At 36.3% G+C, this 71,616-nt stretch overlaps 5 protein-coding genes and 1 non-coding gene across 12 annotated transcripts; 3 read left to right on the top strand and 3 right to left on the bottom strand.

Annotated features, from left to right (window-relative positions):
- The first annotated feature begins 12,869 nt into the window (after positions 1 to 12,869).
- On the top strand, positions 12,870 to 12,976 carry LOC132625320 (small nucleolar RNA R71). Its single transcript, XR_009576756.1, has one exon. It is a non-coding gene; the product is annotated as a small nucleolar RNA R71 (small nucleolar RNA).
- A 7,647-nt stretch (positions 12,977 to 20,623) lies between these two features.
- Positions 20,624 to 24,673, bottom strand: LOC132623681 (COP9 signalosome complex subunit 8-like). Of its 4 annotated transcripts, none has more exons than XM_060338474.1 (3): positions 24,467 to 24,673; positions 22,011 to 22,118; positions 20,624 to 21,037 (listed from the first exon to the last, which is right to left on the bottom strand). In XM_060338474.1, exons 2-3 carry the CDS (start codon positions 22,099 to 22,101, stop codon positions 20,898 to 20,900), a joined length of 231 nt encoding a protein of 76 aa, XP_060194457.1. In that variant the 5' UTR covers positions 22,102 to 22,118; positions 24,467 to 24,673; the 3' UTR covers positions 20,624 to 20,897. The 4 variants fall into 4 exon arrangements, with proteins under 4 accessions (XP_060194457.1, XP_060194454.1, XP_060194455.1 ...); XM_060338471.1 differs by having other exon boundaries at positions 24,298 to 24,671; XM_060338472.1 differs by lacking the exon at positions 24,467 to 24,673 and adding an exon at positions 23,929 to 24,013.
- A 3,731-nt stretch (positions 24,674 to 28,404) lies between these two features.
- Positions 28,405 to 32,470, top strand: LOC132621217 (protein transport protein SEC13 homolog B). The gene is made up of 2 exons (XM_060335392.1): positions 28,405 to 28,560; positions 31,272 to 32,470. Exon 2 carries the CDS (start codon positions 31,304 to 31,306, stop codon positions 32,210 to 32,212), a length of 909 nt encoding a protein of 302 aa, XP_060191375.1. The 5' UTR covers positions 28,405 to 28,560; positions 31,272 to 31,303; the 3' UTR covers positions 32,213 to 32,470.
- Positions 32,471 to 33,377: 907 nt separating this feature from the next.
- On the bottom strand, positions 33,378 to 49,345 carry LOC132622610 (uncharacterized). 3 transcript variants are annotated; one of them, XM_060337238.1, is made up of 7 exons: positions 49,110 to 49,345; positions 47,267 to 47,403; positions 46,345 to 46,527; positions 45,940 to 46,024; positions 43,951 to 44,005; positions 43,185 to 43,323; positions 33,378 to 33,751 (listed from the first exon to the last, which is right to left on the bottom strand). In XM_060337238.1, the coding sequence occupies exons 2-7, from the start codon at positions 47,321 to 47,323 to the stop codon at positions 33,659 to 33,661; spliced, it is 612 nt and encodes a 203-aa protein (XP_060193221.1). In that variant the 5' UTR covers positions 47,324 to 47,403; positions 49,110 to 49,345; the 3' UTR covers positions 33,378 to 33,658. The 3 variants fall into 3 exon arrangements, with proteins under 3 accessions (XP_060193221.1, XP_060193220.1, XP_060193222.1); XM_060337237.1 differs by lacking the exon at positions 33,378 to 33,751 and adding an exon at positions 42,662 to 42,933 and having other exon boundaries at positions 49,110 to 49,338; XM_060337239.1 differs by lacking the exons at positions 33,378 to 33,751; positions 47,267 to 47,403 and adding an exon at positions 42,662 to 42,933 and having other exon boundaries at positions 49,110 to 49,337.
- Positions 49,346 to 50,351: 1,006 nt separating this feature from the next.
- On the top strand, positions 50,352 to 55,610 carry LOC132622943 (E2F transcription factor-like E2FF). 2 transcript variants are annotated; one of them, XM_060337636.1, is made up of 11 exons: positions 50,352 to 50,579; positions 52,643 to 52,710; positions 52,818 to 52,870; positions 52,942 to 53,019; positions 53,096 to 53,152; positions 53,347 to 53,416; positions 53,568 to 53,635; positions 53,705 to 53,777; positions 53,867 to 53,928; positions 54,024 to 54,426; positions 55,270 to 55,610. In XM_060337636.1, the coding sequence occupies exons 1-11, from the start codon at positions 50,488 to 50,490 to the stop codon at positions 55,296 to 55,298; spliced, it is 1,053 nt and encodes a 350-aa protein (XP_060193619.1). In that variant the 5' UTR covers positions 50,352 to 50,487; the 3' UTR covers positions 55,299 to 55,610. The 2 variants fall into 2 exon arrangements, with proteins under 2 accessions (XP_060193619.1, XP_060193618.1); XM_060337635.1 differs by having other exon boundaries at positions 55,151 to 55,610.
- Positions 55,611 to 63,371: 7,761 nt separating this feature from the next.
- On the bottom strand, positions 63,372 to 65,607 carry LOC132623083 (uncharacterized). The gene is made up of 3 exons (XM_060337784.1): positions 65,456 to 65,607; positions 65,236 to 65,324; positions 63,372 to 63,779 (listed from the first exon to the last, which is right to left on the bottom strand). Exons 1-3 carry the CDS (start codon positions 65,492 to 65,494, stop codon positions 63,629 to 63,631), a joined length of 279 nt encoding a protein of 92 aa, XP_060193767.1. The 5' UTR covers positions 65,495 to 65,607; the 3' UTR covers positions 63,372 to 63,628.
- Between the last annotated feature and the right edge of the window lie 6,009 nt (positions 65,608 to 71,616).

Raw genomic sequence — 71,616 nt, 5'->3', positions numbered from 1 at the left:
GTGAACTCAAAATTTGTATGGTATCCTAACTAGAAGTATAAATCTATTTTAGTTGACTGCCCATATAATCTCAATTTATTTCCATCCTTTCAATTAATCTTCCAATGGGATAATACTTAGTATATTTTTAGCCTAAAGGGAACTTTCATTTAGTTAAATTTTCTTTGGTTATGAATTTTGAATCTGGATATTTGGTTTGAATGGTTTTTATGGGGAATCATTATTTCTATGCAATCAAAGTTAACAATGTTTATTTTATTATTAGTTTTATTCTTCTTTTGAATATATGAACTAACTACTGATTAGCATTCTTTGATTATATTTTATTTCCCATCAATGATATCTTATTCGCTGTGGTAACATCTTTCTTAATGGATGTCAAGATCAAAATATATGTTTTTGTCTATACATTAGATAATCAGAACCATGCGTACACTAAGAATATTACTTGTACTATATTTATATCATAAAAAATAAATCATAATATATTAATTTATATAATATAATTTATATATCCATTTTTCCCTTTCTCTGTTGCAATTGGTAGTTTGTTTATGTGACTGTATCCGCGATTTTCTTCCAATTTAGTGCGATCTGTTGGTTTTAAAATATATCTAAAAAATTTGCTGGGTTTCTTCGATATAATATGAGTGGAAAAGGGACCAAATAATCATCATGGTTTAAGCAAGGCAAGTAGGTTAAAAATTCTAGGTGCGATACGCAAGTTAAGGTCGCGTTTATGCGTCTAGCTGGCGTATGTCGAGGTTGAGATCGCAACTACGCGTCTTAGTCAAGACTAGTAAAAGGACAATAATATTTAAGCGAATCATAGGCATAGCTAAATAAATACATTTTATCCAAAATAATTTAAGCCGAACACAAGTTGATCAAGTGATACGCTCAAATTACACCTATTAATGGCGTAAAGCGGACGTTGTCAAATATAGTAACCCAACAAGGTTGGGGTCGAATCCCACAGGGAATATGGAGAGAAAAGAGTACTAATCGTATGCGATACCAATCTTTAAAGGCTTTAATCCTATTCCGGATAGTTTGAATTGATTGTTGAATAATGTAATTGAATACTTTGACTTAGAATGTAATTAATATGAGAGAGAGACTAAGGTTGTGTTTCCCAATTTGATTAGATATTATGCTTCGGATTTCAATGTGATATACTTCTAATGGTTGTTCTAAGAATATGCACTTGATCTCTTAAAGACTTCTTAATGTTTCCCAACAGTTAAGCAGTATTTCCTCTTTATGATTCTTCCGAATATAAAAGAGTTACAATCGAAGAGCGACCAATAATGCCAATTTAGACTTATTCTTATTCCTAAGTTAGTCTATTAAACGAGGGTTAACGCCTCGAGTCATTGTTATTCAATCTTACCAATATTGACTCTCTTTCCCAAGAAAAGTCAATATAATGGCTTCGGCTAATGCTTGCAATCATTACCCAACGTTACAACACAAAGATAGAATAAATAACAACAACCATTATGCATATATCAATAATAGAAACCCATTCACATAATACCCATCATGGGATTCACAACCTTAGAATTGAAATTAGCTACTCATAATGTTTCTTGACAGAAAAAGCTTAAAGATTAACATAATACACTTACAATACTAATACAAGATGGAATGAGAGTGAAGTTGTTGCCTTAAATGCTTCAATCACTTCAAGATTAAAAATCTAGGGTTTATGCCTCTAAAATAAAATCTGAATAATGAATTAAAACCCTACATTATGTATTTATAGAGCCAAAAATCGCGCCAAGTTTCTGGACAAAAATGCCCTTACGCCGCATTGTTACGGACCGTAACTCAGGTTACGGTCCGTCCTTCATTTCGTCATTTGACCACTTCGACGTTACGGCCACCATGCGACGGACCGTACCCTGTGTTACGGTCCGTCCTTCTGAAGCGTAAGTGGTGACAATTACTTGGCAACTCTCTGGAATTTTGGATGATGTTACGGTGAAGGGTTACGGACCGTAACATGAGTTACGGACCGTAACACTGAAGATTTTATTGAAACTCTCTGGAAATTTAGCTCATGTTACGGTGACATGTTACGGACCGTAACATGAGTTACGGACCGTAACACTTCACCGTAACACTGATGGTTTCAATGAAACTTTCTGGAAATTCAGGCCTTGTTACGGTTCAAAGGTACGAACCGTAACATGAGTTACGGACACCGTTACGGTCCGTAACATGAGTTACGGACCGTCGCTTAGCTCAAATTTGTCCGTTTTTCCAGCATTACTTCTCATTTCCGATCCTTAGTTAATCAACCCTATAAAACACAAAAATAACATAAGAAACAATATAAAAACACTTAAAATCAAGCAATATTTCTAGTTACAAAGGCATAAAATGTGCCAAAATTCACGGCACATCAACACCCCCAACTTAAGCTTTTGCTTGTCCTCAAGCAACTACAACAATACTCACTACTAACACACGACATCTTAGCAAAATAAGAATGACTACGGTGGTTTTGGCATGTGTTCCTAGCACGGACTCTTCAATTCAAGAAAAATATTTAGGCTCTTATCCATTTCCTATTTGTGACACAAGATGCACATTTCGGAAAAATGTCAATTCACTATGCAACCTCAATTAATGACATAATCATAGTACGGGGGCCTCTATGCACATGAATTTCAACTTCCGGAAAGCCAGTTACTTTGAAACCTACAATCCTTATTCCCTCACATAGACCAAAGAATGTCCCAACACACATTTACGACATAAATGGGACAGAAGACTAAAGAGACAGAAGAACACTCATACTCACAAAGAAATTTGCATACCATGCGTGCACATACCATAGGCTTGCCTTTATTTTCCATGCATTCAACTTTGAACAATTTGATCGTGATCACATTAGGACTTTTTGGGCTTGTAACATTGGCTTAGGGACGGGTAGGATGAATATTTGGGTATCGGTGACTCACTCTCCTCGACACTTCTTTTTGACTTCATTCACCATTCTTCCTATCATTTCCGACCCTCCATTTTTAGCGTGGATTTATTTAGAAGTTTGAACAATTTTTTTTTTTTTTTTTTTTTTTATATATATATATCCACGCTGAATTATGTCCCTTTATATTCGTGATTACCCCCAACAGGCCTTTGACCTCATTTTCCTCATCTTTGACTTATCACCCCCAACTTAGGCTTTTAGCCTCATTTTCCGCATTTTTGACTTGTCACCCCCAACTTAGGCTTTTAGCCTCATTTGTCAATCTTCCGTGTCAAGGAGGGACTTGGTGCCAAATGGGTTTATTCGAAGAAAAAGTCTATAGGCTCAAAAATGGGAGACTATGGATCATTTTCTGTACGGGCCAGGCTCATTTAAGATACTTTGGGGTTAATACAAAGAAAGCCTAAGATCACTTCACAATCTAATTCTCCTTAGAATTCACGCACGACCAACCGGGCAAGTTCTAGATTGCAGGCATCATATGCAAATAGAAGCTAAAAACTCACAACACAATGGCATAAGGATTGTTTAAATACTCCGACTTCATTTCCGTTTGAAGATTTCACATACATAAACACCCTTTCTTTGCAATGTCATTAAAAGAACCATACATGTCAATATCAACAACTCAGTTTTGATGTACATCACAAATTATTTTTCGGAGGGATATCATTGAACTTGTAAAAACCATTTTTATCTATGCTAGAAACACGGACCACCACCACTTAAGTCAGCATTACTTTACTTCTATATTAAACATTCTAAACATGCTAGGTTCAACATACACACAGCATTCTTCGGGAATAGAAACACATAGCAAAGAACAGCCGAAGAACGTCCTAACAAATACTTGTTAATAAAAACAATACCAACAAAACAAAACAATAACAATTGTCTTAAACACATGCTTACTATCACAATTTTGATAAGATATTTACCAAAACAAAACAATAAAAACAATATCCAGTATACTAAAACAGCAATCCCAACAACCAATCAGCAAATACCACACCCCCAGCTTAAAAGCATGCATTGCCCTCAAAGCATCAATATAACGCAGTAAAAAATTTGGAGGGCCTCCCTGGAGCGCACTAGGCACTCGGATCTGTCGCAGCATCATGGGGTGGAGCAGTGGATGGGGGAGAAATACGGTGAGCCGGCTCTGTAGGCTGAGTTGAGCTAGAAGTAGCTCCTGCGGTGTCGGAACTTAACCGGGACTCCTGGCGGATTCTTTTCAAAGTACGTCGCTCCTCTTCCTCATTCTGTGGGCGTAACTCAGCATATGGATCAAGACTTTGGAGAGTGGGCTCGAGATCTGGCGAGGCTCTGCTTCGCTTCCCTTTGTCCAAAGAGGGGATATCCTCCTCCAACTCCTCGTCGTGCTGTTCCTCAACCGTGTCATCGTTGTCATCATCCCCTAGTAAGCTCTGAATCGGCTGGTATAGGGTCTGTACCAACTCCGTGTGTACTTTAGGAAGCTGGTCTGTCGCCACAGCCACTTCCTGGGCCTTCAATTTCTGCACATCATCCTTGACAGACCGCAACTCACTCCGAATAGCGCCCAATTCCATAGTAGGGTGTGTCCTAGTCAGCTCAGTCATCCTGCGCTCAATACCATCTATCCGGGAGTGGATTTGTAATGATTGTAGGTGGTCCGCAGCCATCTGTTCTTTTATCGGTCGCAGCGCTGCATCAATAGCCCTTTTTGTGTATAATTTTAGCTCAGTGATGATCTGCTTGACCTGCCTATCTGTGCGATCCGCTTGTAAGACCACTGCCCCAAAATTGTCCCGGTTGAACATCATTTTTCTCGCAAGCTCGGGTGGGACTCCTGGTGTTGCCTGCGGTGGTGCTGGGCTTGCTCCAGTGGAAGAGGTAGGACCACCCGAAGTAGGTGCGGCTGGAGGTGGCATAGGCTGTGTAGCATGATCAGCCGGTGGAGCCTCAGAATCTGTGTGCCGATCCGCAGCAGCTCCCTCTTCACCCATGATAGCCAAGGGTATAACATCTGATCCCGTAGGCCCCTCCGGCACCTCAGAAACCGATGCAGAGGGCAACGAACCCTGGCTGAACACCTCATCTTTCCCTTTTGTGATGTCATAAATATGGCTGGCAATCACACTGTGATCGATATGGGGTAGGGGTTCTGGTTCTGCACGCAAGCATAGTAGCGTAAGCAGGCATGGATGAATGAGGGAAGTGGCCGGCTGGGTGGCTCTCTCTCGGAGGTCTTCGGCTATCAGTCGCCCGAAGTTGATCTTATATCGCGACATTATGGAAGCCACAAGAACAGCCCTGTCTGGAGTCAAATAATTATCTGATTGGGTAGGACGGATTCGGAACAGAACAATTTGCCACCAAAACTTTGCCTCTGGCGTTAGGGTGTTTTTCCAAATCCGCGTGGTGGCTGTCAACTTTGGCACTATGGCCTATTCAGGATCTGTTGTCCGTGCAATAACAGAAGCTACCCATTTTCGGACGGGGATTGTATCCTTCTGTTCAATTTTGTAGGCAAACTCCCCTTCTTCCGCTGCTGTAGGCTCTATATAATCTTCCCCGAATAGTGTTTTATTTATAGCCGATGGAGAGACATCTATCTTCTTTGTCCGGAATACAACCTCATTCATTGCCGGTACTTGAGTTGCTCGCTGCCCTTTCTTCACTACTTTGAATACAGCTGCCCCATATGAAGCGTAGAATTCCCTAACAAAAACCGATATGTAGGACCCAACGGGGTTTTTCAAAAACTCCAACTTGTGGAATCGGATAGTATCACTAATGCCGGGATATCCTTCGATTCCATCGAAGATGACATTCCGTTCCTCGAAAATACTCCGCCTTGGGTCTATTCCCTCACCTTTTACCCGCTCACACCCCTTGTTATACAAATCTTCAGATCCCTCCACATTAAACCGGAGGATCTTCTCAGTCATAGTTTGCAGCCGAATGTCAAGTTTCCTTCTTTCCTGTTCGCGCTCTTTTTCGCGCTCCTCCGCAGTAGACTGTCTAATGGGTGGTTGAGGTCGGTGTGTTGGTGTGATAGCCCGCTGGGGTTCACTTTGGCTCGACGAACTCGACGAGCTCGACTCTCTTAACTCCTCAGTCGAGGAGGAACTTTCTGATTGTGGGTCTGGTTGGCTGGGTGCAACTGGTGGGGTGGCTTGCTGGGTGCGACCGGCCTCTTTTTAGGCCTGGCGTCCTTGATCAGATCGTCGTCGCGCAGCCGTGAGGTTACCTTGCTTGCAGCACGACCTTTTCCTTTTTGCGCGACCTTAGGTGAAGCCTTCTTTGATTGTCGTGGTTTACCCATACCTGTGGAAGGAAAAGTTAGATATGATGTACGAGAAGTTGTAAAAATTTTACACCTTATGAATTTAAGCCAAAGACTTTAATTAGGACAGGTACCGTAACACAGTCGACGGACCGTCGATGGTGTTACGGGCCGTATCTTCATCCGTAACTGAAATGGTTCAATTAAGCAAAGGGACCGTAACACAGTCGACGGTCCGTATCATAGTATACGGTTCGTAACGTCGCACCGTAACGTGATCAAAATTTCCAGAAAAGTTACTGGAAATTTGAGAGGTGTTACGGTGTAATGTTACGGTCCGTAACGTACGTTACGGTCCGTAACACATAATGACGGGCAACAGAGTAGCAAACAAATGGCTTGGCCAAATTTTATCGTTTTAAGCACGAGGCCAAGATTTTCGACTTAATGATCCATGGGTATGTTGTGAAACAATATTATATCCCCTCACATGCCTCGGGTTACTCAGACTTCACCCGATTTTATTAAAGTTTTCATTGGGGACTTGTATCGAACAGTTGGTGGGCAAACCGATTTAGTAATTTCACGAATGAAACCTTCAACCGGATTTGCCCTCCAATTCAGTGGGAAGCAGTTGCTTGTACCCACGAATCTTTTAAACAGCACCAATACCAATCCCAACCCCCAACCAACGTCAAATCCCCCATAACTTATCAATTTAAATGCAAACTCAATCAACACAGCCCAAAACACGAATTTCAACACATATTTTACGAAATTACTCATGAGCATCATAGAACTCGCATTGATAGCTAAAAGAAAAGAGTAAAGACATGTAATACCTGATCGTTGGCGATTGTAAGGATGAAACTCAACTTAAAACAGTGATTGTGGATAAGAAAATAGTAATGAGATTTTAGAGAAATATGGGGGAGAATGGGAGGAGGATGAAGAGAGGAGGATGTGAAGAAGAGAAGAGAGGATTTATGAGGGAGAGGGAGTTGAAAAACGTGTGAAGAATCGTTATAATTTGGAATGGGAACCGTCGGTAATGTATTTAAACATTTCCGACAATTACGTTACCTGTTACGGACCGTATCATAGGATACGGTCCGTATCTTGTGTTACGGTTCATCAAACGACCCCGTTTCGTTTATTCATTAATGACCTGGCAGTCCAATCGACGGACCGTAACTAGTGTTACGGTCCGTATCACCTGGCGTAACATGTTGAAAATTTCCAGTGAAGCCCATATTTTGCATCAAAGTTACGACACAGTGTTACGGTCCGTAACACGTACGACGGACCGTAACTCGTACCGTAACACTCTTCCTCACCCTTCAGTGATTTTTTATTTTTTTCTTTTTGCCTGTTACGCTTCATGATACGGACCGTAACAAGAGTTACGGGCCGTAACGTGGAGCGTCTCGCCTTGGATCACTTGGTAGTTATTTGGTCCCTTCAGTTCTCAAAATCCCACCACATTAGCACATCAACAACACAAAAGAATACAATGAAAATACAAACTTTAAACTACTTACAAAGCGGTAAATGTGGGTTGCCTCCCACACAGCGCTTGGTTTAACGTCACGGCTCGACGTGGTACCTCATTTTCGAGTTCAGGAGCCATATTTCAAACGATACCTATCCACGACCTTACCATCATCAATACACCAATGGTAATGCTTCACTCTTTGTGCATTCACCTTAAAAGTCCGAGTGCCATCCTCGGATTTCACCTCAATGACGCTTCCATTTGGGGACACACTCACAATTTCAAAAGGACCAGACCAACGAGACTTTAACTTGCCTGGAAAGAACTTCAGGCGTGAATTGTACAACAAGACCAAGTCTTTTGGCTGAAAATCCCTTTTTAGGATCTTCGAGTCATGATAGTATTTCATCTTTTCCTTGTACAGTGTTGCACTTTCATAGGCATTGTACCTAAATTCATCCATCTCGTTGATTTGAAACAACCGCAGCTTAGTTGCTTCATGCCAATCCATATTCAGCTTTTTCAATGCCCAAAGGGCTTTATGCTCAAGCTCAATAGGCAAATGACATGCCTTCCCAAATACCAACTTATACGGTGAAGTCCCTATAGGCGTTTTGAATGCCGTGCGATATGCCCATAAAGCATCATCCAACTTTTTAGACCAGTCAGTGCGATTCACATTGACCGTCTTTGCCAAGATGCTTTTTATTTCTCTGTTTGAGACCTCAACCTGACCACTCGTCTGAGGATGATATGGAGTGGCAACCCTGTGATGCACGCCATATTTTTCAAGAAGATCAGCAAATGGTTTATTGCAGAAATGAGATCCACCATCGCTAATAATAGCTCTAGGAGTGCCAAATCTAGTAAAGATGTTTTTTTTGAGAAACGCATTGACTCTCCTACCATCATTGTTAGGCAAGGCCACCGCCTCCACCCATTTGGAGACATAATCCACTGCGACAAGAATGTATTTCAGGCCGTAGGAGCTCACGAAGGGCCCCATAAAATCAATTCCCCATACATCAAATAGCTCCACCTCAAGAACAAAGTTCATCGGAGTTTCATGCCTCCGACCTATTGTGCCCTGGCGTTGGCATTTATCACAAGAGTGTGCCAACATATTTGCATCACGATAAATGGCTGGCCAGTAGTAGCCACACTCTAGCACCTTGGCTGCTGTTCGATTTCCACTGTGATGTCCACCAACTGGAGAATCATGGCACGCTTTCAAGATGTCCATCACCTCAGATTCCGCCACACATCTCCGGATCATATTGTCAGCACACGTTCTGAATAAGTAAGGCTCATCCCAACAATACTGTCGGCAGTCTCGCAAGAACTTCTTCTTTTGATATGTCTTCAACTCTTCAGGAACGATGCCAGTTACCAAATAATTGGCAATATCGGCATACCATGGTGCCACATCATTGGAAATGACCAAAACTCTTTCATCCGGGAAAGTGTCATCAATATCTAGCACATCACTCGGTCTCCCTGGTGCTTCCAGTCTGGAAAGATGGTCAGCTACTTGATTTTCTGACCCTTTCCGGTCTCTGACTTCAAAGTCAAATTCTTGTAGCAACAACACCCATCTTATCAACCGAGGCTTAGCATCCTTTTTCGTCATCAAATAGCGCAATGCAGCATGGTCAGTGTGAACCACTACCTTGGCACCCAACAAATAAGCCCGGAACTTTTCAAAAGCATAAACAATAGCAAGTAATTCTTGCTCCGTTACTGTATAGTTCAGCTGGGCTCCATTCAATGTTTTGCTGGCATAATAAATTGGGTGTAGGATTTTGTTTAGCCGCTGACCAAGCACAGCACCAATTGCAAGACCACTGGCGTCACACATTAATTCAAAGGGAAGTGACCAATCTGGGGACACCACAATCGGTGCGGAGGTTAATTTCAGCTTCAACTCGTCAAACGCCTTGATGCACTTTTCATCAAAATTGAATTTGGATTCTTTTTCTAAGAGTTTGCACATGGGATTTGAAATTTTTGAGAAGTCTTTGATAAACCTTCTATAGAATCCGGCGTGCCCCAAGAAACTCCGAACTCCTTTTACTGAAACGGGCGGAGGGAGTTGTGAAATCACATCGATTTTAGCTTGATCAACCTCAATCCCTTTTTCTGAAATCTTATGGCCAAGGGCAATGCCCTCCTTGACCATAAAATGACACTTCTCCCAGTTGAGCACGAGGTTGGTTTCCTCACACCGTTGCAGCACCCGATCAAGATGACCCAAACATTCATCGAATGAATCTCCCACCACCGAGAAATCATCCATGAAAACTTCAAGAAAGTTTTCAACCATATCAGAGAATATGGACATCATGCATCTTTGGAAGGTAGCTGGTGCATTGCAAAGACCAAATGGCATCCGGCTGAAAGCGAATGTCCCATAGGGACAAGTGAAAGTAGTCTTTTCTTGGTCTTCCAACGCAATGTTGATCTGGTGGTATCCTGAGTACCCATCCAAGAAACAGTAATAAGATCTTCCGGCTAGCCGATCAAGCATTTGATCAATAAAAGGCATAGGGAAGTGATCCTTGCAAGATGCGGTATTCAGCTTCCGGTAGTCCATACACACTCTCCAACCGGTGACAGTCCTTGTTGGAATCAACTCATTTTTCGAGTTAGGGACAACAGTGATGCCCCCTTTCTTTGGCACACACTGAACAGGGCTTACCCAAGGGCTGTTGGCAATCGGGTAAACCACCCCAGCATCTAACCACTTAATGATCTCCTTCTTCACCACCTCTTGCATCGGTGGATTTAATCTTCTCTGATGTTCAACACTCGGCGAACTTTCCTCCTCCAACTGTATTCGGTGCTCACAAATTCCGGCGGGAATCCCCCGGATGTCTGCAATAGTCCAACCCAGAGCTCTTAAATGCTTTCTCAAGACTACGATGAGTCTTTGAATTTGGCCCTCATTCAGAAGCGATGACACAATAACTGGAAGAGTAGAATTTTCTCCAAGAAATACATATTTAAGATGTGATGGCAGTTTTTTGAGTTCCAGTTTCGGTGGCTCAATAATTGATGGTTTTGCTGGAGGAGTTGTTCGTTTCTCTAGATCAAGAGACAATTTCTTGGGCTCATAAGAGTAAGACCCCAGACCTGTGAGTGAATTCACTGTCTCATTATATCCCTCCATTTGGTCGGCATCAAAATTCACCAAGATGGCCAACAATGCTTCGCTCAAGCATTCTTCCTCCATTTTAAATTCCACTGCTTCATCCACCTTGTCAACAGAGTTTATGACTGAAATGCTTTGATAAGGACTAGGTAACTTCATGCCTTTGCTAGCGTGAAAAGTCACCTCCTCATCGTTCACCCGGAACTTTATTTCGTGCTTTTCGGAGTCCATAAGAGCCCTCCCTGTGGCAAGGAAAGGTCTTCCCAGAATAATAGGAATTTCTTGATCAATAGCACAATCAAGAATCACGAAATCTGCCGGCAGTAGAAATTCCCCGATTTGAACCAGCACATCATCAACTACTCCAACTGGCCTTTTTATCGATCTGTCAGCCATCTGCAACCTCATGGTAGTTGGCCTTGGCATAGCTAGCCCCGATCTCTTAAAAATTTCCAGGGGCATAAGATTTATGCTGGCCCCGTTATCACACAAAGCCCTGGCAAAATTTTGCTGCCCTATGGTGCATGGAATTGTGAATGCTCCAGGATCTTCCCTCTTTTGCACAGTGGTTTTGGAAAGAATGGCACTAACGCGGTGAGTGATACCCACAGTGTCGTGTTTCAATGGCTTTTTCTTCTTTGTTAAAAGATCCTTCAAATACTTAGCAAAGCCAGGCATTTCTTTAACAGCATCCATGAAAGGAATGTTCATCGTCAACTGCTTGAGTTGATCATAAAATCTCAAGCACTTCTCATCTTCTGTTTTTCTCACCAACCTTTGAGGAAAAGGCGGTGAAGATTTAAACAATTGGCTCAAAGGGCGAAGAGCACCGGAAAGTTTTGCCTTCCCCTTTTCCTGGTTTTCCACCGGTTCCTTTGGTTTATTAAGATTCAGCTCTTCTTCAACTACAATGGGGACTTCCTCCCCTGCTTCTTCCTCGACAATATCATCCAATACACTAGGCTGCGCTTCTTTTTCAACAATTGGTTCCTGATCAATTGGCTTTTTATTGTCACCCTGAAGTATTTTTCCACTTCTGGTGCTAATGACAAGTACATTCTCCACAGAGTTCACTCCACTACCTTTTGGATTAGGAACTGTATCACTCGGTAATTGTCCCCGTTGAGGAGTATGCACTTCTCGGGAAAGGTCTCTGAATTGCGCTTCAAGCTTCTGAATGGAAGCTGAATGCGATAGTTGGACCTGGGACATTCCCTTGATTGTGCTATCTGTTCTGTCTTGATTCATCAGCATTTTCTGCATCATACTCTTCAGTTCTGCAGAATCATTAGACGTGTTACCAGCAGAGTTAGTAGCTGAATTATCTTTCCATGGCTGGGAATTGGATGCTTGCCCCCTAGGTGGAATGTAGGGGTTAGAGCTCTTGTTGCCATAATTATTGTTATTGTAATTCCCTTGATTGGGATTACCCTGATCAGTTCTTCCATAATTCTGTCCTTGGTAATTTTGTTGAGGCCTTTGCCATGGGTGATTACCGGAACCTTGGTAGTTTTGCCGTTGATAACCCCCTTGCGAGTTATTGACATAATTCGCATCCTCATATTGTGGCTGCCCCTCAAGATAAGTTTCGTCAGAAACTTGATACATTCCGGGAGCATGAGGTGGCATCTCATCGATAACGTTTACACATTTGGCCTCTTTCTCCATAAGCCTTTTGGATAATAAATCCACGGTGGTTTGCAGTTGAGCGAACGCATGATCTCGCTCATGATTTTCTTTGGCCACCGCGGCCACAGAGGGACTACCATATGATAGGAATTCGCTATCAGTCGAATGCCAGGCTTGATTATGGGTAGTAAGCTTGTCGAGCAACCGGGTGATGTTGACAAAGGTTTTGTCCATAAAGCATCCCCCAGCTGCAGTGTTGACAGCTATTTGATTCATTGTATCTAGCCCCTTGTAGAACTTCTCTGTGAGAATTGCATCTGGAAATCCATGATTCGGAGATTGAGCTAGATAATATTTGAACCTCTCCCATGCAGCATATAGTTGTTCCCCTGGAAGTTGTTTTAACCCAAAAATCTTATCCCGAAGCTCAGCCTTTTTGCTGGGTGGGAACCATTTTTTTAGAAAGATATTGGCCAGCTCATTCCAGGTATGAATAGTATTGCTCGGGAGCTTTTCATACCATTCCCTAGCTTGGCCAGCTAATGAATATTTGAAAACCTGCAGTCGCAGTGCATCAGCAGGAACAGCACCTTGAGATTGTTGGGAACATACATGCACGAAATTCTTTAGGTGTCGAAGGGGACAGTCTTCCGAAGAATTTCGGAAATAGCCTTCAAGTTTCAATAGCTGATAGATAGAACTATCAATTTTGAAATTAGCATTTCCTGTTCTCGGGGGAACTACAGCAGAAGCATAATCAGCTTCGTCGATGAATTCTGCAAATACATTCTCATCCTCCTCTTCTTCTGGTGCAGGATGGTTCACTTGGATCCCCCCTTGGTTCCCTTGATTGCGATGGGGTCTTCCAGCCATGTTCACCTGGTTCACTAAAACAGCAAACGAGGTGTGATGGAATAGAAAAAGTTTTAAAGAATAGTACACAACAATTAGTAATTTCTGAACCGTATTCCCCGGCAACGGCGCCAAAATTTGATACGCTCAAATTACACCTATTAATGGCGTAAAGCGGACGTTGTCAAATATAGTAACCCAACAAGGTTGGGGTCGAATCCCACAGGGAATATGGAGAGAAAAGAGTACTAATCGTATGCGATACCAATCTTTAAAGGCTTTAATCCTATTCCGGATAGTTTGAATTGATTGTTGAATAATGTAATTGAATACTTTGACTTAGAATGTAATTAATATGAGAGAGAGACTAAGGTTGTGTTTCCCAATTTGATTAGATATTATGCTTCGGATTTCAATGTGATATACTTCTAATGGTTGTTCTAAGAATATGCACTTGATCTCTTAAAGACTTCTTAATGTTTCCCAATAGTTAAGCAGTATTTCCTCTTTATGATTCTTCCGAATATAAAAGAGTTACAATCGAAGAGCGACCAATAATGCCAATTTAGACTTATTCTTATTCCTAAGTTAGTCTATTAAACGAGGGTTAACGCCTCGAGTCATTGTTATTCAATCTTACCAATATTGACTCTCTTTCCCAAGAAAAGTCAATATAATGGCTTCGGCTAATGCTTGCAATCATTACCCAACGTTACAACACAAAGATAGAATAAATAACAACAACCATTATGCATATATCAATAATAGAAACCCATTCACATAATACCCATCATGGGATTCACAACCTTAGAATTGAAATTAGCTACTCATAATGTTTCTTGACAGAAAAAGCTTAAAGATTAACATAATACACTTACAATACTAATACAAGATGGAATGAGAGTGAAGTTGTTGCCTTAAATGCTCCAATCACTTCAAGATTAAAAATCTAGGGTTTATGCCTCTAAAATAAAATCTGAATAATGAATTAAAACCCTACATTATGTATTTATAGAGCCAAAAATCGCGTCAAGTTTCTGGACAAAAATGCCCTTACGCCGCATTGTTACGGACCGTAACTCAGGTTACGGTCCGTCCTTCATTTCGTCATTTGACCACTTCGACGTTACGGCCACCATGCGACGGACCGTACCCTGTGTTACGGTCCGTCCTTCTGAAGCGTAAGTGGTGACAATTACTTGGCAACTCTCTGGAATTTTGGATGATGTTACAGTGAAGGGTTACGGACCGTAACATGAGTTACGGACCGTAACACTAAACCGTAACACTGAAGATTTTATTGAAACTCTCTGGAAATTTAGCTCATGTTACGGTGACATGTTACGGACCGTAACATGAGTTACGGACCGTAACACTAAACCGTAACACTGAAGATTTTATTGAAACTCTCTGGAAATTTAGCTCATGTTACGGTGACATGTTACGGACCGTAACATGAGTTACGGACCGTAACACTTCACCGTAACACTGATGGTTTCAATGAAACTTTCTGGAAATTCTGGCCTTGTTACGGTTCAAAGGTACGAACCGTAACTTGAGTTACGGACACCGTTACGGTCCGTACCATGAGTTACGGACCGTCGCTTAGCTCAAATTTGTCCGTTTTTCCAGCATTACTTCTCATTTCCGATCCTTAGTTAATCAACCCTATAAAACACAAAAATAACATAAGAAACAATATAAAAACACTTAAAATCAAGCAATATTTCTAGTTACAAAGGCATAAAATGTGCCAAAATTCACGGCACATCATCAAGCGACCGTGCTAGAACCCCGGGACTCGGGGAATGCCTAATACCTTCGCCCCGATCAACAGAATTCCTTACCCGGACTTTTTTTTTCGCAAACCAATAATTAAAGAGTCAATTTTCCTTTTGATCAGGGATTCAATAAGGTGACTTGGAATACCAAAACTCAATTCCAAGTGGCGACTCTGAATAAATAAAATAATCCCTTTTCAAAACGTCACTTTAATTGGAAAAACCCTTTTAAATAAATCTATAACTAATTTGTTTTTTATTTATTTAAGTAAAAAAAAGGGATGTGACAAAGAGATGATGAGGATAGTGAATAAAGAGAAAGTAGCGGTGATGGCCATTACTGAACATAGAGTTACTGAACAAAAGGCACCAAGTATTATCAAAAAAGTGTTCCCTACCTGGAGCTGGGCAAATAATTATGCAAGTACAGGAAGGGGGAAATTTTGGCTAGTGTGGGACCAAAATATTGTTGTTGTTATTGTGCTCAGTACTACTGCCCAAACAATACATTGTGTCATTCATGAATTGAGCAGTGACATTAACTTTGCTTTCACTGCTATTTATGGATTACATACCATTGATGATAAGAAAAGTTTGTGGCAATACATTCAGAGACTTGAGCCTAATATCCAACAACCTTGGCTTGTTATGGGGGACTTTAATGTTGTTTTGAAACATGATGATAGAATGGGAGGTAGTCCAATCCAAGATGCTGAAGTAGCTGCTTTTGAACAACTCCTGGACACAACTAGCCTAACTGTGATGAAAACTGTGGGAAGATTCTACACCTGGACAAACTCTCATGTCCATAGTAGGATAGATAGGGGCCTTGTTAATGCTGAGTGGATGAACTTGTGGCCACATCTGGAGGTGGAAGCTACTGACCCCTACTTCTCTGATCATTCCATGCTGTGTGTTACATTTGCTAGCGATCAAAGAAGAAGTGCAAGACCATTTAGATTTCTAAACCACCTAACAACTCATACAGATTTTCACGAGGTAGTGAAACAAGTCTGGGATACTCCAATGCAGGGGAGTCATATGACTCTTATTTGGAATAAACTAAAACTTATGAAGGAGGAGATGAAAAAAATGAATCACCAAGAATTTTCAAATGTCGAGCAGAGGATACAGAGCTACAGGCAACAGTTGAGTGAAGTTCATGAACAACTTAGAGATTGTTTCTCCGATCCCACATTATATGCCACTGAAAGAGAAATTAAGCTTTCTCTTGAGAAGCGGATATTAGTTGAAGAAAGCATTCTCAGACAGAAATCCAGAGTACAATGGTTGAAGTTAGGAGATACAAACTCAGCATATTTCCATGCCTGTCTCAAGAATAGAACTGGCCAAAACTACATCAGGAGATTGACAACAATGTGTGGTACGGTTATACAATCTGACAATGATATTGAAGAAGAAGTCACTGGTTTCTATAAAAAAATGTTGGGTACAAGGGTTGATTCCTTGCCTGCTATTGACCCTAGTATTATGAGGGATGGCCCAGTCTTGAATAGAAAGCAACAATTAGCACTCATTGCCCCAGTCACTAATGAAGAGGTGCAGCTAGCCCTGCAGGATATTGCTGATCTAAAGGCTCCAGGATGCGATGGTTTCAACGCCTGCTTCTTCAAAAAGGCATGGCCTACCATTGGGGCTGATGTGATAGGGGCCATGAAACAGTTCTTTAAATCCAACTGGATGTATAAGGCTATAAACTGCACAACAGTAACCCTGATCCCAAAGGTACAATCTCCCTCATCTATCAGGGAATCTAGACCTATCTCTTGCTATACTATGCTTTACAAGTTGATTTCAAAGGTGATTACAAGAAGACTACAGGGTGTCATGAATTGTTTGATCGATCAGAGTCAGGCAGCCTTTATCCCAGGGAGGGTTATTACTGACAACATCTTGTTAAGTCATGAATTGGTAAAAGGGTATGGCAGGAAACATCTGTCCCCTAGGTGTATGCTAAAAATTTATATGCAGAAGGCTTATGACTCTGTTGAGTGGCTTTTTGTGGAGCAAGTGCTAAATGGTTTAAATTTTCCTAGTATGTTTGTTGGTTGGGTAATGACCTGTCTGAGAACAGTTTCCTACTCTATTATCATCAACGGGAAACCTATCAAACCCTTTGAAGCAAAGAAGGGCTTAAGACAAGGGGATCCTATGTCCACTTTCCTATTTGTCATGGTCATGGAGTATTTAAATAGGCTGCTCAAACAACTGGGGAAAAATCCAAACTTTAATTTCCACCCAAAGTGTGCTAGAATGAACTTAATACAGCTTGGGCTTGCAGATGATTTGTTGTTGTTTTGTAGAGGTGATGTAGGGTCTGTGCAGTACTTGTTTAAGCAGTTCCAGTGCTTCTCAAAGGCATCTAGGCTGATTGCTAACACTTCAAAAAGTTCAGTTTACGTTGGGGGCATGTCAAATGAAGAGGAGAATGAGGTTCTAGAGCTGCTGGGTTTTACTAAAGGGGAGCTACCTATACGATATTTAGGTGTCCCACTTAGCACAAAGAGGGTGTCTTATGTACAGTGTCAGCCACTCCTTGACAAAATTCTTAACAGGATCAAGTCTTGGACCACTAAATTCCTCTCATATGCTGGGCGAACAATATTGATCAAGTCAGTTCTATTCTCTGTCCAAGTGTTTTGGGCCCAGGTGTTGTTTTGCCAAAGAAAGTAATTAAGGTCATTGAAGCTACATGTCGAAGTTTTTTATGGACCGGGGAAGCAGAGTTATCCAAAAAAGCATTGCTGGCATGGAGTAGAGTATGCCTACCTAAGGTTGCTGGTGGCTTAAACATATTGGACATTTGTTCTTGGAATAAGGTTGCCATTAGTAAGTTGTTGTGGAACATATGCCAGAAGAAAAATAAGCTTTGGGTTAGATGGATTCATTGCTACTATGGGCAGAACACGAATATACTGGAAGATACTCCCAAACAGGCTTCATGGATCATGCAAAAGGTGTTGAAGGCGGGTAAGTACTACTCTGCATCTGGATATACAATTACTGAGATTGCTCAGATGAACCAGTTCCCTACAAAACAATTCTATTTGAAATTGAGGGGTGACTTTCCTAAAGTAGAGTGGAGAAGACTTGTTTGCAATAACATTAGGCTGCCTAAATGGATCTTCACACTTCGGTTGGCTGCTCATGGTAATTTGTATACAAGGGACAGGTTGAGTAAATGGGGGGTTGCTACTACAAAGGTGTGTCCTCTATGTGATGTAGTGGATGAATCCCATTCACATTTTTTCTTTCTTTGTACGTTCTCGGGACAAGTATGGCAAAAGCTATTGAGATGGCAAGGAATCACTAGAATAAATCAGTGCTGGGAAAATGAAGTCTCATGGGCTACCAAGCATGCTAGAGGAAAGACTGCTAGAGCCGAAGTATACAGGATGTCGCTTGCTGCTGTTGTATTTTATATCTGGAAAGAAAGGAATTCAAGAATATTTCAAAGTACACAACAGCCCGTTGATAGACTAGTGAAGCAAATTATTCAGGAAATCCACTGCCGTGGAAATATAAAGTTGAAGGTTGCGCAATGGTTGGCCAAATTCAATTTTTATCCTACATAGATGTGCATGTATAGGTTGGTTGAATTGAGAATGTGTAGTGCCTTTGTATTTGTTTTGGTATTAGTGCTATGAGGAGTTGCTGTAGCTAGGCTGAAGTTCTGGGGCCATTGTCCATTACTCAGTTGTCATGCTTTGTACTGCCTATCTAAATTTGGTAATGAAACTTCATTTATTTACCCAAAAAAAAAAAACTAGTATTCATTACTAATAAACATAAACGAATGTTGATGCAGTAGTATAAGGTTGTGTTTTGCCTTAGTTGGAAGACCATCAGTTTGGGCACATGGTAGGATGGATGTTCTTGCTAGTGTATATATACCGATTCAAAGGAAGGAGTGAACGCTCTCTCGACTCTTAGAGCCTGTTTGGAAAGCCACCTGGTAATTGGAATTGGTGTAATTACTACTCTAGTAATTACACAGTATTCTAATTACAACGACCTGTTTATTTGTCATAATGTAATTACAGTGTAATTACAAGCGTGTTGTTTGGTTGCACATGTGTAATTACACATTAGTTTAATTTAAAAATAAATTTAATTATAAAAAAATTAAAATTAATATTTAAAAAATATGTGCATATATAAATGATATTAAATTAGTTATTTAATAATACATTGTTTCTTGAAAATATGTTAATTAATAATCATATATTTGTAACTAATATTGTAAAAAATAATTCATATATAATTTCAAATTAATAATATTTTAATTTTAATTGATTATAAAACTTAAAAGCATACCTTTTTTTTTAGAACATCATGGGATTGGATGTTTGACAAAAAAAGAATATTTATAAATAGAATGCCCTAGCATTATTCAAATGTTTGACAATAATTCTATCAACTGTAAGTGAAAAATAAACAGCATGCAATGTAAAATAACAAGTCAATCGTACTAAAGCAAATATTTTTAAAATCGATAATATAACCTAAATTCAAAATCCAAAAGAAAAAAAATTAATATAATACTCTTATGTCAAATTCCAACGTTACATAAGTAAGTTTCAATGTAACATAAGTAAATACTCCTATAATTCAAAAGAAAGGGAAGATATAAGTTTATAATCTCATTCACAGCGAAATTCTATTTTAATAACGTCACTCATTATACGTCAAGTTTGTTAATGACTCATTCTTTCTAATATTAAGAGATGTAGTTTCAAAAATAGAATACTAACACGGTTATGCTAAATGAATAAAAACAGAAACTAAAAAAAATACAAGCAATTACATGGAACCACAAGAAGTAAAGGTTGGGAATGAGAAGAAAGGAAATGAAATATAAATACTATAAAAGGAAAAATATATTTTAAAAAATAAAATAATTAAAAAGTAAAAATAAAAAAGAAATTAAATTATAGAAATAAAAAATAAATTAGAAAAGAAAAGGAATTAAATAAAATAAAAATAAAAAATAGAAATAAAAATAAATTAAAAAATAAAAGAAATTAAAATAAAATTAATAAGAAAAAGTAACTTTGTAATTGTAATTGCACTCAATTCTCAAACCCCCCCCCCCCCCCCCCCTTGAGAATTGGACAGTGTAATTACACCCGCTCAATTATACCCAATTCCTACCTAACTATGTAATTACCTGATCAACCAAACAGGCCAAACCATGTAATTACACCCAATTACAATTACCCGAGTGGCTTTCCAAACAGGCCCTTATTATTAGCTTGAACTTTTGTGGAACCAAATGCAAAGATAATTTCTATTTGATCATTTCTTCGAATGTTGAATTCTTTTTTCGATTTTAAGGTCAACAGTTTCCTAATAAAAGTTGCGCACATTTAGTAGTGTTTTCCAAATACTTCCACCAGAGCAGGGAATGGAATGGAAGATCTTAAGAGAAAAAAATGAAAAATTAAATCAAAGAGGACTGTTTGACACTGTTCAATATCAACTAATACCCCTTAACGAAGAAAGTTTCCGAAGAACTGTGCTCTCTTCTCGACTTCATCGTAGTACTATGTAGTTACCAAGAGAGATAATAATCATTGGATCCATGCTTAGATCTGTTGCTATAAAATTTTGCCACCTAATTTCTCCAACCACTTAAGAGTAACAAAAACACCTAATGACTACCAGATTTAGAAATCCCGGAACCAACAAACTGGTTAGTGCTCAAGATGGAACACATATTCTGTCAAGCGCTGTAATTTGCTGGGGTCTAACTTCTGTTCTGTTACAACTGCCTGCTTCTTCACAGTAAGCATTTGAGAAGCTGAATCCAACACCCAGCCCTGTTGCAGCACATCTGAAAGGGAGATGACAAAACCATTGTTACATCAGTGAAAACTCATGAAGACATTATGATTTATATTTTTTTCTGGTAAGTATAATGACTTGCATATAAAATCGCAACAGCAACAAGCAAAAACAAACAGGGGAGAGCTTATGAATACCCAAGATGTAGTGATAAATGGATAAGAATTCGAAAGAATTCATTGTATGTACTTCTTAACATTTGATGTGCGCCTATATTTGTTAACCACTTCAAACAAACTGATTCGATCTTAGAATATCATAGCCTATCCACCCCTTTTGACTTGTTTCAACAACTCGATAATCGTCTTCAATCCACCAAAGTGATTGCTATCAAAGTTTAGCTATGCTGGAAGTAAGAAGTACTATTAATCAACTGCAATGCAGAAACATCAAAAACACTAGCTACTTTTGATGGAATTAGCTCTTTCCCCAAGTCACAGTTTAGTCAAACGTATGACTCCAAAACTAATCAGTTCACTTGCTCTCCCTACCAGAAAGTTCAAATTGATCACGGATGGAAGTGCCAGCTATCAAGATCTGATGGCATCATTAGGATCACTAAGGTTAATGGAAAGCTAGTCCGGAAAAAATTAGGCCAATTTATTAGCCCAATTGCAGAATTGATGGGCAACCCAGATGTATCTGTCAGTCCTAGCCTCCTAAGCATAGGAACTAAAGGAGATGTTGAGAAACTCCCTGCCAGGTGTGGTGAAACTGATAAAGGAACAGCTACCAAACATCAAAGAGCAACGAGAACTATATTTGAGATCTTAGAGAACCTTTTCAGAAGGTCTAGAAGTAATATTTAGCATGCTTTTTAAAGGTAAATCAATGAGCAGGATACCTAGCCAATCAAGTCTTAAAGATTACTTTTGAGAGACTTTACTTCAGTCAGTGTCCTCTTATGTACCCAAAAAAAAAAAACTCTGAGAGACTGCAAGCAGCATCGGATAAAATCTTACAGTTTGTAGCATCATTTTCATTCATTCCCAGGAAGTGAGCTGCATCTTGTGTGCTAATGGTTGAATAAGCAGAAAGCAGGAGCTCAAACATCCTTTTTTTATATAATTCTGCAGAAGGATGACATGAAAATGATATGAAAATCCAATACACAGCAAAATAAGTAATAAGCACACACATATACCATTACACCCAGTATTTCGAAACCACAGCGAAATAGGAAGAAAACGATGAGGTTCAAGAACTTGAACTTTCACATATTTGAGTAATAGATTTTCTCTATATTTTGAAGAATTGCTAGCAACTATACTAACATTTTCCAGCAATGTAGCATAAAATTTAGACAAATAACCAATGTACGCTCAGCTATATATCCCCCCCAACCCCCATAATGTGCTAACAATCATTTTATTTTGTTACACATACAGCCCCACATAATTTGGCACAAACAAAAAACAAATGCGGTAAAGCATAATCTTACCCAATGCCGCAAAGGTAAAAAACTGCATGAACTCCAAAACACAAAAAATAATTAAAGTTCCACTACAGAAGATCCTAAGAGCAGGAACTCAGCTCGCTGAAACACTGTTCGTCCCCGAAATGCTCTTGCATTCCTCTCAATCAACATGATCTGGTAACTACTTCATCATGCTTCCTTCACCCCCACAACCAATCTCTCACAGAGAAGAATTCAACATTGATTGAAGAGAACATATATTTTGGTACACTTAATCCTTAGATAAGTTTTCTTAATAGGTGGTACATTTCAAGTATTATCTCAAAGTTCTCTAGAGATATGATGAAAGAACTGCATATCACTGTTTTCTTATTTGAAAATTTTCATTTTTATTTTACAAGTCTTATTTGTAGAAATTACACGCCAAACTATCCTTTATATCCAGAAATATATTTTCCTCAATAGCTATTTTATCAGCCAAGTACATGATAAACTCCATGTATCCGAGGGGGTATCAATTATTAAAATAAGCGAGAACTATAGACTTGCCCACGATCAGTAAATGGTATACAAAGAGCATACACAGCCCTTGTTTTGGTACATGCAACGCATTCTAAGAATTGCACATGTGGACAACAAAGAACCACTTAGGCTCGCCCAACTCAAATAAAGAGTAATTGACAAAAATGAACTCAGAGCAAAAGAGACATAATTGAAAACGGCATTGTACACTATTATCTAGATCAATAAGTATATAACTATCAAGATTCAAGCATAAGCAGATACTCCCCAACCGACAATCACAACATTAAAGCAGGAAGAATATTGACCATCGCGATTGGGAAAAAGGCATCGCCCTATGATCTCCCTTTCCAGGGAGACTGTATCACACCACTAAACCATCCTAAAGGACCTAAACAATATGCTCAACAAGACAAACTTGCTTATAGTGATTGTTTTCTTACCAAACCAGTCATTGGCCCATTGCTAATACCAAGACATACAGAACCGTAGTAGAACAATTCTCCCTTGCCCACTTAAGTTGTTTACGAAAGTGGCTATTAGACTTCAAGATAAGTTCAGAAAACACCAATCCAGTCTCAAGCCATTGTCAAACTCCAACAGTTAATCCTGGACTGCATCCCAACTTTGTTATTATGCAGATTCATGGATTCTTCTAATTCACAAGAATGGCAATATAGTGTCAATCCTTACACGTACTTGATCCACATTCAATTTTAATCCAGAAGAGAGGTTAGAATCCTTTGGCACTTAGTCTACAAGTCCCAGTTCTTACTTGTTCATATATTCAACCCTCTTATCTTTATAGCCTTGAGAAAGAAAACAAACCCTTCTAGGCTTTTGACAGTCCCAAGAAAAGAATGATGATCCCTTGCAAACCGCCAACTCAAGTAGAAACTTACTTGATAAAACTTTCAACAAAATACATTCTCAATCCTCACCTTTATTTTCTCCTTAGAGATGCTAAGTCTTAGTTGTTCACATATTCAACCATTAACTCATCTATTTGTTCATTCATCTTAACACCTTCAGAACCACAAGCAAAAAGAGAATGTTAGGCTGTTGCTATAAAACCTTATGTAAAGCTTCCAACAAAAACTGATTAGACTAGTTCGATCAATCAACAGAAGATGATCTACAACATCTCTACCATTTGTTCTATTAACAACATATCGTTTCATGATGTATCATAACATACTTTACTGTATTGTTTTGATGGATACAATGTTTGGATAGATTGTATTGGTTTCAGTCGTTATATAATGACGCACATCAGCAATCTAAAGAGCCAGAAAAAAACACAAACTTGCCTGCAAAGGAAGCTACAATACTTTACTGTATTCTGCCCAATCTTCCTCGAGCCGGGCTTCCTTTATGGGCTGCAGGTATCTTCTTCCACATAAATCGCGCACAATAACAACATAATCCTAAGCAATTTAAAACCCTAAAATTCAAAAGTAAAGTTGTTAAGGGATTTACATGTCATTGTTGTAAGTAAATATGTCCTAGACCAGTCGTCTTGAAAATTGATGCCCTCAGCGGCACTCTATGAACACCAATGGAAACATTAGGTTTTTTGTTTTAAATTGACAATACTAAAGTGGCAATATCGTTCCATTAGAGGGCACTGTTTTTTTCTCGTCGACTCTCCTTCTACTGAGTCACTGACTTCCGCACTACAAACTTATTGGGTAGTTTGGGCTTTTATAGTCTTTGGGCCTTTGGTCCAGCTGTGTGGTCCTAAACATCTACGTCCGCTATTTTCCCTCCTCTCGTATTTGTGGGAGTCCGGAATCAAAATGACCCAAAAAAAAAATCTTTTGAATTAAAATACTCCAACAAAAAAAAAAAAAAAGTGACATAAGTATCTTTAACACAGTAATTTACTGCGCTAAAGGACTTAAACGTAACGGCACGGTAAAGTCTTTTAACGCAGTAAAATACTGCATTATAGAACCAGTAAAAAAAAAAAAAACTATAACGCAGTAAAATACTGCGCTATAGAAACAGTAAAAAAAAAAAAAAAAAATTGGCCAACTTTATTTTTTGCAACACTTAGTGTTTTTTTCCATACTTTGACCAACGATTAGTCGTGTGTCAAGATTCTGAAACGTCAATATTTTATATAGAACTGCGTACAATAATGTAGGCTCAATACATCAAGGATACGTAAACGTTCGGATCGTGCCCGAAGTAAGTTTTATTTGAAAATTTTAGGTTTAAGTGTTCTATTTTTATAAGGTTATTTTAGTCAACTTTATATGTCGAGAAAATTAGTCAGCTTTATTTTGAAAAATTGAAACCACAAAAGTGAAATTGACATTCATAGCTACATTACCTCGGGATTTTTACATTGAAATCTATTGTGTATCATCATATTATAAGTAAAGAAACCTAAAAAGTTCAAGCCAATTTGGGGGAAAATTGAAATTGAATAGGATAACAAGTATTTTTTTTTAAATCAGATCGGCCAAACCTCTTGCGGCCGTTTGTCAGCGTAGATCTCGAAAAAATACGCAAGACCAAAAAACAAATCTCGTAAAACGGATATCCTAACGCAAAGTTATGACCATTTAAGGTTTGACCACTTTACAGCTAGTTTTTCTCCCTATATTTTTTAGAATTAGATTTATATTCAAAATAAAGTTATGTCTTGATTATAAAATAACACACTTAAAACAAAACCTTAAAAAATAAAACACTTAAACCTAAAGTTTCCAAACAAAACTTACTTCGGGTACCTTTTCAACCCCTAAAATGACGATCCGAACGTTTACGTATCCTTGATGTATTGAGCCTACACTATAGTACGCAGAAAAAAAATATCAAGTTCTATATAAAATATTCACGTTTCGGAGTCTTGACACACGACTAATCGTTAGTCAAAGTATGAAAAAAAAACACTAAGTGTTGCAAAGAAAAGATTTATTAAAATAAGATGTTGCGATTTTTTTATGGAAGCAAACACTAAGTGTTCCTTAAGTGTGTTATTTTTTAATGCGTAACTTTATTTCGAATATGTTGCAAAAAAAAATGCGTAAATCGGACGTCCAAGCGCAAAAAATCGCATATATTCGAAATAAAGTTACGCTTTAAAAAATAACACACTTAAATCTAAACCCTAAAAATAAAAAACTTTAAGCTAATGACAACAAGTCTTCAAACAAAAATGGACGTTTATATATATAGAACACTTAAACTTAAAGTTTTCAAACAAAACTTACTTCGGGCACCTTTTCAATCGCTAAAATGACGATCCGAATATTTACGTATCCTTGATGTATTGAGCCTACATTATTGTACGCAGAAAAAAATATCAGGTTCTATATAAAATATTGTCGTTTCAGAGTCTTGACACACGACTAATCGTTGGTCAAAGTATGGAAAAAACACTAAAGTGTTGCAAAAAATAAAGTTGGCCATTTTTTTTTACTGTTTCTATAACGCAGTATTTTACTGCTTTATGAAAAAAAAATCTGGTTCTATAATGCAGTATTCTACTGCGTTAAAGGACTTAACCGCGTCGTTACGGTTAAGTCCTCTAGTGCAGTAAATTACTGCGCTAAAGATACTTATGTCACCTTTTTTTTTTTTGTTGGGGTATTTTATTTCAAAAGGTTTTTTTTTTTGGGTCATTTTGGTTCCGGACTCTATTTGTGGTCTTTAATTTTTAACTTTGCTACTTATTTAATGAAAATGTTAGATTTGCTTCGCATGACATATTTTTTTGAAACAATTTTATCTCTGTAAACAGAACTTTTGCCTCGCTCGGTACAAATTCTATAGGAATTAATTTATGCGGCATAAGTTGTATAGTATTTTCCAGATTAAGTTGAGTGTTAAAAAATTTGCCTTGTCCGCTATAATTTGTGTGGATGTTATGATACATATGTCGAAGTTAAACATAAACTATGTCGAGCGAAATCTAAAACTGTATTGTTTTTTAGATTATATTGAGTGTTGAAAGTTTTGCCTTGTCATAACTTATGGGATATTGAGGGTAGTATTTTATCATGACGTCGGATCCAAAGTTTTTATGGATTGCAGGTTTAGTGATTCATGCCATGTCAGGTGAGCAAAATATGCGGAAGATGGGGGGCTTGCCTCCTTATTCTCTTTTCTATTATTTGTTTAATAACTAATAACAGCCAAGGACTTGTTGGGAATTTCGAGTCGAAGAAGAGGCAAATTAAAATATGGTGCGGAAAAACCAAAATCTATATGAATGGAAGATGTCTCTGGAACTCTTTTTTCTCAGTTAGGATAGATACGAAGTCACTCGATTAAAAGGAGAATGAACAACCACAACTGCCGTACCTAGCAGTCGGTCTCTAGAAGCTTCTAGAATGTTCAATTTGTATGGCCTCAGTGATGAGAATATTTTTATACATATGCTAAAGCTAAACGTAAATTATACCGAGCGAAATTTAAGTTATACCGTGCCAAAAGTGCTGAGGGGAAAAATTAAAGACCACACATTTTAGGAGGCAAAAATTAAAGACCACCCGGAAATAGGGGCATTTGTACGAACAACCAAAAAAAATTTGGACTTACATTCTTAAGCCATACCCGTAATGCGTAAAATTCGAAACTCTATCCATTTTAAACAACTTTAGATTAAATACCTGAAGTTTGTTCTAAAGAAGTTAAAAAAAAAATAGGTACAAGCTAAGTATGCCCCATATGGCGTAAGTTTTCCTTAAGGCATAATTAAAAGTTTGCCTTATAAGGCAAAGTTTAAATTTTGCTATGCCCCCTCCGGCAGACTTTTAGTTGTGTTTAACTAGAAGTCTGCCGGAGGGGGCAGACTTTTAGTTGTGTTTAACTAAAAGTCTGCCCCTCCGGCAGACTTTGCCTTGAAGCATATATATATATATTTTACTTTTCAAGGTAAACTTTTAGTTATGCCTTAACTAAAAAGTGTGCCCCAAAGACATAACTAAAAGTATGCCCATAAGGCGGAACTTTTCCTTAAGGCATAACTTAAACTTTGTTTTATAAGGCAAAGTCTATGCCTTAAGAAAAGTTCTTGCCTTATATGGGGCATAATTTTGTTATGCCTTAACTAAAATTTTGCCCCATAAGGCATAACTAAACTATGTCTTAGGAAAAATTCTACCTTATGGGACAAACTTTTAGTTATGCCGGATCCGACATAACTTTAGCTTTTCCTTAAAGATTGTATGCTGGATCCGGCATACACTCCCCCAGTCCTGCCTAGCGAAATTATTTTTTTATTTTATGCCTGAGCGGGGGTTCGAACCTAGAACTTCATGTATTCGCCCACTTTTCCAAACAAAGGGCAAAACTTAAAGACCACAAATATAAGAGGCAAAATTTAAAGACCAGAAATTTGAAGGGCAAAATTTAAAGACCACCCCACAAGAAGGGCAATCCGCGCAAAAAAATGATTTAAAAAGGACTAAAATTTTAGCGAATACTTAAGGGACTATTTTGACCTTATTCTCAAACATAAGAGACCATTTTTGCATTTTCTCTATTGTTTTTTTTCTTCTGTATCGCTTAGATTGTAGATCTGGCTTCCAAATTCTCCGATCTTCCATAATCGTCAGGTAACTTTCATAACTCCATATTCTTCGGTTAAATAAATATTTATTAATTACTGATTTGTGTTTGTTGAAAGTCATGAATTTGATTTCTGCTTGTCGAAGCCGTGAGTTGTATTATTCATAATTTCATAGGCTTGAATTTTTTTCTCCTTCATCTTCCTTACTTTCAGTAACGCATGCTTTTTTTTCAGTGTCTAGTTTACTCTTTTAAGCAGTAACAACTAACAAGTATGCTAATCTGTAAATCCCTTTTGAAAATTTCACTGATGCATAATCCCTTCATTATTTTGTTCATTTGATTGCAATTGAGATCTGTATTTAAGCATTCTTTTGAATTCCATTTATTCGATTTCGGGTCGACCCGGTTTAAGATCAACCCCCAAAATCCCAGATCTAATTAGGCATGTAATCTTTAGTTTGTTTTGATACCCCTAATCGACATAATTTTGTCCATAGATATCGTTTTTAGCTCTACCGTTCTATCTTATGGGCGATCTCCGAATTGGTTGTTATTATTAGGAAATCTTAATCTAAATTAGATAATTTCTGTTGAGGAAAGGGGAAAGGGCCAGGTTTGATTCAATATCATATCAAGGAATACCGAACAAATTACTACCACAACAATAACATATCAAGTGTAATCCCAAAAGTCGGGTATGAGGAGTGTAGTGTATACGCAGACCTTGTGAAGGTAGAGAGATAGTTTCCGATAGACCCTCGGCTCGAAGAAATAAGAAGACCAAACAAATGAATAAAAGTAGGAAATAGAAGGAGAAAGATTTGTTGCTTCTAATTAGACATTAGTGCAAACAGTTCTTAACTGGGGTTGAAATTAAATTCTGTCTTAGAACCTCGTAAAGGAGAGGGGAAAGCTGCTTATAATAGGCTGGTTTTGATTCAATATCATATTAAGGTATACTGAACAAATGATAAAAGTAGGAAATAGAAGGAGAAAGATTGTTGCTTTAATTAGACATCAGTTCACAGTTCTTAGCTGGGGTTAAACTCTGTGTTAGAACCTAGTAAAGGAGAGGGGAAAGCTGCTTAGAATAGGCTGGTTTTGATTAAATTATCATATTAAGGTACTCGGAATAAATGGGTAAAAGCAGTAAATAGAAGGAGAAAGATTGTTGCTTTTAACTAGACATTAGTGCAAACAGTTTTAATTGGGGTTTAACTCTGTCTTAGAACCTCGTGGACTAGGAGTAAAGAATAACGAGGTAGACACATCTTATTGAGAATGGAGACGCATAGGGAACCCCAATTTTACTCTTGGGAGCTGCTTGTTTTCTCCTCTCTGAGCGGTTTATGGTATCTTTGTGTTAATTGATTGACCCCAATTTGAATGTTCTTTATAAATGTATAGATCTTTCTGTCTATATCATAAGCTATTGAGTACGGGTCTAGTTAGTACTGGTAAGACGAGATGCTTATGTAGAAATTGCTTTTGCTAAGGACTTGATTATTTATTAGGGAACAAATGTAGAAGCATAGAATTTATTGGAGTTCTGCATCTGCTGCAAAAAGGGTTTTGCTTAAATGTTATCGTAGGATCAATTTCTCTGCCATATAGACCATAGACAAGAGATCTGTGGAAAGCTATTGAAAATACTCTTTAAGAGATCCCATCCAACAGAACAGTGCAAAATATCTCTCTTCTTATTTTGCTACTTCTTTGTTGTTGGAGGTCCAAAACAGTTGATGAAAGGGTAGGTAGGTTTGAAGCATGGCTATGTGCCATTGAGGATTTCTTCCATACCTTTTCTTTCATGATTCATGCTTATATAATAATATAAACCTTGGTTGAAAGTCATCTCTAGAAACCCTCAGGGGTTGGCCTGGTGGCAATTGGCTTGAGCCTTGGGGTGCTCCCTTTCAAGGTCTCAAGTTCGAAACCCACTGGGTGCAAACAATTTCTGAGGGCCATCGGACTGGGTAAAACCCTGAATTACCCGTGGTGCACTTGCGGGAAACTCCTTGCCGAGGGCCTGTGCACCCCCGGGATTAGTCGAGCTCAAAGAGCCTCGGACACCCCGTGCTTAATCAAAAAGTCATCTCTAGAAAAATGTATCATGTTTACCTATTCTGTACAGTAGTCAGTAGGAGAAGGACTTATGTAGAAAACATAGTTACTTTATGATCAGGAGTATCCTGATAATTTAGCTTGATATCACAATAACATTATCTTTGATTGAATAGATGGTCATTTTAGTATTTCATCTGAACGGAATACCTTTGCAGTTAATAGCAGCCTAGTCTGCAGTGCGAGGACATTGGAACACTTATGAGTATTATGTTAAAAAGAGTGCAGAAGCCAACTCTAATATTTATCACTGAGACTAGGAATCCTGATCAGGGCAGCTTAACTAATTATTGGTGAGAGCAGCGAGTGAGAATACTGGGGTAGAGGAGAAAATTTGGGTTTGCACTTTTGGGCCCATAGACTGTAATAGTTAGTTTTAGACTTTTAGCACTAAAGTATTTTGATGTGTACTTTGTTGCCGTAACTATCTCTTTTGACTGTCGTAAAAGGATTTATGAGTTAAGCTGCAGTCTTTTCCCAAAACAATCATCCCTGTCATGTATAAATATATTGGCTCATTGAATGCATAATATGAGTTATAAACATACAGGGGTGGGGAAGAGTACACACTTTAAAATTTTATCTTTTTAACTGACATATATACTAACATTGGATCTGAGCATAAATGCAGGAGCTGTGAGATATCAGTAGCGGCAAGGGAAAATGCCATCACAGAAGATTGAAACTGGTCACAATGACATAGTTCACGATGTTACTATGGACTATTATGGAAAACGTGTGGCTACAGCATCTTCTGATACCACCATAAAAATAACTGGTGTTAGCAACAATGCTGCTTCACAACACCTTGCTACTTTGAGTGGTCACGCTGGTCCTGTTTGGCAGGCTGCCTGGGCTCACCCCAAATTTGGTTCACTCCTTGCTTCCTGCTCCTATGATGGTAAGGTAATAATCTGGAAGGAAGGCAATCAGAATGAGTGGACACAAGCTCATGTTTTTAGCGACCACAAATCATCGGTTAACTCCATTTCATGGGCTCCTCATGAACTCGGGCTTTGCTTGGCTTGTGGTTCTTCTGATGGTAATATTTCAGTGCACACTGCTAGGTCAGATGGTGGTTGGGACACAACGAGAATAGACCAAGCTCATCCAGTTGGGGTAACATCAGTTTCATGGGCACCATCAATGGCTCCTGGTGCTTTAGTTGGTTCAGGTGCGCTTGAACCTGTTCAAAAGCTGGCATCCGGTGGATGTGATAACACTGTGAGGGTCTGGAAGTTGTATAATGGCATTTGGAAGATGGATTGCTTCCCTGCACTTCAGATGCACACTAACTGGGTGAGAGATGTAGCCTGGGCGCCAAACTTGGGACTACCTAAGTCGACAATTGCTAGTGCTTCGGAGGATTGCACGGTTGTCATATGGACTGTGGCAAAGGAGGGAGATCAGTGGGAGGGCAAGGTTCTTAAAGACTTCAAAACTCCCGTTTGGAGAGTCTCATGGTCTCTAACCGGAAACTTGTTGGCAGTTGCAGCTGGGGATAACAATGTCACATTGTGGAAAGAAGCTGTTGATGGGGAGTGGCAACAGGCCTCCACTGTTGACCAATAGAGTTGGAACTTGGAAGTAATAGAAATTTTAAGTTTTCGTGTTTTCTTTCTACCATTCAGACCTTTTTCCTAGCTGAGGACTGTTTATTTACTTTGATTTGATTCTTCTCCTTTTATTGAGTGTGTGTATTCAGTTTCACTTAAGCTAGGGGAGTTGAAATTGTAGAAGCTCATATACCTTTTTCTTGTCTGGCCTGTTCTGCATGTCTTTGTTATGTTGCATTTTGAATAGACATTCCTCAAGCTATCTTTTTCCTGAGTCCCTTGTTGATAGATGTGTTAGGTTTCATGAGATGACCACTTTTTGACTATCCTATAACATTGCCACTTCCCCTTCTCCCCGAATTTTAATTGTTAAGGAAAAATATGAAATACTCGAAATTTAAAAAAAATCTCTAGCTGCGAAAAAGTGACCTTAACTTTTTTTTCTTATACGCTTCAAATTATACAATATACCCAATGAAATCTTACAAAGTGGGGTTTAGAAAGGGTAGAATGTACGCTTCTACCATGGTAGAGAGAGTGTTACAAGCAATTCAAAGCAAGACGAAAAAGGAATAACTAACAAATCATGAAAACACATTAATTCAAAGCAAGATGAAAAAGGAATAACTAACAAATCATGAAAACACATTAATTCAAAGCAAGACGAAAAAGGAATAACTAACAAATCATGAAAACACATTAATACAATAGTCATACGCTTCAAATTATCTTCACATAATAATATTATATCAATATACTAACAAATCATGAAAACACATTAATACAATAGTCATACGCTTCAAATTATCTTCACATAATAATATTATATCAATATGTTTCCTGCCATCAACCTGTGTATTTCACTTCTGTTTAGACAAAAATGTTATGACCCGAATAGCCAAACTTGCTTGAAGAAAGGGCTTTAAATTCCCATCGATTGCTTAACTTTCTTGATTCAATTAAACCCAATTTTTTAACTGATTAAATTTTATATATTGACATGACTTATCTTAACCTGTTCAATCTTGAGTTTGGATTACGACATGTTAATTACTAAACTTTGAAGAGATTACCTTTGCAGAACTGTACTTTGAAGAAATTACTAGATAGATAGCGGATTCCTATTGTGCTGCTGTTTTAGGTTGACAACATACTGATTACAACTGATGAAGCTAATAATATCTCCCTTTAAAATCACACTCATGTTAGATCTGAAAAAGAACTGGAAGTAGAGCTCTGGTATCTGCGCGTGGTTTATTTACAAGGTAATCGAAAAGGAAACTAAAATTTAAAAAGTGGTTCCAATGCAGTAAGCAGCTCATATGATTAGCCTTTTGCCGGAAGCATGTGTGAAGACAATATGGTAACTATGTCATCCATTTACAACTTTAAATGTAAAGAATACAAGTGCTGAAAAAATTATACTAAAAAATTGAATGGGTTGAGATTATACTTGTACAACCTATGTAATCGCCTCTGTGCATTCTCCACATTCGATGGCAGCACATAAAGCCTTCCAGATGGGAGCCAACATTTTCACTGGTGGACGCAATTCCTGGAAATTATATTTGAATACAGCAAATTGTGTAAGCAAGAGATAAAGAACTGGAGTAATATTCTCTACCTTTGCGTTGATTAAAAGTCCTCCCCTTACTTTGTACCATCTTAAATTCCAACAAAAAAAAGTAAACAAGTATAGGAACTAGACTGGATATCTCATTTTGAAAGCCAATTATTTTTTCGCTACCAAGATACACAAGATAATCTGAGCCCCATTTTTTTAACCAAAACCCAGATCCCGATGACTTACATCAATGTAAAAGCTATCCAACCTTTATGAGTAACTTATCTTACAAAATTGAAAACTGAAAAAGAAACCTTTGTACCAACTGATTCACTTCACTACTCCCCACCCCACGAAGAAAAATTTTAACTTCAAATAAAACTGAATCTATATGCTTCCTTGAAAAAGAGAAATTAGAAAAAGCAAGGAATTACTAATTACTTATAAATATTGAATTCCGTCCATAACAAGCTTCAAATCTTCAGGTGTATGGAAGGTAATAATGTAATTGTTGGTGATATTGCAATGATATTGCAATTACAATTGAAAAATAAAAATGAAGAAATAAAAATTTCTTAGGCTGAGGCGCGGATATCTCGCTTTCTTTAAGGAGATTCAAGCCCACTGCACCAAATTTACCGGCCCAGTAGTAATCTTTCTGACTTGTCCCCTCCAGGATACAACAGCCCGATCACGTCGTATAACTCAACAAACTCTGGACAAGATGTTGAGTCCAAAGCTCCACAAAAAAAGAACACCTTCCTTCAACTAATAAACTCTTTTATTTTTACTTTCCTCACTTTTTATGAATTCTCCAAAGGATATATATTTTCCTCTCTATACCCACAAGTTAAGGATTGAACTTTTATTTTTTATTTTTTATTCTTGTTATTCTCTTTGAATTGGTGAATAATATCATCCTTTTATAATGGATGAAAGGTATGGTGTAGTGGTCACATTTTATACACTTTATACCACAAAAACATGAGAAAACAATACCAAACTTTGTCTCTTTGTGGCTGCTTAAACGTGAAAGACATGGCTGCCATGGTCTCACATTTTATACCACAAAAAAATGTGAAAGACATGGTCAAAGACATGGAAAGAATGTGAAAGACATGGTCAAAGACATGGAAAAAATGTGAAAGACATGGTCAAAGACACTTTAACATATCAATTTCAATGATATTAAAATGCTCAATACACTTACAATCCCCCACTCATTTTAATATTAATATAAGAGAGCTTATCAGTTGAAGGTAGACTAGTATGCATAATGAAGGTGTGCTCTGCATTGAACTTCCACTTAGTAAAACAATAATCTTTACTCCAGAGCCGTAGTGGTCTCAGACTTGAATTATGCCTGCTTTAGGGAAATAAAGAATTACTGCTTACACATAATAATCAAGGTGTTGACATGAGCTTTAATAGCCAACACATTACGGCCTTGTGCTATCCGAGTTTTCATGAGTGCTTTTTGAGAACGAGCCCAATTCTTATAGGAAGCGGCCTACTTCCACACTCACATAGGTGAAACCTGTCAAGAGTGCTTCTGTAACTTAACACCCCACTCATACGAGCTACAGAGTTTCATTAAGAGTTTATAAACTCAACCTCCACAAATTGTTACAGAATAATGCACTTACACCATAGGGAGGGAATAAATAAAATAGTGCATTTTTCTCAACAAGTCATCATATGATTCGTTTTTCCCATTGAACCTGGTTATAGGATCTCTAGTCCCCAGGTTGGGTTTCCTCATATACGACTCATGAATTTATGGGCTTCAATCCCATCCCCCTCGATGTGCTCCAGACCTTTTCTCTTGCCAAGGCCTTGGTTAGTAGATCTGCAAGATTATCACAAGATTTGACATAATCAACATTAATTGTACCACTTGTCAAATATGACCTCACAGTACTGTGTTTTCTCCTTATAGGTCTGGATTTACCGTTATAATAACGGTTTTGAACTCTACCAATTGCAACGGTGCTATCACAATGAATTAAAATAGGAGGAATTAGTTTTTCAAAATAAGGAATTTGAAATAATAAATCTCTTAACCAATTCGCTTCTTCACTAGCTGAAGCTAAAGCTATTAGTTCAGCCTCCATGGTAGAGTTAGCAATAATAGTTTGCTTTTTTGATTTCCAACAAATAGCACCACCTGCCAACGTAAAAATATAACCAGCGGTAGAACAGGAATCACCAGATAAAGTGTTCCAATCTGCATCAGTAAAGCCTTCAAGTACAGCAGAATATTTTTTATAAAACAAGCCATAGGTTTTTGTACCAACTAAATATTTCATAACTCTCGTTATGGCATGCCAATGTTCACTACCTGGCTTGCTTGTAAACCTGCTAAGTACTCCAACTGCATACGCAATATCAGGCCTAGTGCAATCAGTCACATATCTCAAACTTCCAATTAAGCTAGCATATTCCTTTTGATTTATCACATCATTGTCACTTTGAACAGGAAACAAGTGAACACTTGAATCAAAAGGAGTTATAACATGCTTGCAATCAAGAAAGTTATATTTTTTCAAGATTTTCTCAACATAGTGTGACTGGTCAAGGAATATTCCATCACATGTTTTAGTAATTTTTATTCCAAGAATTAAATTTGTCTCACCAAGATCTTTCATGTCAAAATGACTTCTAAGAATATTTTTAGTTTCACCAATACCATTCATGTTAGAGCCAAAGATCAATAAATCATCAACATAGAGGCAAACAATAACATGTGAATTATTCCAAGACTTGTGATAGATGCACTTATCACATTCGTTTGTTTTAAAACCATTTTCAATCATGCAGGAATCAAATTTTCATGCCATTCCTTTGGTGTCTGTTTCAAGCCATATAGGGATTTAGTAAGTTACACACTTTGCTTTCTTGGCCTGCTTCAATAAAACCTTCGGGTTGTTCCATATAAATTTCCTCATTTAGGTCCCCATTTAAAAAAACAGTTTTTACATCCATTTGGTGAATGTGCAAATCAAAAATTGCAGCAATAGCAATTAAAAGCCTTATGGATGTAATTCTAGTTACCGGAGAAAAAGTATCAAAAAATTCTAGGCCTTCTAGTTGTTTAAAACCTTTAGCAACTAGTCTAGCCTTATATTTATCAACAGAGCCATCCGGTTTTAACTTTTTTCTAAGGACCCATTTACACCCAATTGTTTTACAACCCGGTGGTAAATCAACTAACTTCCAAGTTTTATTGGAAATAAGTGATTCCATTTCATCATTTACAGCCTCTTTTCAAAAAATAGCATCATGTGAAGATAAAGCTTCTTGTAAATTGAGAGGGTCATTTCCAACATTAAAAACATAAAAATCAGGACCAAAATCTTTTTCTACTCTATCTCTTTTACTTCTTCTTAACTCAAAATCATCACTTTCCGTATTTTTCAAAACAGAAGTAGAAGAGCTAGGTAGTGACAAAATATTTTCGTTAGTCCTATGACCCCCACTATTTTTAGAATCAAATGAAAATTTATTTTCATGAAAAATAGCATCTCCTGATTCTATTATTATATTATCTTCAAGACTAAAAAATCTATAAGCTGTACTATTTGAAGCATAACCAAGAAAAGCACAAGTAGTAACTTTTTTACCCAATTTACTTATTTTGGGATCCATTAGCCTTACATAAGCTAGACAACCCCAAACTCTTAGATATCCCAAATTTGGCTTGTGACCTTTCCACAACTCAAATGGTGTAAATTTAGTCTTTTTATGAGGCACACGATTCAACACATAACAAGCAGTTAAAATAGCTTCACCCCAAAAATTTAGAGGTGCACTAGACTCAATAAGCATGACATTTGTCAACTCAACTAAAGTTCTATTTTTTCTCTCTGCTACAACATTTGATGCGGGAGAGTAAGGTGGAGTAGTTTCATGAATTATTCCCAACGATCTAACAAAAGAATTAAACTCGTTAGACTCATATTCACGGCCTCTATCACTTCTAATTCTTTTTATTTTTCTACCAAACTGATTTTCAACTTGATGGAGATAAATTTTAAAATTTCAAAAGCATCACTTTTATTTTTCATCAAGAGAATATATGTATACTTGGAAAAATCATCAATAAAAGTAATAAAATATCTATTTCCTCCACGAGTTAAAATTCCTCCAAGTTCACAAATATCAGTATGAATTAACTCTAATAATTCAGTTTTTCTTTCAACTTGAAAATGAGGCCTTTTTGTGATTTTGGCTTTACTACAAGCTTCATATTTTTCAAAATCCTTTTTAATCATTGAGATTAATCCTAAACTACTCATGATTCCTACGTAACGATTATTAATATGACACAAACGAGCATGTCAAAAATTAGTGGAAGAAAGCATGTAAACGGAATTAGTAACTTTATTCATCTCAACATTCAACTTAAACATCCCATCACAAGCATACCCCTTTCCCACAAAAATACCTTTTTTCACTATTACATATTGATCAAACTCAATAATCTGTTTGAAGCCTGCTTTATTAAGAAGAAAACTAGACATCAAATTTTTTCTCATGGAAGGAGTAAAAAGTACATCTTTTAGAGTTAACACCCTTCCTGAGGTAAAGCTCAACTCGACATCTCCCTTTCCAAGCACTTGAGTAGTGTGAGAATCACCAAGCATGATGGTTTTGGGCTCCTCAAATGGAGTATACACTTTGAACCAATCTTTGTCATAGCAGACATGACGGTTTGCACCAGAATCAGCCCACCATCCATCAACATCTTCAACCATATTTATGTCTGTTATCACCGCCACAAGTGGCTCTTCGGTAACGTTCGCCTGAGGTGTAGGACCACGTTTCCGAAACTTGCAAAATCGAGCAATATGCCCACTCTTGCCACAGACAAAGCATGGTCCTCTATTTTGTGCTTGGTTGTTACCACCATTATTTTTCTTGGGAGGTCTACCATTATTTTTCTTGAATATTTTCTTCTTAGGCTTCATAGAGGTATTTTTGTTAGCATTAGGAGCAACATTATTTGAAGTAATTAAATTTACCTTATTTGTGACGGGTTGTAAGTTGCTCTCTTCCGTTTGCAAAAGTGCATCTTGGCCCCTTGCTTCTTCCTCCATGCGGATTCGCATTATCAACGTCTCAAGAGAGGTTTCCTTTTGTTTGTGGCGCATAGTTTTTTGAAATTCCTTCCATGAAGGTGGAAGTTTATCTATTATGCCACAAACAATAAGGTTATCTCCAATTTCTATCTCCTCGGACCTGAGCTCTCCAACGATCATTATAAAATCTTGGGCTTGGTCTATCACTGATTTGTTGTCTACTATTTGGAAACAGAAAAATCTACTAGCAGCATATTTTTTCGCTCCAGCCTCCTCGGTATCATATTTACTCTGCAACGCTTTCCAGATTTTCTTTGCAGTAGAGTAAGTTCTATCATAATAATCATAAAAATTATCTGATAGACAATTAAGTAAATAATACCGACACTTGTATGAATCTTCATCATATTTTTCAATTTTTTCTTGAAGAGAAATAAGTTCTTCATCATTCATGGAAGCGTTGTCTATTTTATTTGGATTCTTCTCAGTTAACACATAAGAAACATTGAGAAGACTTAAGTAGAAGAGTACTTTACCCTTCCATCTCTTAAAATGAGTACCGTTGAACCGAAATGGCTTGTTTAGATCTCCTACTTTGACATCCGTCGATTTTTCAATTGTAGCCATATGAATCTCCTTAAAATTGTTGGTGATATTGCAATGAAATTGCAATTACAATTGAAAAATAAAAATGAAGAAATAAAAATTTCTTAGGCTGAGGCGCAGATATCTCGCTTTCTTTAAGGAGATTCAAGCCCACTGCAGCAAATTTACCGGTCCAGTAGTAATCTTTCTGACTTGTCCCCTCCAGGATACAACAGCCCGATCACGTCGTATAACTCAACAAACTCTGGACAAGATGTTGAGTCCAAAGCTCCACAAAAAAAGAACACCTTCCTTCAACTAATAAACTCTTTTATTTTTACTTTCCTCACTTTTTATGAATTCTCCAAAGGATATATATTTTCCTCTCTACACCCACAAGTTAAGGATTGAACTTTTTTTTTTTTTTTTTTAATTCTTGTTATTCTCTTTGAATTGGTGAATAATATCATCCTTTTATAATGGATGAAAGGTATGGTGTAGTGGTCACATTTTATACACTTTATACCACAAAAACATGAGAAAACAATACCAAACTTTGTCTCTTTGTGGCTGCTTAAACGTGAAAGACATGGCTGCCATGGTCTCACATTTTATACCACAAAAAAATGTGAAAGACATGGTCAAAGACATGGAAAGAATGTGAAAGACATGGTCAAAGACATGGAAAAAATGTGAAAGACATGGTCAAAGACACTTTAACATATCAATTTCAATGATATTAAAATGCTCAAAACACTTACAGTAATATACAAACTGAATTAAATCAAGGCCATCTTATACTAAACTGTTGAAGCTAGTAAACTGGAGAAGATAAATTAAGACACCAAAACCATACCTATGCTAAGAGCATATTGAGAAAAAGAATACACGGCAATATCCATTTTAAAAAGTTTCAAATATTACCCTATTACCACTACTCCAAATAGTTAAGTGCGACAAGTGAGGGATGGCTCAGTGGTTAAGCACCTCCACCCACGACCGGTAGGTCCTGGGTTCGAGTCACACTGGAGGGGAAGTGTGGAAACACTATAAATCTTCCTAAGGGGGGGGGAAATAGTTAAGTGCTTGTGGAACTATCATATATTAATCTGGTCTAGAGCACAATTATCGTTCTGTTAGAAGCAAAGCTCGTCATGAAGTGCATTTTGAATAGACATTCCTCAAGTTATTTTTGTTCCTGTGCCCCTTGTTGATTAAATGTGTTAGGTTTCATGAGATGACCACTTTTTGACTATACTATGGTATTGCCACTTCCCCTGCTCCCGAATTTAAATTTAAATTGCTCGGGAAAAATATGAAAAACTCGAAGAAAAAAAAAATCTTGAGCTGCGGAAAAGCAACCTTACTACCATTTTTTCTTGCACGCTTCAAATTAACTGGTACATAATGATATTACACCAATATGTTTCCTGCCATCAATCTGTGGATTTTACTTCTGTTTAGAAAAAAAAAAATGTAATGCTCCTAATAGCCAAACTTGGTTGAAGAAAGGGGTTTAAATTCTGATCGATTGCTTAACCCATCTTGATTCAATTAAATCCAAACAAATTTTGAACTGATTAGATTTTATTTATTGACATAACATATCTTAACCTGTTCAAGCTGGAGTTTGGATTATGAGATGCTACTTAACTGGTCTTGACCATTAAGTTGTGATGTACTTATTGACTCAACGCGTTTTAATCCATTCATTTGACAATGTCAGATAAAAATGATAGTAATTGGTAATGTTGCAGGCTGGGATAAGATTATAATACTCCTTCCATTCACTTTTTCCTGTCTCTCTCTCTTTAAGAAAGAGCTATTTATGAAGGGTTATTTTAACTATATCTTGAAAATCTAAATTTGACTACTAATATTTTATGTACCTACTTAATGATAAACGTAACATAACAAAATAACATATTCAGTGTAATCTCATAATTAAGGTGAGGGAAGGGTGTGGTATTCAGATCAAATTGCGTATATCTCGACTAATTCCACAAATATTTACTACCTTCCACAAGCGTAAGTATCAAATAACTTTGTTTGCTAGAATATGAACAAATGGTAAGAAATCACTTAATAATATTTACCTCTGCTAAAAGTCAAATCTAAAACTTCATAGTTCTTAATTCATTTTGTTGATCACTAGATCAAACTCTAGGTATTGCCTTTCGACCACTCGCACTAGAGGTAATCCTCGAACTTGCACGGTCCATGGAACTACCAATGTGTAAGTTCTCCTGATGGTTCCTCTGCTATAAACATGTCAAAAGTACATACATCACACATTAATTACTCCCTCCGGATAAAAAATAGTGTTCACTTAGCCATTTGGACACCTTTTAAAAAAATACTACCTCCTAGACAAAAATAAGTAATTTGACTAAACTATCCCTAATTAAATAGGTATTGAGATTTGATCACATAACACTTAATAGAGGCAAATCTAAAAAAATAAGATTAAATCTTTCTTAATTTGATAAGTTAACACTCTTTTTGACCTAAAAAAAAATTAAATGGACACTTTTTTTAATCTAGAGGGAATATATTAGGACTTCTTACACCAATATTTTTTTATACTATTTTTTTATTATTATTTTCTACACCAATCATTATAGCGCCAGCTGCTCTGCTGCAATTCAAGCTACCGAAAAGTAGGAAGAATTTACTCTCAATTTATATGGCGCTTCTCACTTCTCGAAATTCAAATTATATGAACTTTAACTAATATTTTTAAATGTATATTTTCATCATGACATAAGAAGAATTTCAAATTATAGTACTTATCGTATAGTTATTGAATTTCTAAACTTTAATTAGTTATTGAATTTCTAAACTTTAATTTGAAAATATTGAGTTGATTTAATCCAATTAAACTTTATAGATTAGTCAAATTGACTCGCAAAAAATGAAGTGTCGCGTAAATTACCTTTTATCAGAACTGTACTTCAAACAATTGTTGAAGCTGCTGAAAGATGCGATAATTTGATGAAGTCAACAGAAATTACCTTTGCAGAACTGTACTTTGAAGAAATCACTAGATTGGTAGTGGATTCCTATTGTGCTGAACATACTAATTACAATTGATGAAACTAATAATATCTTCCTTTAAAATCACACTCATGTTAGACCTGAAAAAGAACTGGAAGTAGAGCCCTGGTATCTGCACCTGGTTTATTAACAAGGTAATCGAAAACGAAAACAAAAATTTCTAAAAGAAAGTATCCCGTATGAGAAGTGGTTCCAATGCAGTAAGCAGCTCATATGATTAGCCTTTTGCAGGAAGCATGTGTGATGACATATGGGAACTATATCATGCCATTTACAACTTTCAACGTAAAGAATACAAACAAGTGCTGAAATAAATTATACTAAAAATTGAATCGGTTGAGATTATACTTGTACAATCTATGTAATCGCCTCCGTGCATTCTCCACATTCGATGGCAGCACATAAAGCCTTCCAGATGGGCGCCAACATTTTCACTGGTGGACGCAATTCCTGGAAATTATATTTGAATACAGCAAATTGTGTAAGCACGAGAAGAACTGGAGCAATATTCTCTACTAAGTCCTTCGCGTTGATTAAAAGTCCTCCCCTTAGTTTGTTTCCATCATAAATTCCAACACAAAAGTAAACAAGTTTAGGAACTAGACTGGATATCTCATTCTGAAAGGCGACTATTTTTTCACTACCAAGATACAAGTACTAAGATTGCGAAGGATTTGCTACAGAAAGGATATAAATTTCACCTTGAAAACTAGCATAAGTTCTTCCTCCCCGCGAATAATCAAAGATAGACTCCAATAACAGGTAACTGGTGTGACACATTCTGTTAGCACTGGTTTCAAAATCCTGCTAATGGGAACAAACTGGCGAACTGTTTTCCCACTGTATACAAAGGGCTCAATTAGAATTTTAGGTAGAAAAACATTAAAATAAAAACAACAGGCTGAATTAGAAGTTTCTCAGATCATATACAAAAAGTATAAAATAATACCCTCATGGTTTCATGGACATGGTATCATCAAAAATATATTCAAGTCATTCTAAGAAATAGATCATTTCTCACTATTATCCAAAAAGAAATATGTGTCCAATCTCAACAACAACATACCCAATGAATCCCACAATGTGGGGTCTGGGGAGGGTAGACTGTACGCAGACCTTACCCCTACCTTAGGTAGGGAGGCTGTTTCCGGAAAACCCTCGGCTCAAGAAAAGGCATAGGAAAATAACTTGAGAAGCGCACACAAAGTAGCGTAGGCACAGAACAAAAATAATAAACTAAATAACTCAGATAACGGTAGCTGCGCATCTCAGGAAGAGATCAAGAAACAAGTGGCTGTATGCACAACAATCTTTAAGGAAGCAGAAACCAAATGATAGATCCATGCCAGAATATCTGACAAGTTACTTGATTTTAAAATCATCTTTTAATATTGTTGAAAAATTATTTTGCAATTAACTTTAAGCAACTAGCAAATCATTCACCTCTATAACAGGAACAGTAAGTACCTTCCATACTGAGTCTCAAGTTGAACTCCAAAAGCTGGCAGAATTAGAACAGACTCTGTCATAAGCAAACACAAGATACGAAATGAAATATATGTTGATGAATACATGCCAGAACCAAATGATACTAGTGTATTCTATTATTCTATCTTCTATATGGGAAAGAAGCTAAAATCAATAAAGCATCCACAAAATATGTGAGCATTATCTTATGAGACAGTGGTTAATACTTCAATGGAGTATCGGAGTTAAGAAGATGTGGTATATGAACTGCAATGTGATAAGTCCTAACAGAGTAAAATGCAAGTTTTATAGAACAATTGTGAGACCAGCAATGTGATATTGGGGTGATATATTGGGCATCTAAGTCCAAACATATCCACAAGAAGGGCACGGTAGAAATAAAGACTTCTAGATAGATGTGGGGCCATATGAGGTTGAGCAAGACCAGAAATGATCACATAACACATTAGATACAGAAAGCAAATGCACAAATAGATGATGAAACCAAAGAATTTTGTTTGAGATAGTTTAGGCATGTCTTATGCCAACTTCCAAATGCACTATGTTGCTTGAAGGTGCTAAGAAGGACAAGGTAGACCTAGAACTACATGGAGTAAAGTTGTCTTCAAATGACCATAATCTCTAGGCCAATTTCAAACTTAACAAAGAAGAACACAATGAAAGTAACGGATATATACAAGCGATGATAACAAGTTAGGATTAAGGTTCAGTTGCTCTTATTACACTTACATTATGTCCTGGTAGGGGGCAAGGGTGATTCAGAAAACCTCTAGTTTCAAGAGAATCTGTAATTTGCCTTAGAAGAAAATTCTCTTTACCAGATTTGAATGAAATTGTCCCAAATAGAGAAGAACAAACAAATGATTCATAATGCACAACTAAATCTTGGTTCCCAGTAAAATTCCTCTTAGCATAGATTTCTGTGTGCAAGCAGACTTTTTGAAGCTGGAAACGAGCAAGAATTACACGCACAAACACACTCACACACACATTATATTTTCCAGCTTCTTTTGGTGGCTTTGGAAACTAAGGTCTAAATCCTAGTAGAGGGGAAATACATACAGACACACGCGCGTGCACGCACACACACAGATATATATCAGGAAGTTGAAAAATTTGTCTGGATAATCCTCAAGGATAAGGGGAATATATTATGATCCCTAGATCGTCGGACATTGATTATCAAACTTTAGTCAATCGTTTGCAAGAAACTAGAACATTATAACTACAAAAATACAGCAAATATTAGTATGGGCAATTATGTGGTACCATACAACAATCTATTTTGTGCACTGCATTTGTTGGGTTTGAACCTGATTACAGACTAAGTTATACCCACTGGCCACAACCATATTGAAAAAATTTGTCAAGAACTTTTACCCTCTATAATATATAGTAATACTTTTTTTATGACAAGGGAACCCGCAGCCGCTACCCTTTGGGTGCGCACAGGGTAAACCCCGCTCCTGTGTAATAGCCCGCAAACCACACAGGAGAGATAACCCGCACTAGGCAAGCCATGTGCGACGAGCTCGACCCAGAAGGCAAATCCCCTGTTGTCGTAGGCAGGGGGTTTCGAACCTGAGACCTCCATTATCGAAGCCCCATGCTCAACCAACCGAGCCACCCTTGCGGGTCTCTATTAATATATAATACGAGTACTTCAATTACTATTGACAAACAATTCTAAAGTGAATGGTTTTATAACCAAGGTACTATATGAAGTTACTGAGTGAGAAGTACATAGAATACTTGATGAGGTTTGGTCTCAGATTTTTACCATCTTGCACAATGTGCATCAATACAAAATGCAATGGCAGTGACTGCCAGTTGAAGGGGCTTCATACCATCCCATCTAGCTTATAATCCGATAGCTCAAGAAGCAATGGATGTGAATTGTGATTAAATATGGAAAATGCACATTAAGCTGTACATTAAGTAAAGTCATAGAAGTTTAAACGTCCTCACCTTTCTTAACTGGCTTCTTTAGAAATAACCTAATGAGCAATGCCATGATAACTAAGCTCCAAATATGAAGAGTATCTAGCTTTCCCTGCATTGAAAGACCTTCATCAAATTAAACAACTACGAATTAAGTATCTACATAATTAAGGCACAACTAAATCTTCGTATGGTTATTTAACTGCCTTAAATCTCAAGTTCCAGTGACTTTCCAAATTTCGACATTCAAACAAATCACCGTAATTTTTTTCATATATATTTTTAATATTTTGAATTGTCAGTGTACTTTTTACACAATTTTCAAATATGTTTAATTCAAAAAATTTACCCTGAATTTACGGTCAAAATTAAACTGTTCCAGTTTCGAAATCCTCATATAAATTTGAGAGAGAGGGAGTATAATATTATTACCTTTTGGAAGAAGAGAAATGATGGATAAGCAAAAAGGAGAAGAGTAAAGAGGCATAAATTGGAACCCTTTTCTCTACTCCTTCTCACCACAATATGATGTGCGTCAATGGCTTCAGGTGGCCCTTTACCCACTTCATGTACGTATGTGTATTTTCCTACTGCTATTCCCAATGCCTCCGCCATCTACCAAATGTTCTTAAACTCAATTAACTATTTCTAATACGCATTTAGAAGACAAACTAGAGGGGCACAGCCCATGCTGAGCACGGGCCCAAATAAGTTTGTTCTCTATAAACAAAGTACTGCGGGAAATTATTCAGCTATATAAACCACAAATTGCAAGGAATCAACTTGTTCAAATTATGTGTATGTTTTAGTGATAGGGATAATATAGAAAGTTAGAAACAAAGTCTATCCATTCACTCATCTGCAAAATATACACAATACCAAGGCATTGCTACATGTTGTTCCTGCAAATTATTGAAAAGGGCACACACCAGAAATAGTCAGGCAGGGCAAGTTCCTGTTAAGTGTGTCAAGCAGATTGCATATTTATGTCAAGATGGTATTTCCAATAATGTGCAATTCAGATACTAAAAAAATAACAGAGGAAAGCTAAGTCACTTATAAAAGTTGAATCTAGAGGCGAAGTGCTTTCTAAGTTTCTATAATTAATCAGCAACGAAGTTAAGAGTTTCATAACAACTAAAAATTATCTATATTTTAATAGTCGAACAATCTATCGTTGGACATAAAAGGACTCCTAAAATCTACTCACAGATACATCGTAGCATTAGATAGTTTTCTTTTCCCAGGTTTATTCGTCAGTAACATCAATTGGTTATCAACTACTTTCATATGTGAACTACAACACAACTTTCTTAAGAGCAGGCAAACGAAGATGGGAACATATTGTTTTTACAAGTGTCAAGAGCAACCATGAACCCATTTCAACATAGGATTCTGATAAAGCTAGCATTTCACTCTCTAGAAAAATGCAGATCCTTCTTAATGGATCTTGTCCGGCAGATGTTCTTTCCCTGCTACAGATATTAGTACCTGAAAAAAAGAAAGTTTTATGCAAACTCGTCTTATCCAAGTTTTGATTCAAGAGGCCAAATCCAATACAGTCAATGAGTTTCAATCATAGAATATGCAAGATGCAGCTCCCTGTTCCATACCGGAAAAAGAAGCCAAGAAAGAAATATAAGAGAAAAATATACTTCTTCAATCATTTTGCAACTTTTGTGCCAATCTCCTGCGACTCAAATGTTTTGGGCCTCAAAAATCTCACTTGTTACATGTACCAAAATATGTAGGACTTCTCAACTCAATATTTTGCATCATTGTAGGACAAAATCTGAGCCGAGGGTCTTTCGGCAACAGCCGCCCTACCTTTCAAGGTGGGGGTTAGGTCTGCGTACACTCTACCCTCCCCAGACCCCACATGGTGGGATTCTATGGGCTTGTTGTTGTTGTTGTTGTAGGACGAAATCTCACGAATATCAAAACTAAAATAGGCAACTTCTACCTTCACATATGGGAACGCCATCATATATCTAATTCAAAAGAACACAATCCCACAAGTCTAATGAGCCGCTAAGATAATCAAAACAATGCATAACCATCATCGGCGTATATTTGGGACACAAGGATATTATTAGCATCTAGCCAACACCGAAGTGGAGGTGAGGCTCACCAAAGCTGTAGAGATAAGATGTTGAACTCTAGGACGCAGTCCTTTCATGAATTGTTAAGAAACTAAATAAAAAAACTACCTGGTGATTACATTTCCATGTGCCTATATGCAAAGTTATATTGCCCTTCTTGTCACGCTCCATCAAGAAGGGCATTACAACTTTTTTATCCTGATCTTCATTGGATTTTTAGCCATTATTTCCTCATTCATAGAAGTATCCTCACCTTCATCAGTCATATGAAGCGTGGTTTGGCCTTTTCTTAATCCTTGATGGATATTGTATTGGGATCTTGCTCTTTAAGTTCTTTAACAATAAGAATGGACATACTTGGAAGTTGTGAGCAATGCAGTCTTTCCACTCTTCCTAACAATTCCTGTGGAGCTCATATTTGCATCTAAATTGCTTCACCACATCTAAATGTCACCGTATGCCAGCTGAATGAAGAGGGCTTGTAACTGGGGAGTTGCATACTATACAAAGTCTAGGCCACATGGCTAAAATTCCCTTAAAATACTGGTAAATTGACATCATATGCTGAATACAGTTAAACATCATCCAGATACACATTATGTTGTACCCGATATTAAATTGTTACCAGAGAAGCCAACTTGGAAGCATAATTCTACCAAGGGCAAGTGGAAAATAAGATTTGTGTGTTCTGTTACACAAATAGAATGAGTCATACATATCATCAAACACCTTTGTTGCAAAAGTTGTAAGTGATATTTGCAAGAAATAGTGGAGGAAGCAACTTAAAGGGTAAAACGTGATTCAAAACTTTAATGCGATGGACAGATATTTTCAAATAAGAAAAAAAAATATATACCCACAAAATTTCGATCACCAACAAAGAAAGATTGCAACAAATAACTTGCCAAAACAGAGAGCTAAATTTGAGAAAGTTAAGATTATCAAATTCTAATCACCAGCAACGAGAAGGAAAAACCTACCAAAACTGACAGCTAAATTTGACAGAGTGAAGAGTAGGACAGCTTTTTCCAAATAAAGATAAAAATTACTCAAAATATTACCTGGGCATTTTGTTAATTTTCGTAGTGAGATTACCTGGGAATGAACATCCGTCGTTGTTGTTTCTTAGCAATGCCTAAAGGAGTGAAGGATCCGAGTTTGAGATCTGCTGCATGTACAGAATGTGGGGTTAATCCTCAATTTTGAGATGCCATTTATCTCTATAATTAGTTGTTAATAAGAATCTAATATCAGCAAACTCCAAGAGAAAATTCAATTGAAAATGACAAAAGGTGAAGGTGAGATGATTCTAGATTCTAGAATGAGCTAAGAATAGGTCTTAGCCTTTAAACAGAGGATACCAAGGGAATTTAATTAAAAGATAAGGGTATGAAAATTAATGAGAAATTTGTCGGTACTTTATATGTGGCACATGGTACAAAAAATGAAGCATGTATTCGTCCTCCTACTGTCGTTTCTCTAAGATTAAATGGCCTATGCCCTGCTGCGCATGCACCCATGAAGCATGGGTAGTGTTTATTTTTTTTTTAAATAAAATTAACAATGTATTTTTTATTTTAAAAAAATAAGATATTTGGTATGACAAGTACTAAAATGATTTTCAAAGCAAAATCAAAACTACACTAACAAAAAGAGTGTTATTTTCCCAAACAAAAACAAATACAAAAAAAGTTCATAACTTGCACTTTGACCCTCATTAAATAAAATCTATCACTTTTGACCTTCATTGTTTATTTTTAAAGCTCTAGACGTTTTGTCCTCATTTTCTATCAATGTGAAAACTTTCCAGAGAACTGTCCAACTTCCAAGCACTACTTTTACCATGATATTAAGATTTCAATAACTTTGTCATTCTATTTGTTATTAAGGGTTATTTTAACTATATCATGAAAATCTAAATTTGACTAATATTTTATGGGTCATTTGCACTTTTGTCCCTGTTTTGTGTTTGTCTTTAATTTTTGTCTCAATACACAATAGTTTTTCCGTGAATCATAAATTTAAATATTTGCATCATAATATTCATAAGTTAAGCTTGCGCCCCTAAAAAATTTATTCCCGTCTAGACACAAGTTCGATTTTAAAGTACAAAAATTAAAGATCAGGCCATTTGAAGGAAAACTGTGCAATTTCTTGATATTTTATGTACTTACTTAATGATAAAGGTAATATCGGAAATTTTTTATTAACAGAGATGAATAAAATAATTTAATTTTTAATATATGGGGTTAGTAAGAGGAAACGGAGGGTCTAGGGAAGTATAAAATATTCAAATTAGAGTGAAGTAATTATTATTAATGTAAATAAAATTTGGGCATATAATAAACTGATGCCCCGCCAAATTTCATCATTTCCCTCTCTGCCTTAGCAGCTTTAGCGGTTTATCTCGAGTTTTCATATAGGGTTCTCTTCAATAATCGCTTTTAACTTTTGATAACACACAACTCTACAAATGTCATCTTCAGTCCACACTGAAGATTCACCATGGAAAAACCCTAACAATTATAGCCGCAAAGACAAATCGCTCGGTCTTCTTTGCTCCAAGTAATATAATCTTTCTTCTCCCTTTTTTTTTTTTTTTTTTTTTTTTTAAGCATTTGTATCGTATGCGTGAGATTGTTTGTTAAGTGTATGTAAGCCGCAATTCGATCTTAGAATGAGACGATTATGTGAAATACACAGCGAATGCAGTAGTTGTGTTCGTACAAGTGATAAATTGATGAGAGAATGTTGATCTCACGAGGATTTTTAGGGTTTTAACTTAAATGATTTGATTTTAGAGGTGTGTTTGGTGTATTTTCCATGTAAAATGTTTTCCTGGAAAATAAGTGGGTTATTACTTATTTTCTTGTGGTTGGTGGGTGCTATGTTATTGTCGTTGTTTCCGGAAACAACCTCTCTACCTTACAAAGGTAGGGTTAAGATTTGCGTACACAGGGGCGGAGCCATTAAGGGGCCAAGAGGTTCATCCGAACCCTCTTCAAAAAGTTACACTGTATATACAAGGTTACAGTTATTTTTTTTTATATATATAGTAGATGTTGAACCCCCTCTGTAAAAATCCTGGTTCCACCATTGTGCGTACATCCTACACTCCCCATATCCCACTTGTGAGATCACACTGGGTTTGTTGTTGTTGTTGTTTCTTCTGATTGGTAAATAAGCATAAATATTGTCCCAAAAACATTTGTACATAATATAGGCAAATACTGTTGGAGTTGGCATGGGGTGTGGGGTGGTGGGGATGGTGGCTTTGGGGTTTTGGGTGGGGGTGGGGTGTGTTGGAGAGTGGATATTAGACAATTAGTGTGGAATGCCGCTTATGTGAACTTATTTTCCCTCCTTCCCCCATGGAAGTCATTTTTCTCATTTTTAAGGAACTTGTGCTCTGAGAGAAAATGTTTTCAATTTTTTTGACCAACCAAACGTTAGAAAAATGGAAAATATTTTCCTGATAACACTCAAGATTGTTATTTTAGATTCTGAATTATGGATGAGGAACAAAATCAATTCTATATAGAAACAAAAGAAAACTTCCTAAGCAGATCCATGTACAGTCAAGAAGAAACTGGACGAGTAGTAATGCTAGAAGTTAGATTGAATTTAAAAAAAAAAACGAACTCAAGTTATAGACATTAGTTTCATATACTCCTAACTCAAAAAGCCTACTCCACAAAGAATTAAACAAAACCAAGAAGAAGTTTACTAGATAGTATCATGAGAATCAAAGAAAAATAATGGAAAGAAAAACACCTGGATTGACAATGAAGGGATTGATACTCTCTTCTTTCTTTGTCTCCTCTCTTTGTGAGCTTCCTCTAGGGTTTTCTTTCAGTTCGAAATTCCATGACCTCCTCGGAATCACTTCCTATTAGAACTTAATGTTTATAGATAGAAAGAAGGTCTTTTCCATAGCGAATTAGGACTTCTCGCAGCCTTAATATGTTGGAGGGACACAGCGGTGGTTTTCTAACACAGAGGCTCCGAGCCACTATTTTACAAATCTTTAGTAAATTGATCATGTCTCTTTTTAGGAATTTTAAAATTTGAATTGTTTTGAAGAGTTGAAAACTGGACTTCATGGGCTACTATATAAATTATGGCTCAGCTCATTGGAAAATTTTGAATATTAATTGTTGAAGTTGAAAGATTATCTGGTATATTGATAGTATGTTCTTTGCCAAAGTTTTTTGCTTTGCTTCCTTCATCTACAAAATTAGAAAGAAATGTGGAAGAAGCCAATGAAATTATAAATTATGTGGGCTTATGCCTATAAGCTGTTTGCAGCTTATAAGCAAAAAAAAATAGGTTGGGGTAGTGTAACTTATTTTTTTTGGCTTATAAACTGTTTTCAGCTTATAAGCTGCTTTAGATAAGCTAAGTCAAATGGGCCCAATTATTTTTTTGAGCTTATTTTAAGCACAAAATGACTTTAAGCTGGCCAGCCAAACACTCAAAAAAGCTGAAAACAGCTTATAAGCAACTTATAAGCCAATCCAAACGGGCTCATTGTCAATTTAAGCCAAAACTCTGGATTATTTCAATATAAAATCAACATATCGTTTCTATCATTACTTTCTTGACCTTGTAAGTTTTGTACTATTCAGTTTCTTGAAGCTGTGTGATCGGGAAGGTGTGGACTCCATTGGTTTGGACAATGCCGCCGATCAATTAGGTCTTTGCTCTGTCTTCTCATCCTCATGTTATCTTCCCAACCGTGTCAATGCAAATATGCAGATTTCTTCTTGCATGTGTTCACACAGAATCTTTTTGTGGTTGTAGGTGTTGAGAGGCGTCGCATTTATGATATTGTCAATATTTTGGAAAGTGTTGGGGTAATTCTTTATCTTTTCAGCGTCCTCTTATAATCTTTATATGATTGAATGACTAAGGCGGTTTATTTCAGGTTTTGTCACGAAAAGCTAAGAATCAGTATAGATGGAATGGGTATAGTGCTATTCCTAAAGCTGTAGATTTGCTTAAGGTATTTGATAATATCCATTTTCCTTGTCTCATATGGATATGTCCTGGAAATTTGATATTATTTGCTTATTTTGTAGAAAGAAGGACTAAAAGATCACTCAACTGTCTCCTCCACTTGCCACAATAGTGCAAATGTATGTACACCATGCTTCTTTCTTCATTCACCCCTTTCCCCACACCGAGCCATCTATAAAGGGTGATTTGGAGTGGGTCTGTAATAGTTCAATTGTAGATACTCTCCCATTAGTCACTCGATTAGTTACTTTGATTTTCTCAGCGATTGCATCTTCTTCTTATCATGATATAACGCGGCAGCTTCTTCTACTAGGTCATAACTTGTAATCATTCAGATCTTAAGGAAAAAGGGGAAGGCGAAACTTCTGGATCACATAAGAATGGTAAGTTCTTCTCTGTAGGTGTGATGGTTGTGAATTGTGATTTTTGAGTGCGCTTCCAGTGGAGGGCAGTATTCTAATATTCTGAAGAACTGCTGGATATCATGTATCTATTTGATATTTTGTGAGACTAACTCGAGGTCTAATTTTGTAGACAACCGGAAGGAGAAGTCCTTGATGATTCTTGCACAAAATTTTGTAAAGCTTTTCCACTGTACTGATGTAAGTGAAGCATATAGATTTTCTGACAAGTTGTCAACTGTATGGAAGCTAATGCCTTACCTTCTTTAGGTTGACTTGATCTCTCTTGACAAGGCTGCATCAGCTTTGCTTGGTGATATGCACGATCCGATGGCTATGAAGAGTAATGCATGTTCTTATTATGATGTTATGTTTAACTGTTGATGAAATACTTGATAGAAAAACTTTTTATCTTTCATGAATATTTTGCAGCAAAGAGCAGACGCTTGTATGATATTGCAAATGTCTTTGTGTCCATGGAGCTCATTGAGAAGGTTGGTCATACAATTGAATGATCAGTAACTGAATATTCTCAAAAAAATGAAGTAGAGACTTCTTTCTGATCTTGATCTTTGCAATACATATGTAGATACGTAGCCCAGATACTGGAAAACCAGCATTTAGGTGGATAGCTTGGAAAGGAAATCCTGGGTCCCCTGCAGCTACTAAATCAGATGATTCAACGAGGAGAACATTTGGGGCAGATATCACAAATACAATTCCCAAAAGATGCAGGGCTGACTTTTCATCTGATCTAATGTCAAACGGGCAGGTAAAAAGGTTGAAAGTTGCAAAAGATGAGGAATTGAAAGATAAAAATCAGGAGATATCAACAGAGCAGCTTAATGAACATGATACAAAGGAATTTGTATTTGGCCCTTTTGGTCCAGCTAGTCTGCCAAGATCAGGAGTTTCTGGAAAAGAAAAGTTGAAACAGACTCAGAACTGGGAGGAGCTGGCATCTAAATTTCGCCCTCAGTATCAGAATAAGGGTACTTTCTAAATCTCATTTGAAAAAGTTGAAGCATCTTTATTCTGCCCATTCCAAGTGGGTAGGGAGGAGGGATGACACCTTTTTTGGGCTATATTCTCAGATATGTTGGTCCTGAAGTATACTCTGTTCATGACTCGGGTTTGAACCTGTTTCTATTCCCCTCTCCCTACTCCTCATGAAGAAGAGAAAAGAGAAAAAGAATGAATGTGCCATATTTACTGCTTCCTAACCTCTTTTGATAAGTCACTGTCTTTAACCTCTTAATCCACGAGATATGTGGAGCTAGTAGCTAATCATTAAAGATTTTTGGTAATTAGACTTCATAATGTTGGGCAACATACAAGAAATGCCACAAACAAAGAGAAGAAATAAGAAAACTCTACTTTTTATCACCAAGTCTTTTGCTTTTCTGAATATGATACTCCGTTTTGTTTGGTGCTGTGTTGTATATTTTCCAATTAAGCATGATAATTTTTCATGCCCAACAGTCTATAGCATGGCTTTGATAAGGTTTCTAGGTGTCAACTGCTTCTGCCATTTTAAGAGTTACCCATGATAGACTACATTTCTTGAATGGAAGTATAGTTTATCCAATTTCTAACACCCAATTCAGCTATTATTAGTGTAAAATTTGTTTGTTTGTTCATGTGAATGTGTTTATATCTCATGTAGTTATTGCCTTAATGAGGAGGTTGAAATGTTTCCATTTGCCAAATTTACAGCTGCAAGTGAGCTTTTTGCTCATTATGTTGAGGCATGGGAGTTGTGGCAGGTTGAAGCTGCCAATGAGCTGCACAAACAACATGAACATTAATGTAATCTTGGATCTCTTTTGTTTCAGATGGTGTCAAACACTTTCAACAAGGATAATATATCTGATGCTGTTACTCTCACCTGAGAGATGGTGGTTATTGGTTGAATATCTCCTGCATACATCTATCAGTTGAATGTGCGGTTTATTATCAGTTTGTGATATCCAAGGCCTGATGCTTAGTTCTGTTCGGTGACGTTGTAGTTCCCAGTTTTATCTGGATGAGTTTCCTCTTGAAGCGTTTCCAGACTGGACCTTTTAAATTGCATTGAGCTAAATTAACTGTGATGTAAATAGTATGCAGGCATCTAAATTTTGCTTGTCATCTCACTGCCGGAGGAATGTAAATCAGAAACTGTTCATTTTTTGCATTTAATTGTGCAAGAAAGCCTTCTTCTGCAATATGCATTATGTTGGCCAACTTATGTTTGATAAGGAGAGTTTTAAGTTAAGAAGACGGGATCTGACAAGATCTCATTCCTTGCGCTTAAACGAGCTACTCCTACATGCACATTTTGCAGAATGGGTATACCTTTAAAGTTCAATTGTTTGCAACCTTTAGTCAGTTTGACAACCCCAAGCCCCGGTTACCCGGTTTAAGTGGAGCCAAAGGTTTCTTGATCATATTTCTGGATATACCTATATGTAGAATAAAGGCTACATATAAACACAGCCACCAAAAGCTGTCAAAAAACATCATTTTGACACCTCAACTAAGGTTATTACCAATTAGAGCCTTTAAGCTGTTTGACACCTCAAATAATTTATAAGCTGTTTTTAGTTTTTTTGAGCGTTTGACTGGTCAGCTTGAAGTCATTTTGCGCTTAAAATAACCTAAAAAAATAATTGAGTTCGTTTGGCTTAGCTTATTTAAAGAAGCAGCTTTTTTTTAAGCCCATCCAAACAGGCTCTTAGACACCTAAAATATACAATCTAAATTGAACCTATCAACACTTAAGCACTGACCAGTTAAAAAACTGAGAGCTTGAGATTCACGCGTGTTGGCAGAGCAAAATAACAAATGAAATAAAGCCATGTGGCCTTTTGGACAGAAGAAAACCAAAAAAGAAAAAAAACACTCTATCTCTTCTTCCCATCTCTCTCACGCCACCCATTGTCTTAGTCAATGTCTTCCGACCAGAGGCGGATCCAAAATTTGGAGGCTCCGGGTGCCATTTTTGTTTTTAATCCAAATAGAATAAATTTTTGGTCGATTACATTGGGCTTCGGGTCGGGTTATTAGTCTTTTCCATTTATATTAGACAAAATGATAGAACGAAAATACATAATAATAACAATAGCTTGCAGCACAGATTAGGTCTTTCCAATTTGTTTAAATATAAAAGCAACTGATTTAGCAATATGTATTATTACCTTAAAAGTAAGTCAAGAGGAATTAAGGAAATGTAAAAAGAAAATTCAAGAGGAATTAAGGAAATGAAAAAAGAAAAAAAAAAGGAAAGAGGCAACTGATATAAAAGGGCTCCTAAATTTGTGGAGCTGTTATAAATAACCCAAGTAGTGGATATCCATTAAGTTATAAATATCCCAAAATATCTCAAAATATCTCATGTCCTGTTGCTCCTATAAATAGGATGCACAGATGCAATGTTGAAAGAGCAGAAGTAATATAATCTGATATCTCTCTACATATTCTCTCTACATATTTCTCCTGTGTATTTACTTCATAGTTTTATTTCATAATACGTTATCAGCACGAGCCTCAGCCATGTTGAGCAAATACTTTGAAAGCCTCGAAGGTGCAATTCTTGGAATTACACTGAGTACAAGTCGTTGCCTCCTGGAGATAAAGTAAAGGACTTGCAGTACTTATTTAGTCTAAACAGTTCAGGTAACATGTTCCAAGTATTTTTCTATCTTTGTTTTGATGGTTGATTGTTGTTGACTTTAACAACTATGAAAATTTTAAACTGATTTTTGGGAGAAGCTCACCATCAACGTAGTAAGAAACATGGCCTTTCTTTTTTTAAATATTACTATGGAATATAGCACTTTGGCCTCTTTTTGCCAAAATATCTTGAAACCAAAGTTGCTGAAGGCTTTATGCCAATATTCTACTGGAAGGTTAGTTCGCAAATATGAATTGATTAAATGAGTTTATATCCGTGAACACCAGAAGTGGTAATATTTTTACAGGCTTATTGTGTTTATGATTGAAGATGTGTTAGAGAAAAATTCTCCACATTATATGTATGCCTCGATTTGCTTCTGAAGTAGCAATATCTTAAAAGAGGCTATAAGCTATCACGATTTGATATGCTTAAGGCTCGTTCAGATAATTATGTTTTATTCCTGAAGAATTAAAACTTTTGATAAATGTTATAAATATAGATCCATTCCCTGAAGTGAATGTGATAATATGTAGTAAAGCCTATAAATATAAACATGCATTTGATTGTGAAAATATCATGATCCATCTCCAGAAGAGGTAGAATAATTGAAAAGAAATATTCTGAATATTATATGCTTTTCTCCCGAAGTACTAAACTCATAATTTTGCTCCACGAGTAGCAAACTTTCAATTCTACTCTAGAAGTAGTAAGCCTATGTATTTTACTCCTGAAGTAGTAAGGTTTTTAATTCTACTCCTGAAACAACTCTGAAATCTACTCCCGAAGTAGTAGAATTCAGAAATTTACTCCTGAATTAGTCAACCTTTAAACTTTACTCCTGAAGCAGAAAGAATTACCAAAATATCTGAGAAATACTTTGAAGCAATATTTTCTTGTGTTTGAGCAAAATAACGAGATATTGATGAGCGTCGTATTTCAAGCACATTTAAATAATCAGGTTTCATTCCCCGAAGTGAATGAACAAATACCACAACTTATCTCCTGAAGGGATAAAATACAAGGAATGTAGATGTTATATTCTGGTGGTATGAAAGTCAGACATTGCTATATGTACCTGTCGTACGTCGAAACATATTTCTAAGGCAAAAGGAAGAAGAGTAGAATGCTTTCTCCTATAACCACATTAATACATTATGGTTAGTTGTTATTGATTTCCTTGAAGGAAATAACAATTAATGTATTTCTTTATGAAGGATTTGATTATTATGTGTTTGAGCTTAGATACAAAATTCTCAGTTAATGATGAATCTCCCTGAAGGAGATGTTTGAAATATTGAAGTTTAGAATTCAATGTTTATTTCGTGACACCAGTAGTGTCGAAATTTGCTTTAATGGTACCAGAAGTATTTAAGAAATATTTGGTAATAGAAATTAATGATCAAAGGCTCCAGAAGAGCTAATTATTTATTTACAAGTATCATGACACTAGCAGTGTCCAAATAATATATGATTATGGTGAACAAATTGATGTCTCTCGAAGAGCTTATATATGATAGTACCATTCATCTCAGATCATAATTATTTCGATCGGAAAATAAATTATAGTAAACCTGAAGTTTACTAGCGAGAAAAATGGTCATCATATTGAGACTACAGATGATTGGAAGATTGAATATCTCCAACTTATTACGGGTAGGGTCACGTGTGTAAAGCGTTACCCGAGCATGATGAGATCGCATGTCACAATAAACCAGAAGTTTTGACATAAAATTTTATGCAATAGTAAACCAGAAGTTTATTAAAAGAAATAGCACTCGTCATAGTAAACTTGAAGTTTACGGGTACAGATAATTTTATCAGTTGACAAGACCATTTTGATCGTCCTGATTTAAATCTGATGTGCTAATTGAGTATTAAAAAACATATTGAAGAACTAGAAGATTCTTCGAGAATTTGTTTGTGTTGCTTGTTCTCATAATAAGTTGATTACACCAGCTAATGTTGGGACTGAATCCCCAAAATTCTGAAAAATATAAAAGGTGAATGTGGGCCCCTTCACCTGCAATGTGATGTCTTAAATAGATGCATCTATTTAAGACAGTCACATGTATGTTTATTGTCAACTGGCAGTTTGACATTTACAAAGTTGCTTGCTCAAAATAATTGAGTTGGAAGCACAATTTTCAGAATATGTAATCAAGACAATCATCTTGATAATGCTGATTTATATCTAAGTTGGTTTGGCATTGGATGCCTCCATAATACAGCTAAACCATTGCTTATGAGAACAGAGTTTCAGATGTTGGTCTGAGATATGATATATTGCATACAACAGCACTTGTATGCTTCAGATCAATAAATTTTGATAAATTCTCCCCTCATATTTGGTTCAGGGTCAGGAACTAGATATTTTCATCTTTTAGCATTTGATGTGCGGTACATGATTAATGGATATACCATGATGCACACAGATGGATTTTCCCAAAGAAAATGGGGACATATGTCACTAAAATAAGGGGGAGAGAATAAGCAGCTAAGAAATATGTTGTGAATTATCATCAGTATGATCCTCAGATAATTCAAGTCAAATGCTGGAAGCATTTGCTGACCCAACTATTTCATATTTCATCTGCAAAATGCTCTTAATGTCCCTGAAGGACAAAGTCTACAGCGTGCATGGAGCATGGTAGACCAATCGGTTCCAAATATAATAATCCTTGAAAAAGGGAGGAGCAAATGATCATAATAAGGAGGCAATGTGCTCTTGAAGAGCTACGACATAACACTTCATAAACCTTATAGGAGGTTCAGGTACCTGAAAATAATGAAGTGATGAGATCTCAGTAAGTTATGTCGAATTGCGAACCGATACAACATGATATCTTGTCGACAATATACAATATAGCGCGCAATATTGTATAAGGTTGTGAGGATTTGATTTCTACGTCTCTTAAAGCATGTTGACGTAGAATAATTACCAAGTAAAATGATCCATCTTGGTAAACGTAATGTTTATTGGGCCAGCAGTCTAAACAACAGAAGATGTCACATTAATTATACTGATGGATGCTGTCACGGCCTATGTGGCTTACTTGATGAAATTTATATGAAAATTCCTGAAGGATATAAAATGCCTGAAGCATTTGGTTTAAAGTCTCGGGAAATGTATTCAATCAGATTACAAAGATCATTATATGGTTTAAAACAATCAGGGCGTAGGTGGTATAATCGCCTAAGTGAGTACTTGATAAATGAAGGATATATAAATGATGCCATTTGTCCATGTGTTTTTATTAAGAAAACAAAATCAGGGTTCATTATACTTGCTGTTTATGTTGATGACATAAACCTCATTGGAACTCCAGAAGAGCTCCAAAAGGCGATTGAATATTTGAAGAAAGAATTTGAGATGAAAGATCTCGGAAAGACAAAACTCTGTCTTGGTTTGCAAATTGAACATTTCGCAAAAGGGATCTTTATACATCAATCTGCCTATACTGAGAAAGTTTTAAATCGGTTTTACATGGACAATGCGCATCCTTTAAGTACTCCTATGGTTGTTCGCTCACTTGAAGTGAGAAAAGATCCGTTCCGACCTCAGGAAGAAAACGAAGAGCTACTTGGTCCTGAAGTACCATATCTTAGTGCAATAGGTGCACTTATGTATCTTGCTAATGTTACAAGACCTGACATAGCATTTTCTGTTAATTTGCTAGCAAGATATAGCTCTTCTCCTACACGGAGGCATTGGAACGGGATTAAGCATATATTGCGATATCTGAAGGGAACTAGCGATATGGGTCTGTTTTATACTAACAAAGGTAGTACAGATCTTGTTGGTTATGCAGATGTAGGTTATTTATCTGATCCACATAAAGCTCGATCTCAAACTGGCTATCTGTTTACATGCGGAGGTACTGCTATATCATGGTGATCGACCAAGCAGTCCATTGTTGCTACTTCTTCAAATCATGCTGAGATAATCGCTATTCATGAAGCAAGTAGAGAATGTGTGTGGTTGAGATCAGTGATACATTTCATCAGAGAAAGATATGGCTTGAAGTGTGATACAAAAATACCCACAGTATTATATGAAGATAATGCTGCATGCATAGCTCAATTAAAAGGAGGTTTCATAAAAGGAGATAGAACAAAGCACATTTCACCAAAGTTATTTTTCACACATGATCTCCAGAAGAATGGTGATATTGATGTGCAACAAATCCGTTCAAGTGACAATCCTGCAGATTTGTTCACTAAATCTTTGCCAACTTCAACTCTTGAGAAGATGATATTCAAGATTGGAATGCGAAGACTCCGACATCTGAATCTTGGTCTTCGTCAGGGGGAGTGAAATACGCGTTGTACTCTTTTTTCCTTAACCAAGTTTTGTCCCATTGGGTTTTCTTGGTAAGGTTTTTAATGAGGCAGCTCTCAAAACGTATTTCTAGATATGTGCACTCTTTTTTCTTCATTAGGAATTTTTCCCACAGGGTTTTTTTTTTAATAAGGTTTAACGAGGTACATCATCTATTAATGGACATCCAAGGGGGAGTGTTATAAATATCCCAAGTAGTGGATATCCATTAAGTTATAAATATCCCAAAATATCTCAAAATATCCCATGTCCTGTTGCTCCTATAAATAGGATGCACAGATGCAATGTTGAAAGAGCAGAAGTAATATAATCTGATATCTCTCTACATATTTCTCCTGTGTATTTACTTCATAGTTTTATTTCATAATAGGAGCCAATTTGTAGATTTACAATGCACGTGTGCTATGCTGTCTATTTACTGCAACAAGCCAAAAAAATAATAATTAAATGCTGCTACTGAGGCTCGATCCCTGGTCACCAAGGGGGCAACAATTGCCCTTTGCCACGGGCACTATTAAGCCATTTGTTACACAGGGTGGCAGTATATCAATTTATACAATCTGATACGTATGTATACATCTATACATAGCGTTTTCACCGAAGCTTGCGGGTGGCGTGGCATCCCCACGGACCTTAGTAGATCCGCCCCTGCTTCCGACATGGTACTACCTGGATTTATTTCTTGAATTTATCCACTATAATGTATTTGCTCTGGCTAGTACTTCTACATCATTCCCTCTTTTCGTTGATGGTTCTGTGGTTCGTGTTTGAAAGGGCAGAGAGTTGATGGGAATGGTGGAGGTGCGACCGGGAAAATAAGGAAGATGCAGAAAGAGATTTTTCTGGAGAAAAAAAAAAACTCTTTTATGCTCTCAAGAGTTCATGTGATATACGCAAAGTGCCAATCAGTCTGTGTGTTTAATGGGCACAATTTGAATATAAATCAAGTTTTCAATAAGTAACCACCTTAGTTGAGGTGTCTAAATATGATATTTTTTGACAACTTTAGGTGGTAGTCTATGTATTTGGCCTAGAATAAATTATGTTTTAACTCAATCAATACATAGACATGTGGTTAGGACAGTTCAAAATCGAACCGCAATCGATAACCCAATCGAAGAAATGGCTTATTGGCTTATTCGTATAGGGTTATCGGATTAACGGTTGGTGAACAGATTAAAATTTTATAGTTAACGGTTTATCGGTGCGGGGACGGATTACTCAATTTTCTTATTGGATAAACCGTTAAACCGTTAAGATTTATATAGTTACATTTTCACCCCCAAGTATATAAAGTATCTATTTTAAATCTTAAAGCTAAGGGCTAAAGGCCCATTCAGATTCAGTATTGAACTGGCAAGACAAGACTATAAATTAAGTACTTAAATTTGTGTTTGAGACGCCGCTGAGTTTGCTGTCTCTATTATGTAATTTTGCAGATTTAAATACGTGAAACAAGTTTATGTGTATTTTATTTCATGGTCATTTGTATATTTTTCTTTTCTAAAGGAAGGTGAATTCATAGGCGGAAGTTAAATGATCATTATTCCTTGTTAATACTGGTGAATCTATTAAAATGTTAGCTTCTAAAATCATCAAGAAAACTTTAAGATAGAGATCCAGAACTTTTTCAACTTGAGAAGCAAAGTTAACTTCAAAGTTTTCATTCTCTCTTAGATTTAGCCGATACATCACCTGATAACCGTCTGATAATTGCTAACCTCATACTCAACCAATCGATATCTTAACGGTTGGCTAGCGAATTAGAACATTTAAAAACCGATAACCGATAAGCTGAACCGTTAAGCGTAATTATTCACCTGATAAGCAGCCCTACTTGTGGTCATTCATAAATTTGTCCAAGTTCTTCATTCAGACTCTTAGATGTGGCAACTTGTAGCACGGTTTGAACCATACAGCAGAATGTCTAAAGAGCCGAATTCAAAATAATACTACTCATTCATTCATTCATGATAGTAAAATGAACAATTTTTTCCAGAAAACAATAGATAAATAGTATATGTAAAGATGTACCCTTTTAAAAGGGAGGAACTAGTAGTTATGAATTACATTTATTCAAGTTTCTTTCAATATGTTTTAGGCCCATCGCAGGCCAGAAAAATGCTTTTCAAGTCTCTCATTCAATCGAAAAGACAAAGAATAACGATGTTAATCCATATCAAACTTGACGCAGGCATCAATACTTTGGATCGCTGAAGAAGCCGTTGATAGCTGGCATAATCTCTGGAGACTTGTTTCGAACAAACTTCCTAAGAGCATGCTCAGAATATTTCTCCCCTTCCGAAAAATTGTCCAGCACCCCTGCTGTCCTGTTTTCCTTGGTCACCCTGAGTTTTTTTGCAAACACAAAGGCATAATTAAAACTTGATAATGTAAAATGAAAAGTTAATGCATTTTCACCGAGTCTTTTTTTTTTAAAATCAGTAGCGAAGCTACATGGTTTTTTTGTGTGTGGTTTTTTTTTTTTTTTTGGGGGGGGGGGGGGGGGGGGGGGGGGTTCAATTACCACTTTATCGAAAAAGAATATCATGCAAATTGGGTAAAAACAACTTAAGAAAACCAAAAAAATGGGATCTCCATGACACAAGAGAAGCTTCCAGTATATCGCAAAGTGGTTGCTCAAAAATTGTTTTAGGTTGCACTTCTAATCTCAGGTGGGGCTTTCATGCTTTCTATAATCTCCTCCATAGTATATTCCATCTTTTGCCACGACTAAACGATGCAATCTGGTACAACACAACGTACATATGGGGGTGTTCATTGCCTAGCTGATGCTATACCAAAACAAAGGCTGGCAGATGTTTAATATACGTATAATGTATGATTTATGTGTATAGACAAGCGGATGTAAATATTTTGGTTGAGCAGCCTAATGTGTAACTTCCCCTTGATCAATTGATTTGATTTCTACCACCAACAAGCAATCAAATAAAACCAACCCAAAGGGGCAACGTCCTTTATGGATAGACCAATTTTTCCAGGTTTTCATTCTTCCATTTCAAAGTCTCACAAAAGGGATTTGTAACCTCATCTGATTCTTTAGAGTCCTACCAGTTACACTCTAGGGGCTTTCCTATTTATCAAATCATTGATGAAAATTGACAAAGAAACTTAAGCTAAGAGCGTTTCATATGCCTCCAGATCCTTACTACGTAGGTAAATCAAAATCGGTGGAGGATTCAATAAACTTTGGATCAGAAACTATATATGTGTTTAACAATTCACTAAATAAGTACAACCAATACATTTCAAACCAAGTAAATCAAAAAAGTTGGGGTAGAAAGTCCCAAACTCAAACACATAATCCTTAATTCGTCTCTGACCAACATCTATATCCTTACAAGTCATAAGGATAAAGTATCAGCGTTTGAATAAGCATTAGACACAAAGGAAGATATATCAAATGTAAATCAATCAATCACTTTTTTTTTTATGTTCCTTTTAATTCTTGTTATGCATATGGAGAAGGAGAGCAAACCCCATAGGGTGCCAGGTGACTATATGAATTCTCTATATTCAAGCCCCATCTATTTAGCGAAACCACTTTGTTCTAATACTAATAAAGAGTCACAAACACAGAGCTTTAATCAGACTTTAAAGACTCTAGCAAACCTGGTTCTAATAGGAAATTTTATCAAGCATAGTCTTTATAATAGAAGTAACTACCCTCAATCACAAACAAGCTAATTGGGGTCGACTTTATTAATACTCACTCCTTTTTTAAATCATCAATCAAGCATAATCTTTATCTTTTTCTAAAAGAGGCACATGTATTATATGTACCTGACTTCAGGGTTGCCACTGATATTACGAACCAATTGCATTCCACAGATCCCAACAGCAACTCCTACCGCTGCAAAAAGTGGATACACCTGTCCCACCACAACAAATATACCATCTCAGATCTAACCGCTAAACCAACAATCAACCACAAATATTACAAACGTAGCCGATTTGATAGCAAGTTATATTTGTAGATCTAAGGTGGAACAATAAAACATACCTCGGGCCTCAGCCATCGTTTAAGGGTGGAAGAAGCCATTCAAAAACACGCTAACTTTATGATCTTTTGTGGAGACTGTTGATTGATGATGATGACCTACCTGTTTTTTCCCTATTTATATTCTCTAAAAAAAAAAGGAAATTCCTCGTTGGCTGCAATTTACTTTTATTTAAACTTACGAAAAGGTCCATAAAGTTTTTTAAAAATCCTTTGGAGCTCTAAGTTTTCTTTTTCAATTTCTCGACTGAATTAAAAAGTTTTTAAGAGTACATCCAAATCCAATAACTGATAAGAGTGGTTGCTCAGGTGTTAAGCATCCTCTACATCCTATTCTAAGATTGTAGGTTTGAGCCATCAAGGGAGCAGAAAGGTAGGAGCTCTTAGGGAGGGTTTAAAAAAAAATTCAATAATGAAAATGTCAACACTTTATTCAAATTCGTATAATACGTTTGAAATGGGTGAATATAGTTCTTTCCTTTTAACCTTGTGAAAATATGAATTAGATTATAAGGGATAAAATTTTAAAAGAAAAAAAATTGTATTTTGACATTTGATCCGTTCAAATTAGATTTTTGATTATAGCTTCAATTATATTTATAGCAAAAAAATTAGTTGAAGTTGGTTTCTATATTATTGGACTAGAAATATAATTACAAATGCTAATTTGAATACTTTTCGTTTTAGAAAAATTGTAAATCAAAAGAGAAAGTTAATGATAAGGTAGGTTGTCAAATCAGTATATTTACTGTAGTTTTTTATCTTTCAAAGGAGGAAAGGTAAGTAGAATTCATAAATTGGTAAAGTGCCTCTACCGGTAAGGGTGTTATGTAACAACATGCAATTAGTGAATATTCAAATGGTAATCCAACCACATTTATAACAACCTTTCAGCAATTTCAGAGTCAAAGTTCATTTTTCTTTTCTTTTTGGGCTATGAATAACAAAGTCAACTTCGCAAGGGACTAATTTGCATACTTTTCATTCTACTAGAAGGGTAAAACTAAGAAAAAAGTGCCTCTAGCAACAAAAGCGTTGCTTAACAATAGTATAAAATTGTTAAATGTAGACGATTGGACCGACCATTAAAAAGAAATCCAATTGGGTGGCTCCTGGCAAGCTACAGCTTTCAGAAGCGTCTTCATGCATGAACAAATGGCCTAATTATTTGACCATTTTCTCATTGGCTCTTGATGCTTCAAACAATTGATTACGACTGTTCTCCTTTTACGACGAGAAACCGGATACTCCTAATAACTATTGGGCAATTTGCACGATTGTCCTTATTCGGGTTGGCCTTTAATTTTTATCTCTCAAATTATTGATCTTTAATTTTTATCTTTCGCCAAATATCTTGAGATTCTGAATTCGAATTCGACTAGAGTTTTGAAGATAATTAGATCTATTTGGATAAAAATTAGGTCTTAAGGAAAACTTTGTCCAAAATTAGGCCTTAAGACAAATATCTGCCTTAAGGCCTAGCTTTTGCCCAAATAGATCTAATTTTGGGCAAATGTAAGGCAGGGATTTTGGGAAATCCTTGTCTTGCGAATTTTATTTTTTATTTTTTTCGTAAGCGGGGGTTCGAATCCAAAATCTCAGAATGTTTTCCATCACATTTTTAAACGAAAGGCAAAAATTAAAGACCAGCAATTTGAGAAGCAAAAATTAAAGACCAATGCGTTTGAAGGGCAATACGCACAAAAAAAATAAAATGTAACCTTTCGTCTATGTTACTGGGCCGGAATCGAAATTTGAAGAGGGTCATTTGCAGTTTTGTCCCTATTTTGCGCTGGTCCTTTAATGTTTATCCTTCAAATGCGCTTGTCTTTTAACTTTTTCCCTTCAAAATCAAACTTATGTCTGGAGGACATAAGTTACGCAACCTAATATCCACAAATTATGACATGCCATTAAAGAATTTTTGCCTCACTAAGCATAATTTCAATTTTGAAGGACAAAAATTAAAGACTAGTCCATTTGAAAGGCAAACCGTGCAATCATTTTTTTTGCGCGGATTGTCCTTCATTTGGGGTGATCTTTAATTTTTGGCCTTCAAATTGGTGGTCTTTAAGTTTTGTCTTTCGCTTAATACCCCGAAGTTGTGGGTTCGAACCCCAGCTCAGTAAAAACAAAACAAAACAAAAAAATAGCAAGGCAGAATTTTGCAAAATTCTGTCTTAAGGCAAATTCTGCCTTGCGAATTCAAACTCTACTTTACGATTTTTTTTAAAAAAATTTACTGAGTGGGGGTTCGAACTCAAAACTAAGGAATTTTTAGCGAAAGACAAAAGTTAAAGACCACCAATTTAAGGAACAAAAATTAAAGACCACCCCAGCGAAGGGCAATCCAGCAAAATGGCCCCGTGCAATTACTTCATTTGAATATTATGGATTTGGAATTTTAGTTCTTCTAATTTATTAAATTTTAAACTATTAATTTGTACATATTTAATGATTATGTTAAGACAAATATAAAGCGTGGAACAAAATTATTGAGTTCGATTGAACCTGTAATCGAATCTCTAGCTCCATCTCGATATGTTATTTATTGTTCTTCAAACGTTTTGCTTACTTAACAACTAGTAAATTTGACCGCGCTTCGGCAGTACTAATAAAAAACTAAATATTTTTTATTAATATCTAAATATTAAAAGTATTTTAATCTTCAAATCTAGATATATTATTTTTTAAGTTCTAATCCATTTTATTATTGTCATTTTATCGTTTCAAGATTTTTGTTTTCTAAAGATGCTTGACCCAAATTGTGGTGAAACTAATACTTTTTCCTTTTTTTTCTTCCAATTTTAATTTTCTTTTCCTTACTTCCCTACCTATTCATTTTCAAAAAAAAAAAATGTCAAATCTCCCTTTTGTTTCTCACTGTCTAACTTACACATAATTTAAGTAGTATAACTAAAGGGATTCAAGGGTATAATAGAGATAGGTGAGGAAAGAGATTCAAACTTTAACGTATTGAAAATTCTTTTTGAAAGAATTGTTTAATTATAACTTATAAACAAAAAATAATTTATACGATCTAAAGAAAGTTTTAATGCAAAGCTTACGGCACCTTTTACCCCCCTCCCAAATATACCATGTACCGACAATCATCATAAACACAAGCATTAGAAATGTATTAAAAAAAAGCCTTTGATGGCTCTCCAATTATCGATCAACTATACATAATTGTAAAATTTGAAAATTGGTGAATATATCACAATTTCATAAGAAAAGCTCTTGAAGTTATCAATTGGTAAAGTAATACCCATGGCAACTATTAACTTCTCTTTTGTTCAATTGTCTAAGCTACACATACTTTAAAAATGAAAATTTGGGGTGTTAGAAAGGCATCTATCTTAATTTAGGTGACACTCCTATCGAATTGTCCCATAAATCATCGTTGGTTTATTGAGGTCAAACTCTTACAACTGCTTTTGGTGCAAAACTCTAGAATTTTTTTTCTCATCATGATTCATTACATAAGCAAAAGAAAAGGGGGAAAAACTTAAAAGAACATTCACAATGAATGATCGAGATTTCTTTGCTTCACACCAGAAATCATTTAAAATCGAAAAATTAAAACTCAAATATAAACACAAAGTAGTCCAAAGTAAAGCTAATGATATTGTTGTATTTCAATGCATTTAACCTCGCAAGAAAACAGAAAAAACTTTTCGATTTTTATTTGTCTGACAAAACTGTATATTACGTAGATACTATTCTTTAGTGCACAAAAAATAATACTCACATAACATTAAACTATTAAAGGATACCAAAGTAAGAAAGATTAACAATTTTCAATTTATATGATGGAGAAAGAAATAAGAAAATCAAATGAATCATGCACATACATAGCTAAGAACCCAGAAAGGAGTGAGAATATATGAATCGATGACCTTACAAATGAGAAAAATGTGGAAGAAAATTGTTCTTCTAAAGATAGGATTGCAGCAAAGAAACAGCTGAACATCAGACCAGAAAAATTAAAAAAAAAAAAAAAAGGAAAGATTAGAGAGAACAAAAAATAGGCACAAACCTGCGAACACGGCAGCTATAAGCCAATATATTAAACGGTGATATGCATTAATGATCATGAGCCCGTTTGGATTGGCTTATAAGTTGCTTATAAATTGCTTATAAGTTGTTTTCAGTTTTTTTGAGTGTTTGGCTGGCCAGCTTAAAGTCATTTTGTGCTTAAAATAAGCTCAAAAAAATAATTGAGCTCATTTGACTTAGCTTATCTAAAGTAGTTTATAAGCTGAAAACAACTTATAAGCCAAAAAAAATAAGTTAGACTGCTCCAACTTATTTTTTTTAGCTTATAAGCTGCAAACAGCTTATAGGCATAAGCCCATCCAAACAGGCTCCATGTCTAATTAGTCTTTGAATAGGGATAGCTTTTGGTCTCCTCAAATTCCGTCGTTTCTAGTTTCCTCAAAAAGAATTTTCCTCTCATACACGTTCAGCACATATTTATTTCTCACTTCATGATTCATGATTGCTGCTATAAAATGTCATAACTGCAGCGAAATAAATTATGGCAAGCCATATTTTTCTTCCTTTTTTCTTCTTCTCTAGTGTTGTTTTTGAAGCATAAAATAAGGGGGAAAAGGCAAAAAAAAAAATGAGAAAAAAGATAAATAGGAATGGTGGCCATAGAGAGGTGTCACGTTATCTTATTTATGTCTAACTTTATATTATATATAGATATGTTAATCGGAACGGTAATTATGAATTTGAAAAACATAACATTGACTTCTTGTTTTTCTAGAATATCAAATATTTTAAAACTAATACTTTTTGTCAAGACGATTGGTATTTGGAATTGGAGGATAATAGTTGTTTGGAATAGAAAAAAGATATATCTAGCTAAACAAGTACCGACGTAATAGATAATAATAGTATAGATAGCGAACACTTGAAACGTGTATAAACACACACTCAAATGTGTGATTATCTAACTTCCAAGTATAGAAAGGTATTGAAAAAGGAAACAAGCCTAGTTTTAATTAGAGCATGTTTGGATGGGTTTAAAAAAATCAGCTTATAAGCTGAAACAACTTATAAGTCAAAAAAAAAAATATTGGGGTAGCCCAATTTATTTATTTTTGGCTTATAAGCTGTTTTCAGCTTATAAACTGCTTTAGATAAGCTAAGCTAAACGAATCCAATTAATTTTTTGAGCTTATTTTAAGCATAAAATGGCTTTAAGCTAATCAGCCAAACACTCAAAAAAACTGAAAACAGCTTATAGACAACTTATAAGTCAATCCAAACGGGCTCTTAATCCAAAATGAATGGTTCGTAGTGAAATACATTTCTATCTAAAGAATATGAATAGTTGTTGCTGAAAGGATGTAATTACATAATATTGTATTTATTTCAAAAAGTAAAAGTATTTTCGTATAATAACTGTTCAAAACAAAATTTACAGAAAAATAAGATTTAATTCAGGAATCTTTTGCATTTAAAAATTCAAATCCATTAGGAGCCGTTTGAACATGATTTGAAATCATAGTGTTTTGAAGTTAAAGTTTTGCTTGAACATGCAATTTGAATTTCTTAAGTTGTATTTTTTCTTATAGATATAAAAACCCCACAAGTTGTGAAAATCATCAAAACTTTCTCAATTTTTATACAATCTCAGCAAAATGAGCAAGTCATAGTTCATAACAAAATTAATACGCTACTAGCTAGAAGACCTTTCTAAAAAATACAACATCAATTGATTAAACTTTAGTTCAATAAAATGAAAAATTGAACATGAGTCATAGTATAACTACTCTTTAATATAATCCCCGCGTGGTTGGTAAGAGTAAATTTGTTATAAATATACTACTAACTTGTAGAATTTTTTAATATTTGATATAAATGGTTGATAGACATAATCAGTAAATATATATACCAACTTATAGATCTATTTTTACAAAATATAAATTTATGGCTCAACTTTTACATTTAAAAATTTTGAAATCATGATTTGGAATCCCAAATCATGTCTTTTTAGATGATTTGAGATTTTATTTCATGAGATAAAATCGCATGTCCAAACGCGGCCCAAGTCACTTGAAGACACACACATGTTCTTTAGTCTTTTTTGATGGAAAAAATTAGAACTTTATATTAGTTCAAAACAAGTTATGTACAGGGAGTGGAGATAC

This window comes from Lycium barbarum, chromosome 12 (assembly GCF_019175385.1).
Source record: "Lycium barbarum isolate Lr01 chromosome 12, ASM1917538v2, whole genome shotgun sequence".
Classification (NCBI taxonomy): Eukaryota; Viridiplantae; Streptophyta; class Magnoliopsida; order Solanales; family Solanaceae; genus Lycium; species Lycium barbarum.
This window is presented reverse-complemented; position numbering and strand designations above follow the sequence as displayed.

Bases quoted from the DNA above. Each gene is read 5' to 3' on its own strand.
- LOC132623681 (XM_060338474.1), bottom strand. From the start codon at position 22,101: ATGTTTGAGCTCCTGCTTTCTGCTTATTCAACCATTAGCACACAAGAT. The intron at 21,038-22,010 runs GTAAGATTTTAT...TCTCCCTTTCAG, and splicing joins TGAAAATGATGCTACAAACT to ATGTGCTGCAACAGGGCTGG.
- LOC132621217 (XM_060335392.1), top strand. From the start codon at position 31,304: ATGCCATCACAGAAGATTGAAACTGGTCACAATGACATAGTTCACGAT.
- LOC132622610 (XM_060337238.1), bottom strand. From the start codon at position 47,323: ATGCTAGCTTTATCAGAATCCTATGTTGAAATGGGTTCATGGTTGCTC. The intron at 44,006-45,939 runs GTGAGGACGTTT...TGCTTATGACAG, and splicing joins AAAGAAGCCAGTTAAGAAAG to AGTCTGTTCTAATTCTGCCA. The intron at 33,752-43,184 runs GTGAAATTTATA...TATAATTTCCAG, and splicing joins AACTTATGCTAGTTTTCAAG to GAATTGCGTCCACCAGTGAA.
- LOC132622943 (XM_060337635.1), top strand. From the start codon at position 50,488: ATGTCATCTTCAGTCCACACTGAAGATTCACCATGGAAAAACCCTAAC. The intron at 53,778-53,866 runs GTAATGCATGTT...AATATTTTGCAG, and splicing joins CGATCCGATGGCTATGAAGA to CAAAGAGCAGACGCTTGTAT. The intron at 53,929-54,023 runs GTTGGTCATACA...ATACATATGTAG, and splicing joins CCATGGAGCTCATTGAGAAG to ATACGTAGCCCAGATACTGG.
- LOC132623083 (XM_060337784.1), bottom strand. From the start codon at position 65,494: ATGGCTTCTTCCACCCTTAAACGATGGCTGAGGCCCGAG. The intron at 65,325-65,455 runs GTATGTTTTATT...GTGGTGGGACAG, and splicing joins AACGATGGCTGAGGCCCGAG to GTGTATCCACTTTTTGCAGC. The intron at 63,780-65,235 runs GTACATATAATA...AAAAAAACTCAG, and splicing joins AGTGGCAACCCTGAAGTCAG to GGTGACCAAGGAAAACAGGA.